At 47.7% G+C, this 68,812-nt stretch overlaps 1 protein-coding gene across 2 annotated transcripts; it reads right to left on the bottom strand.

Moving 5' to 3' along the window:
• Positions 1–9,592: 9,592 nt before the first annotated feature.
• FUBP3 (far upstream element binding protein 3) lies at positions 9,593–53,522 on the bottom strand. Of its 2 annotated transcripts, XM_075578693.1 has the most exons (18): positions 53,303–53,522; positions 47,936–48,041; positions 40,357–40,390; positions 39,296–39,345; positions 38,916–38,987; positions 38,107–38,164; positions 36,127–36,289; positions 35,147–35,245; positions 29,814–29,918; positions 28,650–28,752; positions 27,926–28,026; positions 27,368–27,509; positions 21,820–21,980; positions 21,109–21,182; positions 20,402–20,478; positions 12,569–12,640; positions 12,065–12,192; positions 9,593–10,900 (listed from the first exon to the last, which is right to left on the bottom strand). In XM_075578693.1, exons 1-18 carry the CDS (start codon positions 53,381–53,383, stop codon positions 10,892–10,894), a joined length of 1,635 nt encoding a protein of 544 aa, XP_075434808.1. In that variant the 5' UTR covers positions 53,384–53,522; the 3' UTR covers positions 9,593–10,891. The 2 variants fall into 2 exon arrangements, with proteins under 2 accessions (XP_075434808.1, XP_075434809.1); XM_075578694.1 differs by lacking the exon at positions 12,065–12,192.
• Positions 53,523–68,812: the final 15,290 nt, after the last annotated feature.

Below are 68,812 nucleotides of genomic sequence, written 5' to 3'. Positions count from 1 at the left end.
ATATATATATATATACATACATACATACATACATACATACATACATACACACACACACACATATATACATACATACATACATACATACATACATACATACATACACACATACATACATACATACATACATACATACACACACACATACATACATACATACATACATACATACATACATACATACATACATACATACATACATACATACACACATACATACATACATACATACATACACACACACATACATACATACATACATACATACATACATACATACACACAATTTCTTGTATAAACGCTTGTATAAACATATGTATATTTCTTAATACGTTTGTATATAATATATATATATCATCTAATATATATATATATCATCATCTCAAACGACAGATAACGGAAAGAAATTGTGTGTATGTATGTATGTATGTATGTATGTGTGTGTGTATGTATGTATGTATGTATGTGTGTATGTATGTATGTATGTATGTATGTATGTATGTATGTATGTATGTATATATGTATATATATATATATATATATACATACATACATACATACATACATACATACATACATACATACACACATACATACATACATACATACACACACACATACATACATACATACATACATACACACAATTTCTTTCCGTTATCTGTCGTTTGAGATGATGATATATATATATATTAGATGATATATATATATTATATACAAACGTATTAAGAAATATACATATGTTTATACAAGCGTCATCAAATATATTAAGGCGTTTGGAAATATGAATGATTATATCTTGCTTTTACAGAAATATATACATACATATACAGGATACACACACACACACAGACACACACACATACACACACACACACACACACACGTATATATTTATATATTATACATAAATGTATTTACATTTTATATATATATATATATATTTGGGAAACGCTACGAATAAATATTAATTGATAACTAAGGGTGCCCTTCTTGAAAAGAGTGTTCGGGACAAGGGAGAGAGAAGTTCATGTGTCATGTACAGAAAGAAAGAAATTAATGGGACGGAGAACTATTGAATGCGACTTAAGAAGCATGACATTAAAATGATTACTAATGGTGTCCTGTAACCCAGACATGCTGAGACTAAAGCTGTCCCATCCCCGGTCCCCAGCCCAGGAGCTGCCTCTCCCCCCCCCCCCCCCCCCCCCCTGTGCCAGAATGGGGCCTTTTGTTAAAAGGAGAAAATACAGTTTTAGTGGAGATGGACTCTCTCCCTTTCTTTTGAACTTTGGAAGAAAGTCTCTTATTTCCTCACCCCATGTAAAGAAGTGGCTATTTCACCCCCTCTCTTCTGCCCCTTAAACATCTGCTTGGAGAAATCCAGGCCCCAGGGCAGATTCTGTAAACACAGCAAGTCATTAAAAAGATATTAGTTCAACTGGGAAGGTCCATCACACGGTATTGATCAAGTAATACAGAGACACAGCAGATACATGAAATGACAACACACACACACACACACACAGAAAAAGATTTTGGATCAGCGCAGTTTAGTGATAATTAAAAAGAAAGTGGAGCAATTAATTTAGGAGAAGATTGATCGGTGACTGAGGCTGAGAATTTGCTTTCCATGATGAGTAGGGGGGTTTTATTTATTCTGCTTATAATGTTGTAATCACACACACAAAGACACATCTACATTTCCTAAACTGACATGCTTTTTCTTTTTTTACTTTGTACATTAATATTCCCTGGTAAATATTGGTTTTATTAAATAACCAACGTCTTTAAAATCCTACTTCTTTGTAAATTGAGTTGGGTTTTTTTTGGGGGGGGGGGCTGGCTTCCCAGATCAGTTTCAATCAAAGGAGGAAGCTGATGGAAAACAAGCTGCAATGTGTCCACTGTTTATCCCACATGTAGCCAAATGTATCAGCTCTGAGCCTCAGCATTGGTTCAATTGCACAATGGAGGGAAGGTGCTGTTGGGGCCCTTTTCTAATAAAAAAGGACTCAAGAGACCCCCAGCACAAAGGGGATATATATATATATATATATATATATATATATATATATATATATATACTGGGTATATATATAGTGAATGCTGGGTATATATATATATAGTGAATGAATGCTGGGTGTTTGGCTGAAAGGCTGGTCTGAATTTAATTTGGAGTGGGGGGCTTATTTGTCGGGATCAAATTTAATTAGCTTAGCACAACCCTTGAGAGACAAAGGCGCCTCAATCTGTACCCAATCTAAAGCTCATTTCCAAAGCAGGGCTCCTGCAAAAGTCAAAAGAGAAAAGGGAAGCTTAATGGGAGAATGAGGGTCGTTGGGAGGGGTCTGCAGGTGACTGGCACGCGTAAAAACAAGGGGCCTTTTTTTTGGCACAAAGCTCAATTGAAAAAGAATAGGAACCAATGGAGTTTTCCTCAGGTTTTACCTTCTCGGAGCATCTGAAGGAGAAAAGGCTGAAAGGGACTGAAAGGGGAAAAGATGTTACAAAGCAAACAGAAGCCATTAATAAGGCGGCTGAGCAGAAGGCTGCCAGCAGGGCTGGCCTTCCTTATGGGAACATGCCCAAATGGTACCTGGTGCTGCCTCTTACTAGGCTTGGAGCAGAGGCGCAGGGAACTGGGGGTGTATATACCCTGTTATATACTCAGAGACCCCCTGCTATTGTTACATGGAGAGGTGGACCAGGGCTCTGGTTTGTGGGACTGCCTGATTTTCTGCATTGTGTGTCCCTCTTTGTACTGTAAAGGTTGAGGGTCTTTGCATTATTAGTTTCCCAATGGTGTAAAGATGTAAGGGGGGGGGGGGGGGGGGAGATTATCGAGGCCTCGCAGCTGCAGAAAACGGCACCAGATTTATCTGTTGGGTTTAAGTCTCTGATGAATCTGATGCTGTTTTCTTGCACCAGGTTTGCAGTCACAATACTCTGACACCACCCCTCCCCCTTCTGTTATATTCCCTTCGGTGAGTATGTTGCATGGGGGGGATTTACTTTCTGTAGGGGACACTGCATGTTGGGGTGATACACTTGCATCTTTGATTGAATTGCATCTGGATTTATTGCACCTGATTTGACTTGATTGAAAATGTGTGTTTTCAGCACATGACCCAGTTCCCGAGGACAAGGGCTGATAACATGATTACAGCAGAACTTGAGCATTTTTGGGGTGCTGTTTGGCTTCTGGGATAGATGTAAAAGTCTTTGTTGTGGATTTGAACAGTATAATAACACAGGGGGGCTCAACTCCACTCCTCAAGCCCCCCCCCTAACAGATCAGGTTTTCAGGATATCCCAGCTTCAGCACAGGTGGCTCAGTCTTTGACTGAGCCTCTGATTGAGCCACCTGTGCTGAAGCAGGGACTGATTGAGCCACCTGTGCTGAAGCAGGGATATCCTGAAAACCTGACCTGTTGGTGTTGGGTGGGGCTTGAGGACTGGAGTTGAGCCCCCCTGCAATAACCTACCCAGCTCCTTTCAGTAAAAAAACAGGCAATGTATGTTTTACATTGTTTCACATGCAGAAGCTCTCTATGCAAAAAGGTGATTTAATTTTGGGGGTCCCTCTGCCTTTAATTCCGCTATTGTATTGTATTGTATGTCTTTATTTATATAGCGCCATTAATGTACATAGCGCTTCACAGTAGTAATATATGTGGTAATCAAATAAATAACAGATCATGGGAATAAGTGCTTTAGACATAAACGTAACATTAAGGAAGAGGAGTCCCTGCCCCGAGGAGCTTACAGTCTAATTGGTAGGTAGGGAGAACGTACAGAGACAGTAGGAGGGAGTTCTGGTAAGTGCGTCTGCAGGGGGCCAAGCTTTATGTATCATGTGTTCAGAATATTCACAGTGCTATTCATATGCTTCTTTAAGCAATTGTGTCTTAAGGTGGGTCTTATGTATGTCGCTATGTTTGTTTGCGTCTCCAGCATGTACCAGAGTTTAGTGCCTGAGATATTGGACTTAGGAAACATCACTGTAAGGGAAGGAGGTCTTGGAGAAATGAAGACGCTGAGAGCCCTGGACTGTTTAGGGCCTCAAGTAAGTGCTTAGTTCGCTAATACCCCAGCACCGCCTCTGTGCTGGGCACAGGGACCCAAATACATTCATATGTATTTAGCCCGAAACCTGGTCTGGACAGGGGATCCCCAAGTATAGGAAACCAAAGGATTGCGTCTCACAACCTCTGTGCTGTTCTATCACCAAAGTGACACCTGAAGAAGAGACTTGTGAGGTTGTAAAAGTTATGTACTCTATAATTTATTTTATGAAAGAGATTGGTTTAGTCCAATAACATGTATTACAAAACTGTAACAAATGTACACTTCTCCTAGATAAATATGAGTACTAGATCTCTCCTTGATAAAGCACGAGTATGGGCTTTGAAACGCGTCGGAGGGTTTTTGTTCCTCTTTCTTGTACATGGCTAATCAATAAATATATATCTTTTTTTATTTATAAATATTATTTTGCACCCTAGCCTTGAAGTTTCTTTTGGCAGTGCACCGTTATTGTGGAATATTTTTCATTCTACCAGATCTTTAAACAGATCAGGCTACGATACAAATGGATAACATAGCCGTTCCTGTATCTTTGCATGCCCCAGGGCCTCACTAGTTTGCTTAGCACTAAGATCCTCTCTACTTTGGAACTCCATTGTGGGACAGTATGAGCACCAGTAGTAGAAGCTGTCCCAGTGACAAAGTGAGTGTAGTAATCTAACAGGGCAGCTGGGTGAGCTAAATGTTCCAAGCAGTAGAAAAGGGTTCTAGACTGTGAATTACCCATTGGTTGGTCATGGCTGGTTACAAAGTAATAATAATAAGCAATGGATAAAGGAGTTCGCTAAGAGGCTATGCAATAGGAAGGCAGCAAAGGCATGGTCTCTATCAGAAACCTTTGGGCTACAGTCCATTACAGATCCTATTCTGTGTCCTGTACAGACATATACAATGAAATTACCTATGTTTTTTTTCTATAGGGAAGGGGATGTTACTATTGAAAGAGTGTTTGTGATCTGTGCCACTCCCTACACATTACATTTATTATCCAGAGGAGAAGGTTACACTCATCTGGGCTCAGCCACCACATGTAACATCTCTTGTGCAAAGAAGCTTAATATCCGTGAGTGAATGGGAGATACAAGAATCCCTGCAGATCCCTGTGTATCCAGCAGTGTTGCTGACAAGTGAGTGACACACGGGACAATAGGAAGGGACACGATAATCTTTCGGGGGCAGAGGCACCTGCAGCCCAGCATGGCCTGGATTAAAGGAAGAGCCGGAGTGCTTGACAATGCACAGATCGGATCCCAAGCTTCTCCTAAATGGGATTCCTACAGGATTTCCACGTGATATTAAACCCAGATCAGGGACATAATGTAATAACGTGTCAATATGCGGTGCTATAGAGGCTATTTGTCCAGGTGCACCACAGTCACAGCCGCCCATGTTCAAGGAGCTCAAAATCTGAGATTTAGGGCATGGGTACCGAAAAGGAAAACGTAATGGTGTAAACCCAACTTCAATAACGGAGTCACCGCGAATAAGGAAAACGCGAGAGCCGCGTGCCTTTCCTTGCACACGCAGATCACACCACGAATACACGCCCAACAACCATAGTGACAATGTAAACCATCGCATTTCTCATACAAGAGCTGGGCCTGCAAACGGGAGACGTTGGAGGCAGCCGAAGTTTGGACTTTCAGGCTGCTTTGCACTCACATCCAAAGATTAATAGAGCTATGAATATGCAATCTATCTTCCTGCATTACATGATCACAAGGCCGCAAGGGGGGTTTAAAAAACCTCTTTGCTACTGGAGGGGTGTGCAACATATTGAAGGACCAGTGGTGTGAGCCCTTTGGAATGGCTCATCTCCCCTCCCCGAAAGTACAATGGATACTGATAGCAGGTAATGGATCGCCAATAAGGCGCCCAAGTGCCATCCTAATGGCTGCATTCATATGGAAGTCAGGCATAGTGGGTCTTAGTAATTTTTGCCCCCACCCCACCCTTGATAAAAGCTTGCGTCCTAATGAGGGATTTCTATAATTCATAGTATGGGAATACCACAGGGGAACATTGCTAAGTTGTACTTACAGATATATTTAAGAGATTGCATCCGCCCGCAAATTCTGAGGCATTTATGACTTTGGCACGGTTTGCTATGCTCAGTCTTCAATTACAGGACACCTCAGAGTTCATTATTGCTCAATTACTCCCTCTGAACCATGCCAAATGCGATTCTGGCACAGAGCTCGGAAGATGAATTAGAAGCAAAAGCTTGCTGTAATGCCCCTCTCCCAATTCCCATTCCAATACTCAGCATTAAAGCCCTGTCTCAGCAACTCACTCACTGTCTGTCATTCGGAGTGTTCCTTTCTCTCGCCATCCTCCTCTCCCCACCTGTCTTAAGGCCGCCGGCCTCTCCCATCTTCTTTTGTTTTATTTTTTAGATTCCAATATCAATCAGCGAGGCCTGTTTTAATGGATCCATTATCCATGGATCAACAAGCCGCTGTCTCTTGTATCTACCTATTGGGATCAAATTGATTTCAGAAATAAGCCTTATTCAGTTGAATTAAGTCCCCTTTATTCCCCCCCTGCTGTTTTGTGGGGGATTTTTTTTAATTATTTGTGTTGCATAGGGTGACCCTCTGGGAAATGTTAGCTGCAATCTTGAATTCTCCTATTTTTTCAGGAAATAAGGAGAAAAGCTACACACCCTTCTTCATGTAAAACAGGCATAAAAACCAGAGATAATCCTATTATATTAGTTTTCAGCTGTGTAGTGCTTTGTTATGTAGAACTAGAAAGGTTGCAAAAAGTTGGATAATACCAAATGTTATATAGTGCTCAGGCATATGGGGACAAGGGCAACTTAATGTTACTATAAAACATTGATATACCCTGTAAAAGGCTAGGATCATTGGGGGTAAAAAAAAAAAAAAACAGGCCCTAACTTCTCATAATGGAATTTATGAGCATTACAATGTGAATTACTGGATTTTCCCGACAGGCCACTTATCAGTTACAGTAGGGACCCTGCTGATATACCAAGGAAGATATATGTAAGTATGAATTTAAAAGGTGACATCATGTAGCTGAACTCTGCTCGTGTGGTCTATGATGTCACCTAAATCACTCAATGTGATTGCTGGGTAGTAACCGCTCCTCTTAATTTATTTCAGCATTTTGACATTTGTAGTGTACTGCAAAAAAAACCAGACTATACAGGCACACGTGGTCCCTGGAATGATAGACATGGGAACCAGTATGGAACATGGATTCTAGGTCTATGAAATGGCCAGAAGTATCCCCCACAACCGCGCTTTATTATTTCTTGCAAAACCACGGAGTGCAACCTGCATTTGTCACTTAAAAATGACACATCTTTGATCCTTTTTTTTGTAGGGGATTCTACGAAAGCCTGGTTGGTGGTTAAGGATGTTTGATGGTGCCATGTAGGTGCCCTGGTTAGCTTACTCCAACGGCATTGGAAGGTCTACTTAGAGCTGTGGTAGCTAGTCTTTGATTGAGCCACCTGCGCTAAAGCAGGGATATCCTGAACACCTGACCTGTTGGTGGCCCTTGAGGACTGGAGTTGCCCCACCCCTGACTTAAGAGGGGGGGAAAAAACCAGTACAATTACTCAGCCACGTCTTCGCTTTGTTTCTGATGGTTTCATAATTTAGGGTCGATTTAATGGCACGCATGGCATCCACTGAACTTTCAACAGGACCGCTAGGTATACAAGATCGCATGCCCAAGGAGATCATAACGTGCAACCTGGAGTTGCTGCAGAGTTTAAAACCACTGTTAGAGAAAGGTGGGGCATTTTGAGGGCACTGATGTACTTCACCATTTACCCCAAAAAGGAACACGCAATTTTGTAGGACAGGTGAGAAGCACGTGTGCGTTTCAAACGCACACTGCTCTTTCCAGGGTATCCGCATCACTTGATTTATGACTCACGGCAGAACACACAAATGAAGAACCCTGTTGATCCAGGAAGAAATGGGATTACCAGCCAGGAAGGGATGTATTTCTCCCATTACGAGACACCATTGAATGACGTGTCACTGGGGGGTTTTTGTTGGCCTTCGCCTGGATCAAAATACTTATCCTATATTTTGTATTTAATCTAAATTTAACAGGTTGATATAAGAGGTTTGAAGCATGGGGTCTCTGGGGCTGAACTGCTTTGATTTCAATTCCGGTGATCCCCTGCTACCTTGGAGGGGGTACAGTATCTCTGAAGTGTAAATGTCCCGGTCACGCAGACCAATTGGATGATGTCATAGCTTCCTATAAGCCCACAGAACATTTACGCCGCTATTTTGATACTGCAATTAGCCCAGCCAGAGCTGCTACTGGTACCCACCCACGGCAAAGTTTCTCAGGAAGCAAATTGTCCCCGGAACGGAAACCACCATGGTTCAGCTCCGGAGACCACCGGCTTTCATCCGATTAGGAGACAAAAATAATCTGTTGCTTGGTGTGCTGCTTTAAAGCCAATGGAGTATGGTGTGAGGTTAAGTGGGCAAAATAGGTGGGCTCAGTCATTGTTTCCCGCCACCCAGTTCTAGGCTTCTCGCAGTGCACCATGCGATTGTAGAATAAAATTACTTCCCAGAACCCACATTTATTGGGTTGGGATTGGTCACTTGTGAGGCATCACTTTAGAGCAGGGGTGCCCAACTCCAGTCCTCATGAGCGCCCCCTAAAGAGTTCAGGTTTTCAGCTTCAGCACAGGTGGCTCAATCAGTTCCTGCTTCAGCACAGGTGGCTCAATTAGAGGCTCCCTCTGGCTGCACCACCTGTGCCGAGGCTGAATAACCTGACCTGCTTGGGGGGGAGGGACAGCTTGAGGACTGAAGGTTAGCACCCCTGACAAAGTGTTGTCAAATGTATTATATTGTACCCAACTTCTATATATTAAATCAAATAAAAGCTGTGACTAAGACGAGTCTAAAGTTGAGGGCATTAAATATATATTTGAATTAAACAGGAGTCCACTTACCCCACTTTAATATTGGCTGGAATTTGGGGCCAAATAATCTAATACACAATATTCTTTTAATTCCCAGATGCTTTATTTTTATTTTTTGAACCTGTTCTACCACAAACTCATAGCAGGGTCAGGCTGGAGGTTATAGATCTCTGGAAGACGGTCACATTATTAAGCAAACGGTTGGATCACTGAGTGCGGGGGTTGCACACGCGCCAAGTAAACAGACTAAGAACATTTTCACCCACAAGTAGCCTTGTGGCAATTTTATTATATAGAGTGTAAAATGCAACTGGCAGATGAATAAGACATCTCTCTGTAACATACTCGATATCATCCAAATCGGGAGTTTTTTTTTTTTTTTAATAGTTAAACATTTTTAGGCATAAAAGGAAATAAAAGTAAGTTCCCCCTCCCCCCTTCAAAAAAAAAAACCAAAATGGAATGTTCCCATGAGTTAACTTTAAACGCACACGCAAAAAAAAACTAGCTTGAATTCAGTTTTCGGTCAAAAATACAGGTAATCTGTACAAGAAAAAAAAACTACAAACATTCAAAATCATATCCCTTTTATTAAATCATTTTTTAGCACATACTGTGGTTAATACTAGGTTTTTATTTCTTTTCTATGGTAAATTTGACAATTAGATAAGAAAATATTTAAAACAAACAAAAAAGAAAAAACCCTGGAATTAAAAAATAGTTACTATGATTCTTTTGAAACTTTTCCATACTGTTAAGTGTTTCCACAGTGTTTGCGTTAAAGATTCGAACAGCTGATTTATTCATATTAAAAATAATAGTATTTATATTTGACAGCACAAAAGAAGGTCATTTTCCTGTTATAACTTGGATGTCTGCTATACAGAGGCAACAAAATACATGATAATCCACAATGCTTTTAAAAAAATGCACCTCCCTGCTCTGCAAGAACGGCCTGCGATGGATTGCTCCGCAATGCACTGCAGGCCTCCCTGGCAGAGAAAGAGTTAACAATCGATTTTTATATTAACCCTTCAAAACCCTAGGTATTATACAAAGCCTACAAAATATGACCCGGCTCCCCCCCCACCCCCCCCTCACCCACAATACTTGTCTCATGAAACAGATTCAAATATCCGGTATTGACTATTCATAACCAGTTAACACGAATTGTTAATTTCTCTTAAAAACAAAGAAAACAGAAAAATGCAATAAAACCAAAAATTCATAATACAAGAAAATTAGACGTAAAACATTTAATGAATTTACAGTTAAGAATATTTAAATACAGGTCGTTTTAAAAATTGCAGTATTTGTGTACTCTTAGTTTTTATTTGATTTTTTTTTTTTTTAAATGATTATTTCGATCATTGTGATAAGACCTCCAAGCGGTATTGTTATAGACAGGAAAACACAATGTTACCCCAAAAAAAAAAAAAAAAGAGAGATTGAGACAAAAACTGTGCAATATCAGCACCAGGGGGGAGGAGAGCGCTTACACAATGGACAATTTTAGTTTAATTTATCGCTCCGACTGCAAAAGAGAATTCATGTTAACACATTTTTTTTTTCTTCAAGGGTAGGAAACGAATACAAAGCAAGGAAAAAAAAATAATAAAGACTCCCAGCACATTTAAATCTTTAGTATATTATTGAATCCTGATTCTGAGCCAAGTTCAGTATAGATTTAACCCTAAAAACTAGTGTTTTACAAACAGAAAAAAAAAAAGTCTTCATCAAAAATAAAAAATAAAATAAAATAATAAAGTTTGCAAATCTAGAAAACAGTTACAAAATAAGCTTCTTCTGCGATGATTCCAAGGGAAACAAAAAATAAAATAAAACTTCGTCATCAACTGGAGAATTGTTCTACTGCTCCTGCAAGGAAGAGGTGAGAGGGGGGGGGGGGTCATTACAGGGGTGCACGGAGCAGAGGACGAGAGACAAAAAAACAGCCAGAACACACACAGAGGGGTGAAGAGCAGCAGATTTGGGACACCAGGTTGACATGCAGTGCCTAGCACCTAATAACTTCACTCAGACACTAGACTGTAAGGTCTTTGGGAGAGATCCGGTCTGTAAAATGTTCTGTCAAGTGCAGAAGATGCGATTAGGACTGTGCATGGGTGCTGGTCAGTTACTAGATCCCACAGACCAGGGGTGGCCAACTCCAGTCCTCAAGCGACACCAACAGGTCAGGCTTTCAGGCTCTCTCTGCTCCAGCACAGGTGGCTCAGTCAAAGACAGCCATCTGTGCTGGAGCTGCGACAGATTGAGCCACCTGTGCTGAAGCAGGGATAGCACGAAAACCTAACCTGTTGGTGGCCCTTGAGGACTGAAGCTGGCTAGCTCTGCCATAGATGCAATGTAAAAAAAAGTCTCTGTTGCCCACATTGTGCTACCTGCTTCAGGTTCTGCCATACAGCTGTAAACCCATTACATGCGCTCTCCGACTTTCCGTTAGTGTAATTAGATTGATCCAAAATCATTCATATCACTTGGAAGACCTCTTCAGGTCTTTAACCCTCCCGCTGTGCAATTCCCTTTTTCTTTTTAACCTTAATCACTTTGGTGCCAAGTGAGGCTACAAATCATTGCTTTGAGAATGTACTGCAGACCCCTGGAGCAGCAGAGGTTGGCGACAGATGGAAATTATAGGGAGAAGGGGCATCGTAGAAGCAACACTGGTTTTAAAAGTAAAAAACCCCATTTAGTTTAAATTCAGCTGTGTGTCCTTGGGAAGGTCATTTAATTTCCCAGGAACCGCAAACCAAAATAAATGGTTAACTCCGTTTTAAGGTTTAGCAATGCATGCCAGTACTGTGCAACATGGAGAACCCACGAGAGATTAGGTGATTTGTCCATGTTCACACACAGGCAGGAATTGAGCACTCAACTTATGTCTTCCAAGACCTTAACCACACCACCATGTCCTTCTCTCCCGCGGCTCAAACAGCCAAGCAAGGAAGAAGCTACACGCAGACACACACCTTCATGCAGAGGTCAGACAGCACATGCACGGGAAGGCTGGGCTCTACTGACCTGGCTGTGGGTCTGAGTTTGCCCCAATGTCTGTCCATAATAAGCAGCCTGCTGTCTGTAATACTCTGCCCATGCCATTGTGTAGTCCGGTTGTGAGCTTGGCTGGGAGGTGGCGCTGGCAGCTTGATCTGAAGTGGTGGGGAAAGGGGTGGGGGGGGGGGGGGGGAGGCAGCGAGAGAGAGAGATAGAAGTGTAATTTATAAGTAACCCCATGAGAGTGATCGTCAGTAAAGATGGGGAGGAGAGAGAGGGTGTGGCCGGGAGAGCTAATAGAGACTCATCCACACAGGTTCCATCCACACAGGACTCAGAACACCTCATGCTGCAGCAGAATTCTTTATGGAGCACGACTACACACATTCAACCACAAGCCCCTTTCCTGTGTTAACCCCTTCTGCGTTGCAATATATTGCAGGAACCCACGGGGTTCATCCCAGGAGCCAACCCTGGTTCTCTTAATACCGCTGCTCTACCCACAGCTACACTCTGTGGAAAGGGACTCACTCTGCTTCTTGTAATACTCCTCCCAGGCCTTGCTGTAATCGGGCTGAGCGTTTTGCTGCTGGCTCTGCTGTCCTGCAAACAGAAAAGGAAACCAGAACTTAACAGACGCAGAGACACGCAGAGACACACAGACAGCAATGGACACTGCTTGGTTCAACATGGGGCAAGGGGACCGTGACTTGCTCAAGGTTACAAGATCCAAATAGGGTTTATTCTCTAATTAGCCATTATGGTGACATTTACAGTACCTGCAACTTTAAAATTAAATACAGGCAGTCCTCGTTTTAGAACGCTTCGCTTTACAACAAATGGCTTATCTAACGCTATGCAATGCATACCTATATTCATTTTTACAACGCCAAAACGGCGTATCCAACGCTTTGCAATGTTATGTATGTATGTATGTATGTATGTACACATACACACACACACACACACAGTGTTCGACAAACCTATACATTTGCTCGCCCCGGGCGAGTGGATTTAACCCCCGGCCGAGTAAATATTGGCCCAAGCAGCACACGTTTGGTACTAGGTGGCGAGTAGATTTTTTTTGGTGATTTGTATCTCTCCCTCTCCCTCTCCCTCTCCCTCTCCCTCTCCCTCTCCCTCTCCCTCTCCCTCTCCCTCTCCCTCTCCCTCTCCCTCTCCCTCTCCATATATATAAATACACACACACAAATTCACATAAACAACATTGCAAAGCGTCGTAAGAGCGTATATATAATATTATACAATATAATATTATAATATATTATTTATTATGTTATATTATATATATATAATACAGTATATACACTATATAATTGATGCGTGTGCTGCATATCTTACTGCCTGCATAAAATATTTGGTGTATTTTAGTGTTAAAAATGCCTTCAGGAACAGAATCTTTCATTTAAACAGTGTTCCTATGGGAAAATGTGTTTCGCTTTACAACGTTTCGCTATCCAACGCCATTTTGAGTAACACATTGTGTCGGATAACCGAGGACTGCCTGTATAAGGGCAATATAATCAAGAATGGAGACTTGGCAGGAAGGCTATGGTGCGAAACTGCTCAAGGGGCAGTAAAGAATAACTACAGGAGGGCATTAGCAATACCTGCCTCACTCCAAAACAACATCACGGTGATTAGGAAACAGCGCCCCACTTAATCTCTTTCAAATAGCGGATCATGTAGCCTGCCTGACATCAGCTATAAACACATTTTATACCCACTATTTATCACTATAGATCATTGAGGATTTTGCAAGTGGGACATTAAAGTGATAAAAGTAAAAACAGATTGGAGGGGGGAAAAAAATAATAATAAAAATCTGGACCACGTTAGGTTTTTTTGGGTGAGGGGGAGAGAACAGCGAATGCAAGAACTTAATTAACAAAAAATAAATCCTTCCATACAATAAACCAGTTTCTTCACACGGCTTATTCCACCGGTATCTCTGACCAATGAAACATTCGTACTAGTGCCAAATAAGCGCAGAAAGTGGAACGCGGTAATGTAACAGAAAGGGGTTTTAATATCGGCAACAGTTGGGGGCCAACACTAACCCTTTCAGTGCTGACCAGCAACAAACTCCAGCGCACAAAGGGTTAAGAAGGTGGGGACATGAAGTTGGCATTAGAGAGATGCAGCCAGAGGAGGCGGGGTCAAAGTTGACCAATGCCACAAGTCAGGCCTCCGTCCCTTTGTGACTGGCTCAGGGTCACTCAGAGTGCCCACCTGCTAATTCTCACAGAAAGGGCCTCCTTCAAAGCCCTTTCTTCTCCAGTCATTGAGGGACACGCCACTTAATGGACTGCATGCCGGGCTGTTTTACCTCATTGGACACTTTATATAGGAGGTGAAAGGGGGGTGGGGGGAGGAGGCAATAAAACCTAAAATGTTTAGATCACTTCTTGGGATGAGAGTGGGAGGAGGACAGAGTCGCTGAATTTGTTCACAAGTTGGGCGCTGGCGGCAGGCTGCTCACAGTAAGATTGATGTAACAATGAGAGGGGCGCTCTCCCTCCCCCCCCCCCCAAAACAAAACCCACCACACCACCACAAGGAGGATCTAGACCGTCAAAAACACATTTCCCCCAACTGGCTTATTACAGCCTTCCCGCTGGGAAACCCGGTTTGTTATTTGTATGACAGCTGTGGTTTGTATACAATATTTTAGAATTACTGCCAATCTTTACGAATGGTTCCTGACGCCCTGAACTGGTCTATATCATCTGCAAGAGTTCAAACGCGTGCAGGGCTACGTAAATCTTGGGGCTCATCTTCCCAATAACGCCTTCACTGCCACAGGGGTTAGAAACGCATCTCTCCACCAGCGGGGCGGTTAGAAGAGAGGCCATGACAGGGGTGACCAACTGCAGACCTCAAGGGCCACCAACAGGTCAGGTTTAAAGCATATCCCTGCTTCAGCACAGGTAGTTCAATCACTTGTTCAGTCAAAGTCCTGAAGCAGGAATATCCCTAAAGTCTCAAAACATCGGAAAAAAAACTATTTGTGTTTTGGAGAACCAGATGAAAACCCATGGCAATATGGGTTTATACAGTTTTCATAGCTAGACCTTGCAAGGCAACCCAAACTCCTATAAAAGAACATGGCAAAGAACAGCCCTGGTCTTAAAAACATCCCTCACTATAACAGCCCTGGTCTTAAAAAACATCCCTCACTATAACAACCACCTGGGCTTCATTTCCCCGCTCTGCAAGTCTGATGACTGGCTCACATCCCTTTGACCGAAATATGTTCTTCTCTGCTCACACAATACAAGGTGTGTACCATCTATTCTGGCTGCATACATAGCAACACCCAACATGGCTCATCTGTATAACGGTGAGGAGCCGGAGCGTAGGTGGAACTAAAGAAAGATGTAAATGCCAATTTCACCTTGGAAACGGAATAGAAAAATGAGATGGAACAAGGGAGCGAGTACGTGGACATTTTAGTGCAAAGATATGCAACAGCACTGGCAGGCCTCCTCACACTGCAGTGCTTTGGGAAAGGGTAACCGGGCTCCCTATTCCTTCAGGTTTGGCGGTGCTTGCAAACCAATGTGGCATGTAAAGTGCGTAGATCAGGGTTTCTCCAGCCCGGATCACAGAGCTTTTGATCAGGTGATATTCAAGCGGTGGATTAACTTCATTATTACAAAGCCAGGTTCAACACAAAGCAAAATGATCAAACTTGTTGAAGGTTAACCGCTGAATGACATTGGCCATCTTCAGGGTCCTGTATGGTGCAAACAGGATTATATTGACCGCATGCCGACTAGTGACCATACATACCCATGTTAAAAAATAAATTGCGTGCGTGCTTATATAAACATACGTGTGTGTACATACACACGTGTGTGCGTGCGTTACAGAGTAGATGAGGTTGAAAAAAAGACGTACGTCCATCAAGTTCAACCTATGCTAAATTTAAACAGATACTTTATCCTATATCTATACTTACTTATTGATCCAGGGGAAGGCAAACAAAAAACCCCAGTGACATATCATCCAATGATATCTCATAAGGGGAAAAATAAATTCCTTTCTGACTCCAAGAATTGACAATCAGATTACTCCCTGGATCAACATCCTTCCCATGTTCACTTATTTGGTATATCTCTGTATACCTTTCCTTTCTAAAAAGATGTCCAACCTTTTTTTTTTAACAAATCTATTGAATCTGCCATCACAGTCTCCATGGGTAATGAATTCCACATTGTAACTGCCCTTACTGTAAAGATCCCTTTCCTTTGTTACTGGAGAAATCTCCTTTCCTCCAACCTTAAGGGATGGCCCCGAGTCCTTTGTACTGTCCGTGGGATCAATAGTTCTTTTGAAAGCTCCCTGTACATATTTGTATACAGTTATCATATCCCCTCTTAGATGCCTCTTTTCTAATGTAAATAAATCTAATTTAGCTAGCCTCATAAATTAGATTGTCCATCCCCTTTATTAATTTGGTGGCTCTTCTGCACTCTCTCTAGTTCCATAATGTCTTTTCTAAGGAGTGGTGCCCAAAATTGTACTCTATATTCAAGGTGTGGTCTTACCAATGCTTTGTAAAGGGGCATAATTGTGTTTACTTCCCTTCCATCGCCAGTTTAATGCAATATAAGATATTGTTTGCCTTTCCAGCTACTGCATGACTTTGGGCACTATTGCTAAGCCTGCTGTCTACAAGCACTCCTAAATCCTTCTTTATCAAGGATTCCCCCAATTTATCCGCATTTAATTTGTAAGTCGCCTGTTTATTCTTGCTTCACAAATGCATAACCTTACATGTATCTGTATTAAACCTCAACTGCTATTTACCTGCCCAAGTTTCTAGTCTCTCCAAGTCCTTCTGGAGAGAAATTACATCCTGCTCCGATTGTACTACCTTACACAAATTTAGTATCATCAGCAAAGATAGAGACTTTGCTCTCGATGCCAACCTCGAGGTCACTAAACAAGTTAAAAAGCAGGGGTCCCCGTACCGATCCCTGAGGCACTCCACTCACGAGCTTAGCCCAAAGTGAAAAAGTTTCATTTATGACAACCCTCTGTTGTCTATCCTTCAACCAGTTTTCAATCCAGGTGCAAATATTTTTACGGAGTCCAATTTGCTTTATTTTGTACACCAACCTCGTGTGGAACCGTATCAAAATCTAAGTAGACCACATCAACTGCATTACCCTGTTCTAAATTCCTACTTACCTCCTCAAAGAAACAAATGAGGTTAGTTTGGCATGATCTATCCTTCATAAATCCATACTATTACTAATAATTTGTTTTTCCATTAGGTATTCCTGAATATTATCCAGTATTAAACCTTCAAGTAGTTTCCCCACTATTGAAGTCAGGCTTACAGGTCTGTAATTCCCCGGTTGTGATCTAGCACCCTTTTTAAATATAGACACCACATCTGCTTTACGCCAATCTTGTGGTACTGAGCCTGTGTAAATGGTGTCCTTGAATATTAAATGTAATGGTTTGGCTATTACTGAGTTTAACTCCTTGAGAACTCTTGGATGTATGCCTTGGGGGCCAGGTGCCTTATTTACTTTTAATTTTTTCAAGACGCCTATGAACTACTTCTTCCTCAGTTAATCAATTGTTCATTAATATGGAGGTTGTGGCTTCCTCCTGCGGAACTACTATTGCAATTGATTCTTCCCTGGTATACACAGAGGCAAATAATTTGTTTAATGTCTCTGCTTTTTCCTTATCTCCAATAATCTGCCTGCCCATCTCACACTGAAAGGGTCTTATATATTTTCTTTTCTCATTTTTTTTGTTAAGGTACATTGAATAACTTTTTAGGGTTGATCTTACTTTCTATTGCAATCCTGTTTTCATTATCCATTTTTGCTAATTTGATTGCCCTTTTGCAATTTTTGTTGCATTCCTTATAATTCTGATACGATGTCTCCGTTCCTTCTGACTTAAAGAATCTAAACGCCTTCCTCCTCTTGTCCATTTCCTCCCCTAACTGTTTATTTAGCCACATTGGTTTTGACTTATTTCTTTTATACTTATTACCCAAGGGTATACACTGATGAGTGTGCTTTTCTAACAATGTTTTAAACACTGCCCATTTATCTTCTACATTTTTCCCTGCAAAAACATCATCCCATTGTATTACTACTAGATTAGACCTCAGTTTATTAAAATCTGTCTTTCTAACGTTTAAGGTCTTTGTTAAACCCAAGTACTGTCATCTGTGACAATTTATTTCAAATGAGATCATGTTATGATCACTGTTACCCAAATGTTCCAGGACTTTAATATTTGATATTACTTCTACATTGTTTGATATGACCAAATCCAGTATTGCCCCTCTCCTAGTTGGTTCCTCAATAATTTGGGCCATATAATGGTGTTTAAGTACCCCCAAAAACCTGTTTCCTTTTGTTGTAATGCTAATCTCATTGCCCCAGTCTATGTCTGGATAATTAAAATCACCCATTATGCAAACATGACCCAGTTTTGATGCTTCCTCAATCTCACAGGTATTTGGTGGTTTATAGCATATCCCTACAAATATTTTCTTTATACTTTTACCTCCACTGCCAATTTCTATCCACAAGATCTCTGCATTTTCATCATTCCCGTCATAAACATCTTCCCTTATAGGTTCTAGATCCGGTTTAACATAAGCATACTCCACCTCTTCTATTTGCTCGATCCTTCCGAAAAAGGGAATAACCCTCTAAATTAACTGTCCAGTCAGGAGTTTCATCCCACCATGTTTCAGTAATGCCTATGATATCATACTGCTCCCTTGCAGCTATTAATTTAAGCTCCCCCATTTTAATCTGCCAGGCTTCTTGCATTAGCAAGTATGCATTTAAGTTTTTTTTTCAGCCTGTACTATTATCTTATCTGCTCCTTCCTTTCTGCGCCCACTTGGTTTAGTCTTTAGAAGTTTTTTTTAGTATTATCTGTATTTACTATGAGTGTCTCACTGCTTGTCAAACTCGCACTTGCCCCCATTCTACCTCCATAACCCCTTGTTTCCTCATCTATTCTATTTAGTTCGTTATCCGTTTCATTCCCCTCCCCCCATCATCCTAGTTTAAAAGCTCCTCCAACCTTTTTAGCATTCTCCCCCCAGCACAGAAGATCCCTCTTCATTGAGGTGCAATCCGTCACTAGAATATAGTTGGCACCTCTCAGAAAAGGAGAACCAGTGCTCTAAAAACCAAAACCCTCCTTCCTGCACCACTTTTAGCAATGCATTAACCTCCCTGATCTCTGACTGTCTCCCTGCGGTAGCGCATGGCACTGGTAGTATTTCAGAAAATTCTACCTTGGAGGTCCTTGCCTTAAGCTTTTCGCCTAGATCCCTGAAATCATTTTTTTAGGACCCTCCATCTTTTTCTAACTGTCATTGGTGCCAATATGTACCAAGACCGCCGAGTCAATCCCAGACCCTCCCAACAATCTGTCTACCCGATCCACAATGTGCCAAACCCGAGCACCCGGAAGGCAACAAACAGTTCGGTTCATGCGGTCCCGGCAACAGATTGCCCTATCTACCTTCCTAATAATGATGGAGTCCCCTACCACCACAATCTTTCTTGGTATCTGAGCATCCCGTGTCCCCTCTGTGCTGGAGGAACGATTCCCCTGGCTGCTAGAGGAACCAGTCTCCCCCAGCCTTGCCATTTCTGCCCTGAAACTCCCAATATCTTCACTATATATGGCAAATCTATTGGGATGGGTCAGCTCAGAACTGGCCTGCCTCTCCCTATTGCCCCTGCTTCCCCTTCTGTTACCCAGCTACCTACTTGCTCCTCTAACAACGCCACCATCTGCACCACTAGTCGAAGCAAGGGACTGCTCAGTGAGCTCTACCCTTTCAAGATTGTCAATGTCCCTCAATATTGCAAGTTTCCTCTTCAGATCAGCAATCGCTGACTCTAAAGAGACCACATGCTCACACTTCTCACTGCTGTATGCTCCATGGAACAGCTGCTCCAAGTGCACATACATGTGGCAAGATGTGCATTGAGTGGCATTTTCAATCCTGCTCATTATAGAAATTATGAAGTTTATAAGTCCTAACAATAAACTGTACTTCAATATTTTATTCCTTGTTCAAACTCCTTCTGGTTCTAACTGCACACTTAATTCAAGTGCACACACACACACACACACACACACACACACACACACAATTTTTATTTTGTAACATGGGCATCAATCGCCTAGTTTTCTATATAGATTCGTCTTGTCTTCCATTGGGACAGCTTATCTAAAAGCTGTTATACTGAGAATCCTTATCCCCACAGAATTATTTTCCCACAGTCCTGTGAAACGTTTCCATCGTTCTCCCATACGGGGCGTGTCACTCACCTGGAACCTGCTGCCCGGGTTGTTGCCACGCCTGGTAAGTGCTACCCCAACCCTGTGTTACAAACGCCTGAGGACCACTGCAGAGGGAGAGAGGGGAGTCAGATGGGAGGTGTACGTGCTGCTTTATGTGATATGGTTAAAGAAGAAGCGGCCCTGTCGCTTACTCTGCCTATCCCAATATAATGGTCTGGAGGTATTGGATCTGGCAGTTTAAATACCTGCTCCTTACAAATGTTGTCAAAATCTGTGTTGCAGACCCCCACTGGCAGCTATAAGGGGCTCTAGAGATCCAACACCGACTGGGAGGGTGCAGAGCAGACGCTGGCCTTACCATTGCCTGCATACTAATGGGGAACTTTAAAAGGATCCCTTCATCTGTTGCGGTGTCGCAACCTGCACTCCACAAAATAATGCACAAGGATTGCATCCCTGCTCCACACGTGGGCAAACGCAACACAGATACTCAAGTGGCAAGGGAGTAAAGGGGCGATTTTGCCCCTTAACTGCACAGCACGCAGTTTGTGTTCTGCCGTTTAACTTGGGGGTCTAGCAACTGCACCAAAAAACAACTAAATCCCCCCTGAAAGAGCAGAGCAATAACCAACTAGTGAACTGCCACCCCTTTGCTCAAAAGCATAATACTGTACAGCGCTTTACGTCACTAGATGACATTGTGCAAACCCCAAGCTGGCGGAGCGGCCACTTACTTTTGATGAGGTGTCGCGTGTGCCTGGCTGAAAGGACTCTGCCCGAAGCTGCTCGGAGCCCCGATCGCTGTGCCCTGGACGTGGAAAAGAAGATTGCACTGAGGGAGCAGTCGCAGGCCTGCAAGGCATCTGCACACAATGGGAACGCCAAGACCGCGTCTCATTACAGAGTCGTTTGCGTCTAGTGCCGGCCGCCAAAATCAGCCAAGACATGCAACACGGCCCTATAAAGTCCCTAAACAAACCCTAAAGCTGCATGCCCTCCAGCAATGATACTACGAGGCAAGAAGAACGCTCCTGCTTTGTTTAGATTACAGCACGTTCATGTGTGGCACGTCACTTGCCTTGTGTATAATTGGCACACTAGAAAGAAACCGTAGCGGAGAAGACTGGTGCAGCAGATACCGCCGTTGTGGTCTTTCAGTGAAGTATTCTATGTTAAGTAGAAGTTAACGGGAAGATCAGAACCATTTGGGCCACCTTGTCTGAGGTGTTTACAACAGATGGGGTCAAATGGGGCCTGCCCATTTAGGATCGCATTGTGGTTCCAAGCATGGGATATCCAAAGCATGTCTGAATTCCCCTTGCTGTATTAGCCCCTGCCACCTCTGTTGGGAAGCCATGCCATGCAGCCACCCCCTTTTCTGTGATGTACGCTCGCATTTCCCTTAGCCTGCCACCCTCCCCCTGCGCCCACACGCCCCGACATACCCCCACTTTCTCATCGATGAGATGTCTGGCCAGCTCAATCTGCTGTGGGACGCCCCGGATGGTGAATATCCTGACACTGGGGTCTGTGTTGGGAGGGGGGTTTCTCTGGAGCTCCACATGGGCCCCCGATTGCTGGTTTATGCTCTTGATATTTTCACCGCCTGCGGGACAGAGAATGGAGACGAGAACAATGCATTATTACAGGGTGGCTCAACTTCAGCCCTCAAGGCCCTCCTTCCCCCAGCAGGTTAGGATGTCCCAGCTTCAGCACAGGTGACTCAGTCTGACAGCCACTGATTGAGAAGTTAAAGAACATAAACATGGTGATGGGCCATGGACCAGCCCCGTGCATTAACCAATCTGATGCAATTCCACTGTTCTTCCCTCAAATGTTCAAGGAGAAGGTAAAACGAGGCTGTGCTTGTTTTGTGCGGAACACCTCCAGCCTGCTCGTCATTGCGGATCCGCTGCTGATAAAACGGAAGACTGCTTTGCTATGGAGCCGTCACCTAAATAACAACTGCAGTAATATTTAATACCCAGAGTTAAAACGTTACCTATTTTCCTACAAGATTCCTTTTCTACTATACACCTTTTAGGAGAACTGGAAATGTACTTTTCTAGCGCCTATGGAGATAGATATAGATATATAATAGCATTATATACCAACACCTCACTGAAGAGCACTTTCTATTCTAGAAGAAGGTTTAGAATAGGGGCCTATTCCAGTCCACAAGGGCCACCAACGGGTCAGGTTTGCAGGATATCCCTGCTTCAGCACAGGTGGCCCAATCCATCCCACCTTCAGCACGTGTGGCTCAGTCTTAGAGCCACCTGTGCTGAAGCAGGGATATCCCGAAAACCTGACCCATTGGTGGCTCTCAAGCACTGGAGTTGCTCACCCCTGGGTTAGAGGGAGGTGAAAGATCTTGTAAGCCGGAACCTTCACACCAACTGTGCAATCCATTAGAAAAGAGGACACGTGGAAACATATGGAGAGGGATGTTTAACCATCAAACCCAGTGAGCAGGGCACGGATAATGGATTAAAGCGTAGCCTCTGCCATACACCCATCCCAACTCTCCCCTCCTCCTGCTGCTCCACTACAAGCTGGTACAGAGGGAGAGACAGCAGGGGGCCCAAGCTGTAACATCCAGCCTCATTACACTCATACACTTATGACCCATCCTCCCTCAGCAGGCTCCCCACTAGACAATTAATGGAGACACACACACACACACTAAAGGTGCAGTCCCACTAGGGAACACTTTCCCCCCCTTTAAACAACTCCAGCGTAACTCATCAGCTCTGCAATTGTTTTGATGTTTTAACTGCTTATAAAACAAGGTAGAAATACTTCTGGGATAACAAACATCCCTTTAGAAGCCAGAAGTACTGCATGACGAGGAAGGGACCTCGCCACAAAGTGGGAAACGTCTTCATTATGTCTGGAAGCAGGCTACTCGCAACAGAAGATACCTACCAACCAGCCTGCATTTAATTGACGGGCAGCAAAGCAATTACTTGATAGATTTAAAGCTGCAGTTCAGGCAATATCCTGCATGTGTGTGTGTTTTTTTTTTTTAATAAATCAGTTCTGTAGTAAGAAAAAATATTTAGCATTTTCTGTTTTTAAAAAAACAACTTTGAAAGACCAATTTTCTTGTATTCTATTTTAACAAGCATGCTTGTTCCTATAGCAACCATTTACATTCCCCATATTTAAAGATGTCGCCAAACTTTGCCGATCGATAGACGGAGAACGAATTGACCGGCTGCTATGCAGTTCTTTAGGTAAGTAGAGATTGTCCACATGAAACTATTGAAGTAAAAAAATAAATAAAAAAAAAAAAAAAAGAGACTGCAGCTTTAATGTCAGCATAACAAGTACAAATGTATCTCTTTTGGGAAGAGAACGTTTGTATCCTTTACCTCTTAAAACCAAGGCTTCATTTATAGTGCAGGGGCGAGCACTGATGGGGAGGCGTGGCCGTGACATCGCAGGCTGGTTCGCCCTCATTGGCTGAACCGCTCATGTGACGCGAACAAAAATAGTTTGTCGCTTCAAAATTCTGCCGTGCGGTCGTGTGCACTGTGGCGTGCCTGATAGAGGACCTATATTTTGTTCACACCGCGCGCACTAAAATCACAACATCTCTTCAGGAGTAGATGAAGCTGGTAAAAAAGGAGCACTGCAAAAAGAGAGAACTGGGAAAATAACAAAAACTTGGAGGCATAAAGCCTAAAATGTAAAAAACGGAAGAGAAACCAACGCGTTTTGCGCCAGTCGGCGCTTTATCAAAGAATGTTTCTAGAGTCAAAATGGTGCCTCTTCATAAGCACTCCCCTACCGGAAGACTTGCCACCTGTGTTCCCAGGTAAAGAACCCCCAGGGAACAAAAACTCCAGTGAATGAAAACACCGGAGAGCTGACAATCTAACTGTGTCAGAGATGCACCCACAAAAAAGGAAACACACAGAATAATCAAAATTAGGACAATCATAGGGACAGTAAATAAAATGGACTCTGGTAACATTCAAAATAAAATCAAGTAAACTGGATGTCTAAAGAATAAACAATCAAACAATGATAAATTAACATTGATCAAATATGACAATAAGTCACAAATGTAAATACAGATGAAGTATAATTGTATGAAACCTGACGTTCCAATAAACGAATCATGTGCAAGTTCAATAGAAACTCAATGGCAAAAATATATCTAATTCCATAAAGTTTAATGTGAGCCAAAAGTAATTTATTAGATAACCTATCATCTGGAGCAGGGGTGCGCGGGTGGTTGCAGAGGCCCCGCGCTCTTCCCACAGGCACACAGTTTATAGATGGTTCCCCCCCATAACATCTGCTAACTATGCAGACATTACATTTCTTTTTTTTTTTAAACATTAAAAAACACTTGATTTGTGTAATCAGTCGAACTAGATGTCACCTATAGAACACGCCCCTGCATTAAGTACGTTAATCCTAGGAGGGACTGCCCCTTTAAATGCCTGTAACTAACCCAATAGGAAGAAGTGTGCAGACGCCCGCTGTAGGAATTCACAAGGACACACAGGGGGGGTCGGGTCATTACAATGGAGCATAAAGTAGCTGGCACAGAAGGGGTTAAGTTAAGCCTGCTGGCAGAGGTCAGCCGCCATGGCCCTGTACTTCGGGAGTTCCGCCCCTTTTTACCTCCTAGCAGAAGGATAGAAAGGGGTGGGTATAACCTCCCTCCCACCCCCCCCTCTCCTTCCTTCCCCTGACCAAGAACAATCTGGGATAGCAAGGGCCCCCCAGCTGGATGGGGAATCGTAAAGCAATTAATCAAGGTGTCTAAAAGGCCGAGGAGACAAGTGCTGGGCTGGGAGCCCTATCTGTCAATTTCACAACGTTTATCATGGAAATGTGACTGGGCGAGAGCGACAGAGAGAGGGGTGGGGGGGGGTGGGGGGGGGGAACGGGGACGCACTGAACTCAATGCTGCAGGACGTCTCAAAGGAAGCACTCCTGCCCAATACACTCGCTCAGCGTCAATGCTTCAAAACGGGCGCCTTCCAAGTTCAACTGGTGTCAAGTCGCTCCAATTGTGTGTCGTTACCAACGTATGAAGGTGCCCCGCGCTGCACTTCCTCAGTGTCAGGCCTGAGACGGCACGGGCTTTCTGCCCAAGGACAAAGTCGTACACTGAAGGTCAGTGCTCTTCAAATCGGTTACCCAAAGAACCGGATCAGAAAAAGAAAGGAGTAGAACGGCCACAAGAGTAGCGGAATATCATTCAGGGTGCGTGTAAAATACGTAGAAATGTCAATCATTTCAAACTCTGTACCATATGTACGTACAGGACCTTACAAGTGCGTTTTAAAGTGAACAAAAGTGCACTTGGCCGCCTGGGAAGCGACATTGATAATCAGAAGTAGACAGTCCAAGGGCCTACAGTTAAAGAGCTATGCTGTAGGTCCACAATCTACTACCCCCCCCAATGTATCTAATTGGCCAATACAAGGCCCCGCATCTTGTGAAAAATGTATGACTTTTCTGTGGCTCTGCTAAACGCAAGAATATCCGCTACTCCTGGTCGTCGGACTAATGACCGCTACATTAATAAGATTGCAAACAGATCACAAGAAAACAGGTTTACCTCTAGCATCAAGTACGAATATACAGCGACCGCCAAATGACATCACATACAAAGTGACACCCTTATTAAATGCCTCGCATGGTTCTCGGCCAATGAAAGGGTTGAGAAACATTCCCTTACGTGCGATTAGCCGTCTCCTGACAGTAAGGCAATGACTGGGAGGGTGTACACACATTCATACGGCAGATCTTCTTGCTATCAAAAGGAAACTAGACCGAGGTCCCGCCTACTCCGTGTTTATCCCCGGAGATGATCCGTGGTTCCCTCCATGCCTCCCTGAGACACCCCTGCCACATTCATAAAATCAGAAGGCCAGACAAGCATACTCGCCAGGTGTACACAAATTGGACACGGCAGTCTGGATCGCCCGGGCACCCCGCAGACATTGCATTGGTGACTCCAGAGACAGATCTGTAGTTTTGTTTTATCCCCATAGTTTAAAAATAAAGTGTAAGAGCCTATATTACTGGGGGATCTCGGAGGTCGGGGACCACCCCATCCCTTTAGAAGCAGAAACGTGTCCAGTGATAGATATGGTTGTTAACCTCAGAAAAGGAGCACAACGAAGCAGCCATCTTAAAGATGACCCATTGAAAAAGCATTTAAAAATTCAGACCTTATAGGGTTTCTTTTATTTTAATAAGAAATTGATACGAGGAGGTATTTCTAAATTTGGAGAAAAAAAATAAAATAAAAAACCGTTACAAAATTATTCTATGGGGACAGGGGTCTCGGCCACGGATTTTGATAAATATTAAAAGCCACGATATTGCTGATCCAACGTGGATCCGATGCCACGTAGGACTGCGAGTAAAAAAAACAAACAAGAGGTTGCGGCTATCGTGGGGAAAGCTATGTGAGGGTATACACGGAGGATACACCGCGTGTGCTGAACAAGTCCCCGTGCATTGAAAGGGCCTTTTGCTCGTGGCAAATATCGACACCGGAACTCAGTCAGGGCGACTTACCGCCGGTTGTCTTGCCGTCACCTCGTCGCCATCATCAAATGTCCCCCCCGGTCGCCATCTTTAAATGTCCTCCCCCCGCAGGAAATTGAAGTGGCTTGCGTGACGTGCCCTGCAGCTGGCCAGGACGACATCTAAAAATGGCGGCTGGGTGGACATTTAAAGATGGTGGTGAGGTGACCTGCAGTGAGACGTCCTGGCGGTTGATCGCCGGTGGCAAGTTGGTCGCGGACAAACGTCCCAGACCTCCCGTGCATGTCTGCAATGTGAGCGTAAACACAGAGTATGCGCAGTGTGCGCACAAAATGAGCCCCTGTGCATGTCTGCAATGTGAGCGTAAACACAGAGTATGCGCAGTGTGCGCGCAAAATGAGCCCCTGTGCATGTCTGCCACGTATACACTGTGTACTCAAATCAAGTTTTTCTGCCAGTGAGCCCTACCTTTGCCAATCACAAGTCCGCACTTGTCCGCCGGCACAGTGTACGTTATCTCCTGCATTCCTCCTGGAGTACCAATGTTCCAATCTCCACGGCTACGGCCCCTTCCCCGCACGATGGCGAGGCTTCCGAAACCATCACGTTCCTGCAGTGGGAGGGAAGCCATTTCTATTGAGTGTTTTCCGCCCTGCGGGCAGCGAGACGCCACCCGGCCAAACAGAACTCATGGCACAAACGTATTTAATAAACCAAGTGATTACAATCTTGTATTCCTCAGACAACCATAAAGTGACTGTATCGAGGTCCCAAGAGACCCATCTCCCCTGTTCCTGACTGCAAAGCCACACTAACTAGAACAGGGTCTTCCCTGAAACTTCCCATGTGTACTGTGCAGAGGGCATTAAAACATCGCTACCTTATGTTCTAGGCTTAGGGAAGCTTCCATGAAACATGTCATCTCAACATCATTCCTGCAGATGTGTGTGCATCAAGCTCCCTTACAAGGCTAATCTCCATGTGATATCCCCGCGTACGCTTCCATGGCTGCTTTGAAGCGCTCACCTGTGCTGTCAGAATGAGCTCGTTGATAATGTGAGCAGCGTGCTGGCACCGATCGGGCAGGCCCATTACCTGCGCCACTCGCTCAGGGCTGATTCCGTCATCTGCAGGGGGGGACGACAAACAACCATTTAACCACATGTGCAGACGCTCGTCACCAGGAAGCACTGATCCTGACTGCTACGTAGGCGTGTAAGCCAACAAAGATACAGGTTGGTATATACAAGGCACACAATACAGTTTGTGAGGAAGGTCTTCGTCCGAATGTAATAGTCCTAGGGGTCCCTGATTACTTTGCCAACGCTGCCATTTAAACCTGAGGACATTATCAAAGTTCTACACATGGGGTGACCAACTCCAGTCTTCAAGGGCCACCAACAGCTCAGGTTTAAAGGATCTCTGCTTCAGCACAGGTGGCTCAGTCGAAGACCACACCCCCTGTGCTGAAGCTGGGATATGCTGGAAACCTGACCTGTTGGAGGGGGGGGGGGGGGGCCTTAAGGACTGGAGTTGAGCACCCCTGTAGTAGAGGACTATTAAGGCTGCAGACCGCAGGGGCTCAGCTGTTATTGCTATTACATGGCCACTGTTTTGCACCCAACACATTTTATGTGGATGTAATCAGCACTATCTTTTCAACAGAGAGAGATAAAGGACAGCTGGACGCACACAGCGGTAAGTACTGTGAGAGCCCGGCAGGCTGCAGAGATCAGTGAAATCCACAAACCTGGTTTGAACTGAATTCTCACTCCCGCATCATTCTGAATCTTTTTGATCATCTCCCCATTTCTTCCTATTATGATTCCCACAGCAAACCTGGGTACAGACACCTGAAAGGGTAGAAAGAGAGGGGCGCTCATACAGAAGTACCAGGCAAAAGGATCCGGTGCTTACAGGATCCGGCATCGCTGCAAGAGACGCATGAAATTAGGACCGAGCTCTACATCTTTCCTGTAAGAGACAATCCAAGCGTGTGGTTTTTGTTACTCTTTATCATAGGAATGAAGCAGGGGGTCTCCACAGCTGAACCGCATTCATTTCGGCCCCAGGGACCCCCGGAGATGCTTACCTCTGTAGGGGATGTCGGTAGCCGCTCCACTTGGCTAGCAGGGAACATGTAATGGCATACTTTAAAAGAACCCCTGCGGGCCAATAGGAAGCGTGACGTCATCTGACGTGGCTTCCTATTGGCCCATGTGACGCAGGAGCTTTAAAACGTTGCAGAGATACCGGCACCCCCTTCGGTGGTCTGTATCTCAGGATGCAGGAGTTCCCGCAGCTGAAATTGTTGGGGTTCAGCTATAGAGACCCCCTGCTTCAATCCTATGTTAAAATAATTTAAAAGAACAGGAATGCATGTTCTTTTAAGGCATGGATGTACAGATACACCCGCACATTCCCGTATTTCTCATGCAAGCCCACCAGAAGTGTGGGTCACATTAGGGACGTTTCCTATTGGGGCCAGCACTGGAGCAACTGCAAACCCGGGATTTGAACTGTAAATGCCATCAGTCGCCGGCAGTGAGGAACTCCGTTACCAGTTAGAGGGATGATCACTCCTCTAGTAAAAAAGGAGCTCAAAGTTAAGGGGCTTTAAAGAAAATGCATTATAATTCATATTATAGGCCAAATGGTTTAAGATTCTGAGCCTAAACATTAACAAAAGCCCTGCTCTGACTCGGCACGACACTCGCGCAAATAACAGTCGTAACGCCCGCTGGGGAGGGAAGGGTTGCGAGCCGGGCGGGTCGAAGGAGGGTACACACCCTGCAGTAGGTCAGAGGGAAGAGGAGGGCATTGTACCAATCATCCATATCTAAAAAAAAACCTTTGGGGATTATTACTGGAGTAACAGTAACTTGTGAACAGCAGAGTATCCCCCTCCACTTACCTCTACGCTCCCCCCTCCCATCCTGGAGCTGAAGTCGCTGCGCACCCCTCGGAAGTCGGCCTGGTCCTTCTCTCGGATGATCTCCAACACCAGCTCTCGGGCTTGCTGCAGGAGAAGAGCGCGCGTTACAGCCAGGGACGGCAGGAGGAGCGCGCGTTACAGCCCAGGGACGGCAGGAGGAGCGCGCGTTACAGCCCAGGGACGGCAGGAGGAGCGCGCGTTACAGCCCAGGGACGGCAGGAGGAGCGCGCGTTACAGCCAGGGACGGCAGGAGGAGCGCGCGTTACAGCCAGGGACGGCAGGAGGAGCGCGCGTTACAGCCAGGGACGGGACAAGGACGGCAGGAGGAGCGCGCGTTACAGCCAGGGACGGGACAAGGACGGCAGGAGGAGCGCGCGTTACAGCCCAGGGACGGGACAAGGACGGCAGGAGGAGCGCGCGTTACAGCCCAGGGACGGGACAAGGACGGCAGGAGGAGCGCGCGTTACAGCCCAGGGACGGGACAAGGACGGCAGGAGGAGCGCGCGTTACAGCCAGGGACGGGACAAGGACGGCAGGAGGAGCGCGCGTTACAGCCAGGGACGGGACAAGGACGGCAGGAGGAGCGCGCGTTACAGCCAGGGACGGGACAAGGACGGCAGGAGGAGCGCGCGTTACAGCCCAGGGACGGGACAAGGACGGCAGGAGGAGCGCGCGTTACAGCCAGGGACGGGACAAGGACGGCAGGAGGAGCGCGCGTTACAGCCAGGGACGGGACAAGGACGGCAGGAGGAGCGCGCGTTACAGCCCAGGGACGGGACAAGGACGGCAGGAGGAGCGCGCGTTACAGCCCAGGGACGGGACAAGGACGGCAGGAGGAGCGCGCGTTACAGCCCAGGGACGGGACAAGGACGGCAGGAGGAGCGCGCGTTACAGCCCAGGGACAAGGACGGCAGGAGGAGCGCGCGTTACAGCCCAGGGACGGGACAAGGACGGCAGGAGGAGCGCGCGTTACAGCCCAGGGACGGGACAAGGACGGCAGGAGGAGCGCGCGTTACAGCCCAGGGACGGGACAAGGACGGCAGGAGGAGCGCGCGTTACAGCCCAGGGACGGGACAAGGACGGCAGGAGGAGCGCGCGTTACAGCCCAGGGACGGGACAAGGACGGCAGGAGGAGCGCGCGTTACAGCCCAGGGACGGGACAAGGACGGCAGGAGGAGCGCGCGTTACAGCCAGGGACGGGACAAGGACGGCAGGAGGAGCGCGCGTTACAGCCCAGGGACGGGACAAGGACGGCAGGAGGAGCGCGCGTTACAGCCAGGGACGGGACAAGGACGGCAGGAGGAGCGCGCGTTACAGCCCAGAGACGAGGACGGGACAAGGAGCGCGCGTTACAGCCCAGAGACAAGGACGGCAGGAGGAGCGCGCGTTACAGCCCAGGGACGGGACAAGGACGGCAGGAGGAGCGCGCGTTACAGCCAGGGACGGGACAAGGACGGCAGGAGGAGCGCGCGTTACAGCCCAGGGACGGGACAAGACGGCAGGAGGAGCGCGCGTTACAGCCCAGGGACGGGACAAGGACGGCAGGAGGAGCGCGCGTTACAGCCAAGGGACGGGACAAGGACGGCAGGAGGAGCGCGCGTTACAGCCCAGGGACGGGACAAGGACGGAAGGAGGAGCGCGCGTTACAGCCCAGGGACGGGACAAGGACGGCAGGAGGAGCGCGCGTTACAGCCCAGGGACGGGACAAGGACGGCAGGAGGAGCGCGCGTTACAGCCCAGGGACGGGACAAGGACGGCAGGAGGAGCGCGCGTTACAGCCCAGGGACGGGACAAGGACGGCAGGAGGAGCGCGCGTTACAGCCCAGGGACGGGACAAAGACGGCAGGAGGAGCGCGCGTTACAGCCCAGGGACGGGACAAGGACGGCAGGAGGAGCGCGCGTTACAGCCAGGGACGGGACAAGGACAGCAGGAGGAGCGCGCGTTACAGCCCAGGGACGGGACAAGGACGGCAGGAGGAGCGCGCGTTACAGCCAGGGACGGGACAAGGACGGCAGGAGGAGCGCGCGTTACAGCCCAGGGACGGGACAAGGACGGCAGGAGGAGCGCGCGTTACAGCCAGGGACGGGACAAGGACGGCAGGAGGAGCGCGCGTTACAGCCCAGGGACGGGACAAGACGGCAGGAGGAGCGCGCGTTACAGCCCAGGGACGGGACAAGGACGGCAGGAGGAGCGCGCGTTACAGCCAAGGGACGGGACAAGGACGGCAGGAGGAGCGCGCGTTACAGCCCAGGGACGGGACAAGGACGGAAGGAGGAGCGCGCGTTACAGCCCAGGGACGGGACAAGGACGGCAGGAGGAGCGCGCGTTACAGCCCAGGGACGGGACAAGGACGGCAGGAGGAGCGCGCGTTACAGCCCAGGGACGGGACAAGGACGGCAGGAGGAGCGCGCGTTACAGCCCAGGGACGGGACAAGGACGGCAGGAGGAGCGCGCGTTACAGCCCAGGGACGGGACAAGGACGGCAGGAGGAGCGCGCGTTACAGCCCAGGGACGGCAGGAGGAGCGCGCGTTACAGCCAGGGATGGGACAAGGACGGCAGGAGGAGCGCGCGTTACAGCCCAGGGACGGCAGGAGGAGCGCGCGTTACAGCCCAGGGACGGCAGGAGGAGCGCGCGTTACAGCCCAGGGACGGGCTAAGGACAGCAGGAGGAGCGTGCGTTACAGCCCAGGGATGGGACAAGGACGGCAGGAGGAGCGCGCGTTACAGCCAGGGACGGGACAAGGACAGCAGGAGGAGCGCGCGTTACAGCCCAGGGACGGGCTAAGGACAGCAGGAGGAGCGCGCGTTACAGCCCAGGGACAAGGACGGCAGGAGGAGCGCGCGTTACAGCCCAGGGACAAGGACGGCAGGAGGAGCGCGCGTTACAGCCAGGGATGGGACAAGGACGGCAGGAGGAGCGCGCGTTACAGCCCAGGGACAAGGACGGCAGGAGGAGCGCGCGTTACAGCCCAGAGACGGCAGGAGGAGCGCGCGTTACAGCCCAAGGACGGCAGGAGGAGCGCGCGTTACAGCCCAGGGACAAGGACGGCAGGAGGAGCGCGCGTTACAGCCCAGGGACGGCAGGAGGAGCGCGCGTTACAGCTCAGGGACGGCAGGAGGAGCGCGCGTTACAGCTCAGGGACGGCAGGAGGAGCGCGCGTTACAGCTCAGGGACGGCAGGAGGAGCGCGCGTTACAGCCCAAGGACGGCAGGAGGAGCGCGCGTTACAGCTCAAGGACGGCAGGAGGAGCGCGCGTTACAGCTCAGGGACGGCAGGAGGAGCGCGCGTTACAGCTCAGGGACGGCAGGAGGAGCGCGCGTTACAGCTCAGGGACGGCAGGAGGAGCGCGCGTTACAGCTCCGGGACGGCAGGAGGAGCGCGCGTTACAGCTCAGGGACGGCAGGAGGAGCGCGCGTTACAGCCCAAGGACGGCAGGAGGAGCGCGCGTTACAGCCCAAGGACAAGGACGGCAGGAGTAGCGCGCGTTACAGCCCAGGGACGGCAGGAGTAGCGCGCGTTACAGCCCAGGGACGGCAGGAGGAGCGCGCGTTACAGCCAGGGATGGGCTAAGGACAGCAGGAGGAGCGCGCGTTACAGCCCAGGGACGGGCTAAGGACAGCAGGAGGAGCGTGCGTTACAGCCCAGGGACGGCAGGAGGAGCGCGCGTTACAGCCCAGGGACGGCAGGAGGAGCGCGCGTTACAGCCCAGGGACGGCAGGAGGAGCGCGCGTTACAGCCCAGGGACGGCAGGAGGAGCGCGCGTTACAGCCCAGGGACGGCAGGAGGAGCGCGCGTTACAGCCCAGGGACGGCAGGAGGAGCGCGCGTTACAGCCCAGGGACAGCAGGAGGAGCGCGCGTTACAGCTCAGGGACGGGCTAAGGACAGCAGGAGGAGCGCGCGTTACAGTCCAGGGACGGCAGGAGGAGCGCGCGTTACAGCCCAGGGACGGCAGGAGGAGCGCGCGTTACAGCCCAGGGACGGCAGGAGGAGCGCGCGTTACAGCTCAGGGACGGGCTAAGGACAGCAGGAGGAGCGCGCGTTACAGTCCAGGGACGGCAGGAGGAGCGCGCGTTACAGCCCAGGGACGGCAGGAGGAGCGCGCGTTACAGCCCAGGGACGGGCTAAGGACAGCAGGAGGAGCGCACGTTACAGCCCAGGGACGGCAGGAGGAGCGCGCGTTACAGCCCAGGGACGGCAGGAGGAGCGCGCGTTACAGCCCAGGGACGGCAGGAGGAGCGCGCGTTACAGCCCAGGGACGGCAGGAGGAGCGCGCGTTACAGCCCAGGGACGGCAGGAGGAGCGCGCGTTACAGCCCAGGGACGGCAGGAGGAGCGCGCGTTACAGCCCAGGGACGGCAGGAGGAGCGCGCGTTACAGCCCAGGGACGGCAGGAGGAGCGCGCGTTACAGCCCAGGGACGGCAGGAGGAGCGCGCGTTACAGCCCAGGGACGGCAGGAGGAGCGCGCGTTACAGCCCAGGGACGGCAGGAGGAGCGCGCGTTACAGCCCAGAGACGGCAGGAGGAGCGCGCGTTACAGCTTTCGGATCAAGGACGGCAGGAGGAGCGCGCGTTACCACTCAGGGACAAAGGCAATTACTTCACGGCCTAGGGACAACAGACAGCGTTCATTGTCCTCCAGTCTCCAAGTCCCCCCTACTTTCCAATTAGATTGTAAGCTCTTTGGGACAGACTCCTTGTCCTAATGTTTTTTGGTCTAGCGCTTATTCCCATTAGGTGTTACAATAGTATGTCACGTGCATTACTGCTACAGGCGCTATACAAATACACACAACCCCCCACCTTATATAAGCTAACAAAAGCAGCCTACTTACGAGTAAATTAACACTTTGCAATGTTTTGCCAGCAAAGGGTTAAAGGATTGCAACCTGTATTTTAACCTGTGTCTGAGGTGTGCACCGCAACAGCGCACCGCAACAGCGCACCGCAACAGCGCACCGCAACAGCGCACCGCCTCAACGCACCGCCACAGCGCACCGCAACAGCGCACCGCCTCAACGCACGGCGCCTTTAAGACAGCCCTAATCAACTTGGCAGCTGTTTAACATGTTTCAGCGGCGGAGTGTTTATTGCCCAAACCACGCTTCAGTTACCCACAGGGACCGTAGTCCTAGTGAGGGGCAGAAACGATGATGCTGTTATCACACTGTGTGGCTGCTTTTCGCCTTCCCCTGAATCGGAGGCATGGCGAGCTCACCAATCCTGTATTACCGAAACCTTTAACTACGCGCCATTCAAACAACTTAGGGAACAAACAGCCATTGTTAAAACTTCGGTCCGAACGCGCGTACCTGCACTTTGAAATGGTCTCCTGTAATTCGGAGGGGTTTGTCGGCGCCAGTCGGTAATGGGCCGTCTTGAATCATGATCATTTTAACGCCGGTCCTCTCCTGGAAAAGAAAGGACGTGCTAAATGCCGAACGCCGACAGGGAGCAGGCGCCGACAGGGAGCAGGCACCCACAGCACATGCAGAGATTAGTTTTAAAGCGGGTGTCCCTGCTCCTGCATGGTTCTTTGTCAGTTTTACAATGCAACCCCGGCATTAAACGCTCAGTGACACGGAGTGCATTCCCACTGCTGGGAGCATACCAAGTCACATCGCACAAGATGTAGGGCAGGGGCGGCAAACTCCGGTCTTCAAGGGCCACCAACAGGTCCGGCTCTAAGGATATCCCAACTTCAGGACAGGTGGCTCGATCTTCGACAGCCACTGATTTACCTCACTCTGCCGAAGCAGGGATATCCTGAAAACCTGACCTGTTGGTGGCCCTCGAGGACTGGAGTTGGCCACTCCTGCACTACAGCCAAATTCAATGTCTGCCGTAGCTACTTCCAGTATAAGCTTCCAATTCATGTATTAAAAAAAAAAAAAAAAAGTGTTGTATTTTCTGGTGCAACAAAAAGCAGAGAAGATTAGATAAGAAATAAAAGAAAATTGGAGAAGGTTTAAAAAAACAAAAAAAAGTGTACTGTGTAAGGAAGACTGAGAATTAAGTGCCAATTAGAAGCAGCTCACACTCCTCGGAAAATTAACACTGTACAATGCATGCACCACACTGAGTGTAATTACACACTTATACCTGCTGAATCGCCAACGTAGTAACATGATGTGGATGGAATTGGGGGGGGGGGGGGGCGGTGGGGGGGGAAGCATCGGAAAGATGAACCCCTCCCCAAGGTACAGAATAAGAGAGCCCATGTTAACCCCCTCAATGCTGAAATGGCCAGTGCCCCAGGCCGTTACTTGCAGCCTCGGATGGGGGTCCGTACCTGCAGCTGTTTGATGGTCTCCCCGCCTTTGCCGATGACCAGACCCACTTTGGACGCCGGGATTAGGATCTCCTGGATTGTGCTGTTTCCGTCAATGTCATTGTGGAAGCCCGGTCCATTCCGACAGCGATCCACGATCTGCCCCAGGAGACGCTTCGCCTGACTGCAGGGGAACAGTGGGAGAGAGCACCGAGACGTGAGGCCAGGTAGCTGCTATCGGAGACATGATGCTGCCCTCACCAGCTACAGGTTTCTTTAGGTGCTTTATAAATGAGCAGCGCCCGACAGGTACACAGCAGGGCATTGTGGGTAACCATGATGCTGCCAGAGTGGCCTTCATGCGACCCAGAACCAATACTGACATCTTGTCTCACTAGCCCCCCCCACTGCGCCAGGAATTAAATTAAGCGCGAATGTTGGGGGGGGGCAGGAATTTCTTGACCATATATTGAATTACATACAGTGCCGCACACACTGTACATTTTTATATTAAATAAAATGCCAAAGTCACAACATCTTGTTATTTCCCCCTTACAGAAAAAGTGGGTAAAAATAGATATGTTATTTGCAGGTCTCGTCATCACCTTCACCACATAACCCATTGTATTGCGGCACTATTGCCATTTCAGAAGCATGCTCCCATAAGCAGCGAGAGTGCCTTGAAGAGCGCGGGGCCTCCAATCACCCCCCCCCCCCCAAAATCTCTGACCCCCAATTTGTGCACCCCTTGTGTTAGATACCCCCTCTGGCAATAAAAGGAGTTAAATAAAAGAAACAAAAAAAGACAGAGCGCACATGCACGAGCAGTCCGTGTAAGCCAGAACACACACTGTAATCGGCACTGTTGCTTTCACGGCACAGAGAGAAATAGCTATATATAAAAAACAAAACAGAAACCCTATGGCTTGCCATGTAATATGCAGTTGCCAATAACACTTATTCCAGCTCAGTGCTCAGCAGCGTGGCACAAATGAGGGGGCTTTGGAACGCCCTTAAAACGCCTGAGACTGGCTGCCAGCTCCCGGCGTAGAGCACGTGATTGGGGAAAATACAGCATCACCTCTGCCTGCTGTGATACAGTCAGGGACTTTTGTATTCGCTCGCCCAGCGAAAAAGTGCAGCAATTGTGGAAGTGAGATTGTAGCTTTGGGAAAAGGAGGGGGGATGGGGAGGGGGGTAGAGGAGACAAACAGGGGAGAAGATTTGAGTGAGATTATACCTAGCAAGATAGCAATTTTATATCAGCGAATACAAGCACAATGGGATTGTGGAGAAGGGGGGGAGAGGAAGAGATCTGGATGGGAGAGAAGGATGTAGCCAGCCTTATCGCCTTATCTTACTAAGGCTAAGTCCCCGGTGGTCACGGCGGCGCTCGTTACGGCTTGCGCGCCATACACCACAGTACAGCCCATCTGTGGGGCGTGTGGGCACGCAAAGCGCTGTGCCGCGATCAGCGCGCAGCCAATGGCAGGGCAGACAATGCCCCGTCATGGCTGCGCCCCCCCACAGATCACAGCTGTAGTCTGCACGTGCCGCCATACCGCCATGTGCGCGTGCAGTAGGGAGGACTGGGGCCATAGCCTTACTGGTAACACAAAAGATCACTGAGCTTTCATAGTGTTCAAGCAGAATATCCCACAGAGGTGGAAATAACCCCGGCTACATGTGTACTTACTGGTGAAAAGGCGAGCTGCTGCGATACTGATATCTTCATTTCGGCTATGACCGCAGGGGAAGAAAATGTTGAGCTTTTCACTTCTAAAGCAGCGGTGATGAACTCCAGTCCTCAAGAGCTACCAACACGTCAGGTTTTCAGGATATCCCTTCTTCAGCACAGGTGGCTTAGATTGAGCTACCTGTGCTGAAGCAGGGATATCCTGAAAACCTGACCTGTTGGTAGCCCTTGAGGACTGGAGTTGGCCGCCCCTGATCTCAAGCGTTGCACAAAGGACGGACGCAGCAGAAGGTATAAACACTTACTCGATGCTTTCGGGCGTCCCGGTCAGTACACACGGCCTCTCTGGCATCCCGCCGCTATCTACAAGACAAGACCATTTTACCGGAATTAAAACTCATCTGTATCACTGGGCGTCACAACCCGTACACCAGGAACACTGAAACAGGGCAGTGTGCGCACAATCGCACAATACGAGGGATACATATGTTACAATCTAACCATATATCCATTTATACCAGAAACAGATAACATAGCGTGAAAAGGAGCGCTGTGAGCAATGGCTTGTGGACTACTCCAGTAGAACGGGTGTTAATCTCTCCTCTGAACAACCAATTCCTCTGTGCTTTGTCTTTTTACCCACCCGAAAAATGTATTATATCCCGTCATTAAAACCCCAACATCTTATGGCAACAATGTTTCCACCAGGAAAATATTTCCTATGGCATCTATGCCTTTGATGTGCTAACCTTCAGCGACAAGAGGTCGCCTCCCGCCCTGTGTCACAGCTTTAAATAAACGACAGATGTAAATATAAACATGAACGCTCGCACGGGCCAGTTTTCAAATCGTTGGCACTTTGTCTTGAAGTGGGGAGTTTAAAAATGGACTCCGTGCACCGTGTGGCACTAGCAAAAAGCTACGTACGGGAAGGCAGAGCGCGGGGAGAAGCCCGGATAAACACTTTGCTCAAGAGGAAATGGTATCCAGTAGGGTCTGAGGCTTTACAGCAGGTGGGAAAATGGGAGTCGATGGACCCAGTGGTCCTGACCGGCCGACACATTCTATGTATGGTCGCTGGGTATGTTGTAGCGACTCGTGCAGACGTTTTTACCTGGAGCTATCTGAATCTTGCAACCGGACTCTGTTTGGATCCGTGATATCTGCTCTCCACCCCTTCCGATTACTGAAACGAGAAGGAGCCCACCCGTGCAGTTAGCTCTTTGCGTCTGCAAATGTTCTATACATCACTGAAACCATCGCTGCAGTGCAGATTAAGGTTGCATCTATAGGAACCGCTATGTCCAGAATTGTTCTGTAGCTCAAAATAGCCATCACATGAAGCTAGAATTACTCACGTCTTTGTCGAATGCCATTTTAAAAACTGGTAACTAAAAGTAATCTTGCCCATTGCATGGCCTCAAACAGAAACCCAGCGCTTTCCACTATCACATGCTCACAACACAAGGTTTAGCAGACAAGGGGACAACTTACTGAATCCCACCATCTTGTCAGGCACTTTAAATTCTTCAGTCATCACGGCCCTAGGGGAAAAAAAAAAAAAGGGAGTTCCAGTGTGCACAGACCAGGAAGAACTTGCACGCCAAAACCCAAATACCATGGACGCTAGGATGGGGGACAGTGACCAGGGAGATATTTTGTGACATGAGTCACAATGTGATATGTAAAGATGTCAGAGTAAGGAGACGACCACCAAATAATTGTCCTCTTAGGGGGCACTTGATGGTAGGCAGGGAGAGGCAGGGAGAGGCAGTGCCGATGCGCGCTCCGCCAAAGTGGGATTTTAGCTTATTGGTAACCAAGGGGGTGATTATATATTAACCAAACTGCTCGTCAGCACTGCATGGAGTGGCATTCCTAGCGGTGGATAAACATGCAGTTTTGTGACAATTGAGAAAATGACATTTCTGTACAATTTGAGACGTTTGTCTACACCCCAGCAAAATGGACAGCTGCCCACATTTTCCCGTTAATTTACCAGATATATGCAGCCATGACCTGGCATATTTTGATCATCCTAACCTAAATTTTTACGCTCGAGAAATTTCCCAGCAAAAAAAAAAAAAGAAATGGCTAATTTCGCCAGAATTCACATAAGGCACAAGCTTTTCCCCACATCCCTACCAAGTCAGAGCCGTAGAACAGGTATTTCCTAATCTACCATGCCTGACAATTACATCATCTCATATCTCGTGAGGGATTAACATCCCCTATTCATTAAACTGTAAGTGTGTGTTAAAGACAGAACCATTACATCATCGAAAGTATGACCTCCCTGGAGCTCATCTGGGATACAAGTGAAACCCCCGTCTATAAATAAAATGTTATTGACCGGGCCCCATGTTCACAAGTCTCATCAGCTTGCACCTCGCTGCTCGCCTTCTCAAACAAAAACCTTAAGAGCTCAGCAACAAGAAAAATGACACAAAATCCCCCTTTCACCGTGTCTCACACTGCCTCTAGAGTACAGATGGCGGATCAATAAACAATTAGATCTTGGATCAATAAATAATAAAACGTAGCCCACTGCTTACCTTTGATGTACCAGGGCCCCTAACTGGTTACCAACTGTGGAAGAGAAGGAAGAAAAAAAGAAAAAAAAGCAAAAGTATTATTTCGGATAAGCCAACTTCATCCTGCTGGAATAATACATTCTCCATTAAAGTGCGAAAGAAAAGGAGGAGGTGGGGGTTTGGGGACAAGCGCGGCCATTTAGACTCAGTGGCTGAAATGAATGCGTTATGGGATATGGCACTGGGGGGGGGGGGGGGAGAGAAGAGACACTGATAAACATTCTATAAACTGCATGGACCAGCTGGGCAAAAGCTGCGACATTGATCGCATGCTCTCATGCGGGGGAGATAGGGGGGAGACCATACGCCTAAGCCCCCCTCCCTGCAACCTGTGCTACTTGGGAATATAAAAACCACGAGGAAAAAAAAATCATTAATGCCTCCCTCTCGACTGGCCACCAAATTAAACATGATGTAAAGATTAAGCAGATTGGTGTACACATTAACACAGGCCAACGGCGGCATTCAAGACATATGTCTGCTTTCATAACGCAGATCAATACAGCCAAATAACACTCCTGCATTTTGCTCTCCATATAAAGAGAGTCAAACATGTCCGCTGGGAGTTAGTTTGGTCGGAGGATTCCTGGTCATGTAGGGCTGGTGACCCTTCCCTATTTATAGTGTGGCGTGCTTGCCATAGGATTTGAAGCTTTGACACGGATGTATGTTTGATTGCAAAAGCCGACAGGTGTCACAGTGCAGAGCTAATGGTCACTTTCGGTTGGAGGGCTATTCGTATACAAGGTGTACACACAAGCAAGCCTCGCCGCTTCGGGTCAGCAAGCAGACTTGCCAAGCAACGCAAGCGGTTCTGTTCGTACTACGCCCGTTCCCTTCGGTGGCAGACGGTAAAATTAAACCGCGTGCAGAGCTCAGTCAACTTGGCCTTAACGTGCTGTACCATATAGCAACGAAATCGGTCAATCAAAAATGGTACCTACATGTATTGAATACCGAGGGTAGCCAACTCCAGTCCTCAAGGGCCACTAACAGGTCAGGTGTTCAGGATATCCTTGCTCCAGCACAAGTGGCTTAATTAGTCCCAACTACAGCACAGGTAGCTCAGCCCTGTGCTGAAGCAGGGATATTCATAAAAGCTGGCCTGGTCGTGGCCCTTGAGGACCGAGTTTGAGACCCCTGATTTGGACCCTGTCAGTTTTTAGAGAAGTTTACTTCAAGCCCAGGCAATATTTTGGGGACGCAGCTCCTGCCTCAGACCATGCCACCACCACGGGCTGTGTCCCCCGAAACATTATCCCCGTCTGCTTGAGCATGAATGACACTTCAGAAAATCTTTGCAACTATACCTGTGTGCCTTCATCTTGTTTGTTGCTGTAATACACACGCACACGCGGGCTTAATCTGCACTGGGATAAACTTTGACCAAGAAATACATAGGCAATCGGAGTGCCTCTATACCTGCATATTGCTAATGTCAAACTTTGAAACTACAGAATGTGCACCATGACCAGTTTCGCACACTGCGGAACAGAATGCAAAAATGTCACAAGGTAAAAAAAAATATATGCTGAGAAGTGAGAAGCAGCATGAAACTAACCCCCCCCCCCCTGAATTAGATCTAGGATCGGACAATGGAAAACGTGTCTAGTTGAACCCATCGGTCCCCTCCCTTCCAGACCACCACAGAGCATGCAAGAGAAAGGCAAATGGAAGTGCAAGGAGGGAAGCGGAGGAGAGCGCCTTACGGGAAGTACAAGAGGGGAGCGAGGATTTCCTTTCTTCCCAACTACAAGAGCAGGTTACGGAGGTACAACACGCAGTTTAAACCGCAGACAGATACCGGCACGGGACGAGGTGGGAATTGGTGAGGCATGCGGAACACTACACTGGGGGAGAAAAAGCTAGGTAAAAGGGAAATCTATAGGGGGCGAGGGAGAAATGTATACAATTGGCTGTTTGGGTAAATATGGGGTGAGCTTGTCAATTAGGACAAACATCTCATAACAATTCTGGCATTTAAAACCATTTCTGGACTTTATACACTGTACAGTGGATGGATTTTGTCAAGATTTGTTACCCTCACAAGCTTGTCATGACTGGTTTGCAGCCTTGTGCAGGCTTCAGCCAGCCGTCACGCACCCAAAAAGCAAGCCTGCCGTCTTTAAGTAACCCTGCTGCATCTCCTTAACCTAGGGGGTTCTCAAAACAGGTCAGGTTTTAAGGATATTCCTGCTTCAGCAGGGGTGGCTCAGTCAAAGATGCAAGGATATCCTAAAAATCCTAAAAACCTGACCTGTTGAGGGTCTTGAAGGCTGGAGTGGAGAACCCCTGCCTTAACCCAAGTTGGGCTGCACATGCTCCCCCCGGGGAAACCTGCGCGATGCCTTCACCAGATCCATTTTAAAATGCATTTTGCAAGTCAAGAGGCGATTCAGCTTAATGGGCCTATACTGGCCAAGCAAACACTAGAAATCCCTGTAGCTGGAACACTGCGTGGTGCGTTAGAAACGGAAACGGCTTCGGGAAACACACGTGAGGTCTGCAGATTTATCAGTTACCGCTACATGACAGCCGAGAAAGAAACGCAGTGTAATGTGGCTGCACTGGCACTTCCTATTGGCTGGAGACAGCAGCTTAAACATTCAGGAGGTACAAAGATAAATAGATCCGCACCAAAAGGCCACGAGAGGCCCAGAGTAGTGTTAATTCCTGGGCTGTGTGCACTAGCTTTACCTTGTTCCTTTAACCCTTGTGATGCTGGAAGACAAATGTACAACCAAAAGGCAGGGCAGCCCATTGCACACATTTAAAAAAGGAACAAGCCAAGCAATATCCTGTGTGTGTTTTTTTAAATACATTAGTTCTGTAGTATTGGATAATACTTACACAAAAAAAAAAAAGCAATATAAAGCTATAGCAACCATTTACAAAGTCACATCCCCTTCCTCTTCTGAAACAAGCTTTGGCACACCCCTTTTTGAGTCATGTCCTCTCTCTAGCAGTGCACCAATTGTATCTAGTGCCTGCCTGGTCACATGATCTTCCCCACAGAACTTTGCATCTTGGGTCCTCTTCTGCTGATAGCCATTTAGTGAACCCCCGAGCCGAATCTTCGCCGATCGATCACAGGAGAACAGATCGGCAACTTGGCTAATTACTTATGGTGTTGATTGTATCGATGTGCATATTAAAGGGAAACAAAAAAACAGCACTTTGGAGTCCTGCTTTAATGCCATTTTTAATGAGTTGCACAGTATTAACAGTGCAACAGTATTACAAAAATTAAAAAGCAGCCATATTGGAGCCAAGAGAAATTAAATATTTTTGTCTACTAGATTCTTGTACTTTTATTAATTTAAATAAAGATCTTAAGATTAATGGTAATTCATATTTCTTCTGATAAATGCCTTCTTGTATATTATATTACAGTAAGTATTGAGAGTTACAACTGAGGTGGTGAACACACACTAACAGTTAGCATTTCTGTTGTGAGATTTTAACACTGTTACATGGCTGTGTAAATAATCAATTCCATAAAAATATTATGATCAAAGGACAGGACAGACAGAACCCTTTATGTGCAGATGATTCTGGGCTTTTTTAGGAACTAAATATGGCTGCTATTCAAGCCTCACTCCTATGGGCCAATAGGAAGCCCCAAAGTCCGAGCAAGACACTGCGGCTTCCTACTGCATGAGCACGGCAGCCATCTTTGATTTTACTTCCATTTCACCTGCACGTAAAAAAATAAATATCTCTGCGAGCGGGTGTCCCCGGAGGTAGGAATAAGACGGTTGAACTCCTGGAGATAACCCCCCCAGACTTAAATGAGGTGATTGCCTCTTTAAATACATAAACAGCAATCAAATCATTTAAGAGGAGCTGGTTAAAAGGTTTTGTACTTAAGGAGCCACTGGGGTTTCTGATATTCATGTACATGGGAACACTGCGTTAGGCGCTTATCTGCAGGGTGGCGACGCGCAACCCTGATGTGCCCTAAACCAATGCAGGAAGAACAACAAGTAACAACTGCGCGTTTGCCGACTGTATGCACAGCCAAGCTAGTGTCCGGACCAAGAAACAGGCATGGAGTGGAAATACAGGGCTCGCCTCTGAAGCTGCTGGGAGGTGTGCCGGGTGGGTGGAGGTGTGCCGGGTGGATGGAGGAAGGAGGAGTTTTTGACAACCAGCTGCTTGTTAGCTCACCAGGCCAATACAATAAGGGCCCACACCTCTCTTATGGAAACAAAGCTACAGCAACCAGGTAACTGTAATCACAGACTCAATGGCTTATGTTAGATAGATACTTCTAAGGTATTTTCGGCAGTTTTAAATCTTTGTGCAAATCCAAAGATCTGCTCCTAGTCTCAGCACTGATGGCCAAAGAGCCCCCCTCCCCAGCATGGACTGCTGCTAGGTAACCTCCCAGACGCCACAAGGTCTCAGGCCCATTTCCCCCCCCACCCCCCATGCAAAGGCAATTAATATCCCCCAAAAATGTGACGTTCCGTGCGCACACGGCCTTCCATCGGGTATGTGGGCCTGCAATTTTTGGGGATGTTTGCCCCATTCCTGGTCAGTAAAGGCCCTTATTTATCACAATGCAAACGTCCTGCTTTTATCTTCTAGGATGCTCTCCGTCAGACCGCGGTGCAGGTTATGGGGAATAATGCAATGCATTAATTAATTGACTATTTATAAAATGTGTTACCAGGAAGTAATACATTGAGAGTTACCTCTCGTTTTCAAGCATGTCCTGGACTTTGCATGGGGAGGTAAGAGGGGGTCGTGTTGTAGATGTGCGGTCCCCTCCTGCTGTTGACTACTTAGACTTGGAAGTTTGGTTACGTTTCTTGGGGGCGTGCACCTTATGAAAGAATGGTAGTACTGTACGTATTGTTGCTCTCTCTTACGATACCTGGATTCATTTCCCAACGACTGATGAAGACCATACCCCACGTCATGTGCCAAAACCCCAGCTAAGGGCGCACAAACATTGTACGACTAGCCCTAACCCAGCCTGCTATCGCCTGCTCTCCCAGCACCAGTCAGCGTAAGAACAGAACCAACATGTGCATGAAGTAAAGTAAAGCAGTCATCAAGCCCGCTTTAAAACGTCCGAGTCAGATCTGCTCAAGTCGCTGGGTCACCCCCCGTCGTAATAAACAGGAATGCAAAGTCAATTCGTAAAAAATCAAGGGGATTGATTCACGTAGCATCTTCCCGGAGCAGAGACTGGGTGTGGGAGGACAAAGGTACGGGGGGGCAGGGGATTAATACAAGGGTATACCATTTACCATAGTACAGGGTGATGATCCAATGATAGAGCAAAGGGGAACCCGATTACACCAGAGAGTAAGATTTTCATAGAACTGTACGATAGTGTTGTATTCAGAGTTGCTTTTTATGCTGAAGTGTCAAACAGGTCAAGATATTCAAACCCGTAATCTTCTTTTAGTCATTCAATCTTGAAGTTGCGACAATTTGTACAGAATCTGGCATCACGCATTTGAAGCGCCGATGTGTCACTTACATACAAAGCTGGCGAGGAGTAAAAAGCAAACGGCTAAAGTACTTGGCTGCTTAGTAACTATTTCTAGAACTATATCAGTCCATGACAAGAGAGTTCATCTTATTTCTCTATAATAAAATGCTGTGCATTGTAACTGGCTCACACAAGTATTCTGCACTTACTAATCATTACTCGGGGCAACATGGAAGTGTGACCTGCTCCAGTGAATAACCATCGCAGGTGCAGATAGATAGTAAGCATTGGTGGATTGTAAAGGAGCAAGTCTAGCCATTTGTTCATTTTCTTTTTTCAATACAGGATTGGATCCGGGGGGGGGGGGCGGGCTTAGGAACTGAACCCCATTCATTTAAGGTTCAGGGCCCCCCCAGGGTCCAGAGAAACTTACCTCTGAATGGAGTTCTGTAACTGCTGCAGTTTAAAGCTCCCACGTCACATGGGCCAATAGGAAGCCACACCGGATGACGTCACGGCTTCCTATTGGTCCGCAGAGCCCGGGAGCTTTGCAAAGCGACCATAATGTGAACACTGGAGAGGCTACGGCACCCACGCCGGAGGTAAGTACCTCCGGAAGCAGGGGGTCCCCGAGGCTGAAATTAATGGGGTTCTGCTCCGGAGACCCAGTGCTTCCATTCAGTATTGGATTGCTTCTTTAAACAAAGTTGAAAGCATCCAGAGGGTAGAGGAGCGTGTGCTGTGTTCTTAGATATTAGGACGTGTTTTTCTGGACCCAATATGAACAGAATACATTCATTTTCTGAAGCATGAGGTTTCCAGGTTGCACAAAATATCATGCTCAGATGCCAATTGGGGATACATGGCTTAATTAGAGGCCATAATGCTCCATTGCAGGGTTCCTCACACTTTCACACAACGTCACTGTTCCTTATGACTCAGCGGTGTGCAAACTGGGGGGCAAAAGATTATTCAAGGGGGGCACAGGCGGTGGCAGAGGCCCTGCGCTCCCCCCCCCCCCCCCCAAGGCATTTAAATGAATGCCGGGGGATCGCGTGAGGCCTCTGCAACTTCACTTACCTTCGGCGGCGCGTCGCCATGGCAACGCGGCGTCAGTGGTCATGCGCCGTTACGTTGGCATGGCAACGTGATGTCACGTGACCCCGCAATGTCATTTGACGCCGGGAGCCAAAGAGAAGGTAAGAGAGGGGGGGGGGGCGTGAGTAGAAAAGATTGCGCACCGCTGCCTTATGTGGACGACCATTGTATTGACTCAGCCCTGTATAGCAAGATTTTAAAAAACTGGGGCAAGTTATAAAAATAAACCATTTTAACCAGTTAACTCCATTGTAAGTTGTGTCTTCACCATATTGGATAGCAATATATTGCAGGCCCCTGGACATGATGGGGTTAACAATTTTTATGGTTCTCTATAAGTACTAAAGAGCATGAAAATGTTATTCAACTTTACACCCTAGTTGTAAAGGAGGGTGTACTCTACAGGCTAAACAAACCCCATGCAAATGTATATATGAATTTAATCAGTAAAAACAGCTTTTTCTGGCAGTGATTAATAAAAAGACAATGTAATGGGGAATCCCAGGCAGTATAGGGGTTACTGAGCCCGTGTGGGGACTGCGCACTTAGTAAGGCCCCAAACTGCACTTTAGCGTGGGTGGTATAGCTGTCACTTACAGCAGGAGCTTCCAAAGTCGCTCCCCACAATTCTTTGCATCCACAGCAGCAGGACATTATGGGGCATGACTTTGGAAGCCCCCGCAGTGATTGAGCGGGTACCCAATGCTGTCTGCACACAATGAGGGGCAGTTTGGGGCCTTATTAAGTATGTTCCCCCATGAGCTCAGGACACCATACTGCCTGGGATCTGTCACATGGTTCTGTTAGCAATAATGGGATGAGTTGACAACAACATTTATTAATTGGGGGTTAGCAGCACAAATATTTTCTAGAAGGGGGTGCACCGTGTAAAAATAAAAGGTTGAAAACCACCAATTTATGCCATTTAGACAACAAGGCGCATGAGGAAGGCAAAGGGGTGGGAAAGATCCTGTGTAAGACATACCACCTTACCTCCGTCATCAAGGGATCTTTTTTGGACTCCATAACCGTATACCGATGGGTCCACTAGAGATCCGGAATTATTCAAGTGAGAGATCCCGTCAATTTTAGCAGCTATCTGTAAAAGAGAAAGCATGAAAGGTTAACTGGCTCCCCATAAATACCAGATTGCAAAGGTCAAGGTGGAAAAAGCTCACGATTAAGGTGCGTGAATTAATCGGACGCCTTGGAAGGACAGCTTACACAATGCCGATTAGAGCGTAGTAACAGGAGGGAGAGGGAGGAGCGGGTAGGATGCCTTTTATTGGACCAACAAGTAGTTTATCTGTTACAAGCTTTCAAACTTCAGGGTCCTCCAGCGGTTAGAGTGTAAGCTCTTTGGGACAGGGACTCCTTTCTCCCAATGGTGGCGCACGTGCGACGACAAAACAAAGTAATGTTGTCAATTGAGCGCGCGCTAGACCCATCCAAGCGCGCACATTTTAAACATCTCAGAAATTGATTTTTCCGGGCAACGGCCACGCCTCCGTGTCACCTCCCGCTCATGGTTACGCGGTCGTGAGCATGCGCTATAAACGAGGCCTTACATACATTATCCCAATTGTACCATTATATTTCCTGTACTGTATACTAAAAGTTGTAAAGCACTGCGTACCTGGAGAACACTATAAAAATACACCTACATACACTCGTGTATAAACACTCCCCCAGCTTCAAACAAATGCAGCCAGGTTTAAAATTAGCTCACACATTGTGGACCAGACCCCGATCACCATCCTAACCATAGAAGGCTAAACTCCAATGCTGGCTGTTTCACCGTTATGCAACACAAAAAATATGTCTCCAGGTAGGAATCAATTGAATGCAGTAACAATCTGGCAGCAGGCATGGTTTAGATCTTTGGGCCCTTGCCTGCTTTTATGGTTTCCGAGGATCAGCTGGTAATTTCATGGCACTGGCTGGGCACGATTCTGAATACTGAGAGCAAGTGGTGGACGTAGACCGATAGTAGAGAAGGAGAAAAACTGGAAGAGCACTACTGTAGGTATCAAAAAAGTAGACAGGAGGGTGCGTATCCCATAAAAACATTATTTATTGGTCATGGAAAAACAGGAAAATGGAGAACCCTACCAACGTTTCACAGAGCGCTTTCACATGGTCTGACGTAGACCGATAGGCCTGATGAAGCAATCCATTTGGGAACCACTGCCTTGCCTAATACTTGTAGGGTGTACACAGGCAGGGTACAGCAAACTACTCACAGGAAGAGAAAAGTCAATGTGACATCAGGGGATTTTAGCTCGACTAGTCCGCTCTCCCAGTTAATCTCTGTGTGTGACCTTGAGGTGTGATACTGCCAACTGTCTCAGATCAGGATCATCATAATAGAAAGGTACAGCATTTAGAGAATGGCAAACGGCTCTATAAAATCGATCACAAGCCTTGCAGGATAAACTGCTCATCAATATAGGCTATTCTCTGTAAAATAGATTATATAGTAACTTCCTACCTTAAAAACAAATAAATTAAACAATTACTGTAAGCAAGCAGATCCATGCATGTGGCGCACAGAAAAATTGTTAAGGAGTTAAATGATGTCAGTGGCTATAAAAAAATAATATATTTCTTTATATGTAACATTTGAAAGTTTTCAGGGGAAATGTTTGCAATTTCAAACTGGTGAACTATTAGGTTCCCTGTTCAGCTGCATTTTATCCTTAACCGTTTGTACCTTCCCTGGACGGTTCTTTGAAAGGATGGCATAAGCATGTTACATTATCATGGGCCAAGATAAAATACAGTATAAGCACCCTCCACAGGCTGATGTAAAGGAAAACAATATCATTTGCTATAACTATGTGTGTCAAAAAGAAGACATCCAATATATACCCATTAAACCTGGTGACGCCATTAGCTCACTTTAATCCTATATGGGACACTGACCATGTTTGATATAAACCTCTAATAGTCTCATCGGAGAAAGGAAGAAGCATGGGAAAAGTCTCCACATGTAACATTTCGATTCCCTTTTTACCTCTTTATATTTATTTTTTTAAGTGATGACGAACGGCTATGCATTGTATTAATGTATGCAAGTCTGAACTGGCCGACAAACAAACGGCAAGAGGTATGGCGATGTGCATGCCGCTCTGCAGCTACATGTAAACCCGTTTCCAGTACTGGTAATAAACCTGAAAAAGGCTCCAGTCGGGAGCTGGAGTTGATTTGACTGGCAAGCACATGTTCATTGCTGCTGAACACCAAATCTATCAGATCAAGCCCCAAAAAGAATTTCACCTAGAACCCCAATGTTGCCACTGTGTGTTGGATATAAGGCAGGGCTGGACAACTCAAAAGTCCTCAAGGGTCACCAACAGAACAGGAGCCCCCCGTGCTGAAGTGGGGACTGCTAGAGCCCCCCCCGTGCTGAAGCGGGGACTGCTAGAGCCCCCCCCCCCGTGCTGAAGCGGGGACTGCTAGAGCCCCCCCCCCCCGTGCTGAAGCGGGGACTGCTAGAGCCCCCCCGTGCTGAAGCGGGGACTGCTAGAGCCCCCCCGTGCTGAAGCGGGGACTGCTAGAGCCCCCCTGTGCTGAAGCGGGGACTGCTAGAGCCCCCCCGTGCTGAAGCGGGGACTGCTAGAGCCCCCCCCGTGCTGAAGCGGGGACTGATAGAGCCCCCCGTGCTGAAGCGGGGACTGCTAGAGCCCCCCGTGCTGAAGCAGGGACTGCTAGAGCCACCTGTGCTGAAGCAGGGACAGCTAGAGCCCCCTGTACTGAAGCAGGGATACATTAAAAACCTGACCTATTGGTGGCCCTTGGGGACTGGCGTTGCCCACCCCCGATAAGGATTCGATGGGTTATGACAGAGGAAAATACTTTTTTAACTGAATGTTATTAACTCAGGGATTCATTGCAGGTTCCTCGTTTAGCTGTAGATTTTATTTGGGAAAAGAACAAGTCAAGAAGTGAGTTCCTTTCCTGCTGGATGGCTGTCCCCACAGAATACTGAAGAGAACGGTGTTAAATGAGATTACAAACATCTGTGACATTCAAGGCCACTAAAAAGAAAGAACAAACCAAACCAGATAACATATCAGTTTGTGCTCAGAAGAGAGCTGCAAAATGCTGAATCGCTCTCTTAAGTGGTAGACTCTACTTTCTCTGCCAGAGGGCCCAACAATGCACTGCATCGAAAGGGTTAAGATGCAGCCCTTCCCCGATGTGAGAGTTTATGTAATTGAACAAGGGAGAGGATAGCCACTGGCAGGCTTTGAAGTCACAAGTATACATGGAAATTAAAGTGTTAGACTTCAGTCACCTCTTGAGATGTACATAACTGTACTCACATCTGACGAGCAGAACTGCTGGCCTGGTAGCTCAAGCATAAGAAGGCAGAAGACTTTTCAGATTTGTCACTTGGAATCCTGATGCAAAATGTGTCGTGTGGAATACGGGAAAAAGGGAATTATCCCAAAACTTGTCAGGGCTTTTATAGCGGTCTGGACGTAGCATACACAACTAATGGTCTTCAAGCGGTCTGTGAATAACACAGTTTGCTCCATCTGAAAACATTTTTTAAAAGGCTTTGCTATTATCTTGCAAATGCCTCGTCTAATTAAAGCAGTATCCCCCCCCCCCCCTCCCTTACTTATTAACCCCTGTCCTTTTTTTCTACATACACACAGGATGAGGATCAGGGGGTTCACCGGGGTTGAACCAAGTTAGTTCCAGCTTCGGGGACACTATTTCCTGAGAATTAGCAGTGTAGTTACCGGTGTCTTCAGGGGAAGTAAAATGGCTATAGAACTCTCCCACGGCACGCAGGAAGCTGTAACGGGATCTGTTATGACTGTTAGTGCCCAGAGCTGAAACTAACGGGTTAGATCGGAAAGATCCCAGTTTTCAACGGGTAAAAAAAAAAAAAAAGACCAATAGCTGCAGTATATTGTATGAGGTGTGACTGATGGCTTCATTTTAAAGCACTATCAGAGGAATAGTGGTATGATGAGAGGACAAGCGGGTGAGAGGGGAGAAGTCACTCACTTACAAAATTAGATTATACGGTCTACGGGACAGTAAATCATCACGCCTGCAATAGTCTATGTAAAGTGCTGCATACACCGTCGGCACTATACATATATACAGAGAATAAATCTAAGGATTGGGGCTACTGAGATGTCACTTTTGCATACCCCCATAAGACATAGGGCAGTTAGAGATGGTCAAGGCCTGGGAGAAGAGGCGGGCAGGCCTGAGGGAAAGGGACCGGGCTAGGAGGCAGGCAGGCCTGAGGGAAAGGGACCGGGCTAGGAGGCAGGCCTGAGGGAAAGGGACCGGGCTAGGAGGCGGGAAGGTCTGAGGGAAAGGGACCGGGCTAGGAGGCGGACCGGGCTAGGAGGCGGGCAGGCCTGAAGCAAAGGGACCGGGCTAGGAGGCGGGCAGGCCTGAGGGAAAGGGACCGGGCTAAGAGGCGGGCAGGCCTGAGGGAAAGGGACCGGGCTAGGAGGCGGGCCAGCCTGAGGGAAAGGGACCGGGCTAGGAGGCGGGCCGGCCTGAGGGAAAGGGACCCCTGAGGGAAAGGGACCGGGCAGGCCTGAGGGAAAGGGACCGGGCTAGGAGGCGGGCAGGCCTGAGGGAAAGGGACCGGGCTAGGAGGCGGGCAGGCCTGAGGGAAAGGGACCGGGCTAGGAGGCGGGCAGACCTGAGGGAAAGGGACCGGGCTAGGAGGCGGGCAGACCTGAGGGAAAGGGACCGGGCTAGGAGGCGGGCAGACCTGAGGGAAAGGGACGGGCAGGCCTGAGGGAAAGGGACCGGGCTAGGAGGCGGGCAGGCCTGAGGGAAAGGGACCGGGCTAGGAGGCGGGCAGGCCTGAGGGAAAGGGACCGTGCTAGGAGGCGGGCAGGCCTGAAGGAAAGGGACCAGGATAGAGGAGTGCAGGCCTAAGAGAAGGGACCAGGATAGAGGAGTGCAGGCCTGAGGGAAAGGGACCAGGATAGAGGAGTGCAGGCCTAAGAGAAGGGACCAGGATAGAGGAGCGCAGGCCTAAGGGAAAGGGACAGGGATAGAGGAGCGCAGGCCTAAGGGAAGGGACCAGGCCTGGGGGCAAGTATAGAAGGGTCAAGGCCTGGGAGTATAGGCGGGAGGGGGAAGAGTATAGGCGGGAGGGGGAAGAGTATAGGCCAACCGGAAAGAGGCGCCCTGCTGGTGTGAGTGGAGGAGGGTTGGGCCTTTGCGCAGAGTGAGGCCTCAGGACACGGTTACTGGGACAGCCGAAGCCTCCCCCCCTCTCTTCCCCGCGGGTCACGGTGCCTCCCTCCGCCCCCTCCGAGGCCTCCTCCCTCTCCCAGGCCTGGCCGCGGCCTACACTCCCGGCCTCACCTGCCGGACCCTGTGCAGCGCGTCGGCGAATCCCTCGTTCTTCATCCCCACGGGGACCGCGCCCTGCGCCAGCTCCGCCATAACACACACCGCCAGCCACCGCCGAGAGGGAGGAGGAGGAGGCCCGCCGCCGCACCGTCCTCCCTCACTCCGCTCGGAGACCCAGAAACGGAAACTTGGGAGACCGCGTCAACTGCTTCCGCCGGAAATGGTCATAGTAAAAAAAGGGGAGACGTCGTGCCCTCGCGCCGGGCCTGCAGAATGCGGCCGGGGATAGGGCGGTTGCAAGATGACGTCAGAGAAAAACGAGAGCGAGGCTCCAGAGACAGCGGAAGAGGCTGATACGTGTGTGTGGGAGCGAGCATGTGAGTTTGAGAAGCCCATGCACGGGGGGGAAGTTACATATGGACAGGGGGCTGATTACCGGTCCGTGAGCTCTCCGCTTTGTAGCACCCACATTGCAGGACTTTATTGGGATTATTCATTGTTGATCAACATTTAGCAAGTTGTAAGAATCATTTAATGAACATTATTCCAATCAGGTGCACTTAACACCAGTAGCAGTGAACCATTAATATTTCAACCTTGCCACGTGTCCTAGTCTGGTATGGTCCGTGCTGATTTATTTTTCTGTGCTGAACTGCAGTTTACTCTTTCGATATGGTTTTTTTGTTTGTTTTTTTTTCTTGACCACAAAGCAGTTTGGACCTTAGGATGTTTAACTAATTAATAAAATCAGAAACGCAAAGTTTTTTTCAATTTTTTTTTTACATTTTGCAGAGAATTCAAGGTGGCAACTCTCAAAAGCTGTATTCCAATCTACAAATATGTTTGTTGGTGCAAATTCTTGCATAGAAAAAGAGGGGTGGGGGTGTTGCTCTCACAATTTGACTCAACAATTAAAAGGCATGATAATAAGATAATGGGGCTGGGCTCATAGAATGAGGCAGGTGATAATAGCATTTGGAATCCTACATTATAAACCCCATTGATACCAGAGTACCAAATCAGGACATTGTTTAGGAGGTCTAGATGCACAAAATGGTGCTAAACTTTAACTCGCCTTTACTCCAATTTATATGACTGGGAGTAAAGTTATGCTAAAACTTTGCACCCTTTTGTGGGCCTGAGTGCTCGATCCACAGAGCGCGAGAGACTTTACTCTTCATGTACTTTGACTCTACTTAACCTCTTACTGTTTATTGGCGTGGGCCTAGAGCTGGGCTTTTCAACTAGTTCTCCTAAAGGTAGGGTGACCAGATTTGAAAAGATAGAAACCAGGGCACTTAAAAAAAAAAAAATTTGGAAAACAAGTGACATCACTTAAAAAGAATTATACTGGTAATTCTCTAATAGCTTCCCTATTTTATGCGGTATTGATTTATTTCAATTTCATAACACAAACTCTCAAACGGAGCATGGTTTGGGATATATTAATCAATTGTTTACCAATATATTTAAAATGTTTAGTCTCGTTCAGTGGGTATACAATTAGGAACAAATTCACACACACAGCATTAGGTAGGCAGTCGCCAATCAGGGTTGGGTAGCAGGTAGTTAAGAACAGGAAGATGCTGAGGAATTACCAGACGGAAGTTGAAAAGAAGCAAAGAGCGGTGTTCTTTAAGGGGACCACGATACAGAAACTTGGTGGCTTGTCCCCCCTTCCCCTTGATGACGTTTTGTGTGCTTTTGTCATGAGGTGTGGCTAAGACATTTACTTAAGAGATTTCAGGTGTCAAAATGAATGATTGTCTGCTATGTCTTCAATAACATTTTAATTTGAGGGGGAAAAAATGTTTAGTCTTTAATGGGGTTGATTTACATAAAAACACGCTGTGTCTATTTTTACGGTTTTAAGAGTTCTATGTGAATGCAAACGGAAAAGCTAAAAACCTGGGACATTTGAACCATTTTGAGAACATTGTTGGGACACAGAGACATTTCATTAAAATCTGAGACTTCTGGTCACCCTACTTAAAGGGCCAGGTGAGAAAACATTTAGGAGTAAAAGTTCCACTAGCTTACTATAATACAGTTAATGTATACATTTAAAAATGATTACATTGCAACATGTATAACACCTGTACCATACATATTTACATGAACTTAACTTACAAGTGAGTTTCAGTGTGAAACATTGCACTTGGCTGCATTAGCAACTAGTAATTATCAGGAGCAACGAGTCCGAGGGTTACGTCAGGACAGTTGGAGAAAGTACCAAAAGAAGCAGATCCAAAAAAGAAATGGTTTGGAGAATGATTTATGATGTGGAATGGGGGTTATCTGATCATCAGAATCACGCTACTCTTTCCTAAATCTGTCTCGGTGTCTCCCCTGCTGAAATCCCTCTCCTGGCTTCGTATCAAATCCTGGATCACACACTAAATTCTCCTCCTCACTTTTAAAGCTTTACACTCTTCTGCTCCTCCTTACATCTCAGCCCTAATTTCTCGCTAAACAAAATCCGGACTCTTGCGTTCTGCTCAAGGATGTCTTCTCTACCCCCTTTTGTATCTAAAGCCCTCTCCCACCTTAAACCTTTTGTCACTGGCTGCCCCGCACCTCTGGAATGCCCTTCCAATCAATACCCGACTAGCACCCTCTCTACCCACCTTAAAACACACCTGCTTAACGAAGTATATGAGTAGCTCCATGGCTGATACTTTACAACTCATACATTAACATTTGCCTCTTGCAGATGCACTTACCAGAACACCTTCTTACTGTGTCTGTACGTTCTTCCTACCTACCAATTAGAGTGTAAGCTCTTTGGAGCAGGGGCTCCTTTTCCTAAGTGTCTCTTTATGTCAGAAGCACTTCTTCCCATTATGTGTCATTTCTATTATTTATTATCTATATGATTGTCACATATATTACTGCTCTGACGTGCTATGTACGTTAATGGCGCCAGATAAATACTGTAAAGACATACATCCCTGCTGTTGTAGTGAACAAATTCCACATTACCATTGTTTTTGAGTGTGCAGTTATACAGTACAGTATGCATATATCAGTTTACATATGTGGCTGCCAGTCCATCTTCTTAAAATTATTTGAATAATATAAAAGTATCACAAAGAATCTCTGCAGAAGCTGCCATTGTTCTTTCACAATATGAGATCGTGTTGCATTAGGAGGGCCCCGTCCCCGTTGATACCTTCGATGTCAAGTGTAGACTCAAAAGACTAACTTCGAGATGAGTTGGATTAAAACCTGAACGTACAATACGTTCGCCGAGGGTCATCATAGTGTTGGGTTCAGCCACACCGCTGGTACCCATAGGGGTGGGGGGTGGATGTTGGGAGGATGCTAGGTAGGCTTCCTTAGACGGGAGTTTTCCGAGAGTTTCTGAATATCTGAAAGCTGGGGGAGAGTCTGATGGTGCGTGGTGGGGAACTCCAGAGAGAGGGGGCAGCACGGGAGACGTCTGGTAGGAGGGAGTGAGAGGAGGTAATAAGGCGGATGTTGTGGGCAGAACATAGGGGGCGTTTAGGGGTATATTTGGAGATGAGGGCTGAGATGTAAGGGGGGGCAGCGTTGTCAAGAGCTTTGTAAGTCACAGCTAGGGTTTTAAATGTAGTGGATGTGGGAAGCCAGTGTAGGGATTTGCGTAGTGGAGCAGTGAGCGAGGAAGAGGAGCATGACAGCATGTTATGATTTTTATCGGGGTATAAGACTGCATGAGCTAAAAAATCATCGAGACTGACTCCAAATCAGTGAGACGCACAGAGCTGTGGTTCTATTCGCAAGCCCAGGATCCAGTTTACAGAAGGTCCGACCCCCGCCTCCTCCGTGAATCAGCCTTTTGAGTTTGATCTTGGCAGAGTGTCATGGCATCCTTCCATGCATCATCGTTAGTGACGCTCTGCCAGCTTCCCTTCTACCAGGAATGTAATCGCCGGCGTATTAAGAGTTTACTAATCACAGCGCTAATTTCTCCCAGTCCCCGTGGCATGAATGATCGGCTGAGTTATAGCTGACAGACGTGTAAAGCTGCCTTGCGTGAGACTCCGGTGCGTGAAGCTGCAGCTGCACAGAGAGTGAGAGATACCTGTAGCAGAGCGCTAAATTCAAATGAGATCGTAATCAAAGGGGCAGTCCCCCGAGCAGACAAAAAAATGAATCCACTCACCAAGGCTTCTCTAAGTAGGGTTGCCAGGTGGCTTCTCCAAAAATAATGGTGAAAGGTGCATCAGGTCACTATGTCCAAGGAGGAAAATACCGGACACATACATGTCCAGTATTACAGTACTACTCTCATTTCTTACTGGATAGAGTATCCAAATACAGGACAGTCCGGTTCAATACCGGACACCTGGCAACCCTATCTCTAAGCAGGTTTACCATAGTATGACAATGACATTCATCGTAGTTGGCCAAGTACCACAATCAGTGAGATTTGGACCCACAAAATGGTGTTTTAATGAAAAATGCTCATTTTTCTCAATGAAAAGCCGGTGTGTGTTCAATATGCCGCGAAGCAGTTTGCCAGGGCGGAGGAAGAGGTAAGCTCCTTTCATATAATAAGGACTACAGTCTTCCCCAGAGGAGGGAAGTGGCTTCAAAGCCTTTTGAAAATGGGCCCAAATCTGAAATACTCTCATATATGAGATTTCCAGGGTGTCACTGTGCCACAAATGAGCTAAAGAATCGTGCTATATGGGCTTTACGCTAATTGAATAGAGGGGAAGCCATTGGAATGAATGTATGTATGTATGTCTTTATTTATATAGCGCCATTAATGTACATAGCGCTTCACAGCAGTAATAGTTACAATCATATAAATAATAAGATATAAATAACACAAAGGGAAGAAGTGCTCGGACATAAAAGTAACATTTAGGAAAGGGAGTCCCTGCTCCGAAGAGCTTACAATCTAATTGGTTGGTAGGAAGAACGTACAGAGACAGTAGGAGGGCGTTCTGGCAAGTGCGTCTGCAGGGGGCCAAGCTTTATGTGTGAGGTGTTAATTTTCAGCCACGGAGCTACTCATATGCTTCCTTAAGCAGGTGTGTTTTAAGGTGGGTCTTCAAGGTGGATAGAGAAGGTGCTAGTCGGATATTGAGGGGAAGGGCATTCCAGAGGTGTGGGGCAGTCAGTGAGAAGGGTTTAAGAGTTTGACTAATGTGTGAGTTCCCTGCAGCTCTCCGCAGTAAGGAGCGGTCATTTTGCCGGGAGGGAAATTCTTGTCCTCAGTTGTTTATGTTTTTTATTTTAAAGACAAAGATGTAGAAATCCTTAATTGATTAGTAATTGGTTTGTAAATGGAGCTAGTTAGTCACGGGCAGTTCACTCAGTCTGGGCAGGATTTATCTGCCCACCTCTGTTACAGGTCATCTGCTGACTTGACCCTTCGCTCCCTTTCCTCTGCTTCTGCACCTGGGACAGTGAGCACATTTTGCAGTGCCGGATGGTCCGCTCTGACTCATGAGTCTCACTCACTGAAAGAGGCAGTTTCACTCATCAACAATGTTCTAGTTTTGATCAGTTTCTGCATAATATAAAAGCTGGAGGCGGATTATGGACACTGAGCCAGTTTGGAGTCCCAAATAAAACCTTAATTCCTGGAGAGTTAGAGGGGCATATATACCCCACAGATCTACATCTCTCAGCAGCCACCCAGTACCTGCAGGTGCAAAGTAATACAGAGGGGGTGCAAGCGCCTCACCCCTACCACATGCAGCACTTATCATCTGAGATCAGACTCCAAAAGACTGTTCATGGTCCCAAGGCTCAACAAAGTATCCGGCCGCTCCTCCTTCTCTTACCGTGCACCCCAAAACTGGAACAACCTACCGGAGACTCTCACATCCACCACCAGTTTAAGTTCTTTCAAAACCAAGGCTGTCTCACATTTTAATCTGGTCTGTAACTGTTACATAAGCCTATAATATACATCTTCTCTAACTGTGCACGCAATGTATTGTATATAATGTATACCCTGTTCATTTATGTAACTGTATTTGTAACCATGTATTATTTGTCATATTAACTCTGTGTCCAGGACATACATGAAAACGAGAGGTAACTCTCAATGTATTACTTCCTGGTAAAACATTTTATAAATAAATAAATAAATGAAAGGGCCTGTAATTTGCAGTGTATATACATGCTTATCAAGGTAATCATTGGTGTAATTACATATATACATTGTGAATCCGTAACCTTGGGGGCATTGAAATGCCAGACTTCATACAGTCCACCTTTGATGACCTGAGGAAACGAAAGTCCACTGTAGAGAAAGATGGAGTCGAGAGAAGGGTGTCCCCCGGGAGAGCGATGTGCTAGGGTCATAGAGAAGAGATCCCGATGATTCAGTTATCTTATTTATTTATTTATAAAAATATTTTACCAGGAAGTAATACATTGAGAGTTACCTCTCGTTTTCAAGTATGTCCTGGGCACAGAGTAAAACAGATAATACATGGTTACAAGTACAGTTACATAAATGAACAAGGTATACATTATATACAGACATTGCGTGCACAGTTAAAGAAAATATATATTATGAGCGTATGAAACAGTTACAGACCAGATTAAAGTGTGAGACAGCCTTAGATTTGAAAGAACTTAAGCTGGTGGTGGATATGAGAGTCTCTGGTAGGTTGTTCCAGTTTTGGGGTGCACGGAAGGAGAAGGAGGAACGTCCGGATACTTTGTTGAGCCTTGGGACCATGAATAGTCTTTTGGAGTCTGATCTCAGGTGATAGGTGCTACATGTGGTAGGGGTGAGGAGCTTGTTCAGGTAGCTGGGTAGCTTGCCCAGAAAGTATTTGAGGGTGAGACAGGAAAGGTGAACTTTGCGCCTAGACTCTAGTGATGACCAATCTAGTTCTTTGAGCATTTCGCAGTGATGTGTGTTGTAGTTGCATTGTAGAACAAAACGACAAATTGAATTGTAGAGGGTGTCAAGTTTGCTAAGGTGGGTTTGAGGAGCCGAGCCATATACTATGTCTCCATAGTCAATAATTGGCATTAGCATCTGCTGTGCGATACGCCGTCTGACCAGGAGACTTAGGGAGGATTTGTTCCTGTAAAGTACCCCTAGTTTGGCATAGGTCTTGGTTGTCAGGGTATCAATGTGCATCCCGAATGTTAAGTGGGAGTCAAACCATAAGCCCAGGTATTTAAAACTAGTGACAGGTGTTAGGGTGGTGTTAGCGTTGGTTCTAATCAGGAGCTCAGTCACTGGAAGCTTTACAAATTTAGTCTTGGTCCCAAATACCATTGTTACAGTCTTGTCAGTGTTTAAAAACAGTTTGTTTTGGGAAATCCAGTTTTCGAGTCTCAAAAAGTCAGACTGAAGTATGTGTTGAAGGTCAGAGAGGCTATGGCTGTGTGCATATAGGATTGTGTCATCTGCATACATGTGTATTGAGGCTTCCTTACAAGCTGTGGGAAGATCATTAATGAACACTGAGAAGAGTAGGGGCCCCAGAACAGAGCCTTGCGGGACACCACAGGTGATATCCAGGGGGTTAGAGTTAGAGCCTGAGATGGACACATGTTGGGATCTTCCTGATAGGTAGGACTGAAACCAGTTTAAAGCATGTTTCCCTATTCCAGAGCTCTGGAGTTTGTTAAGCAGGATAACATGATCAACTGTGTCAAAAGCCTTTGCAAAATCTAGGAATACTGCACCAGTGAGTTGTCCCCGTTCCATTCCACACTGGATTTCATTGCAAACTTTTAGCAGGGTAGTTACGGTGGAGTGTTTGGGACGAAACCCAGACTGGAATTGGCTAGGGAAATTTGTCTTGGTGTAGAAATCGCTTAATTGGGAGTGGACACATTTTTCCATAACTTTGGATAGAATTGGGAGAAGTGAGATTGGCCTGTAGTTTGAGACAGTGTTTTTGTCCCCACTTTTGAAGATTGGGACAACTCTGGCAGTTTTCCAGGTCTTAGGGATATGGCCTGCAGACAGGATAGAGTTGACTATGGACGCAATTGGTTTGGAAATGGCTGGGGCACCAAGTCGTAGGAACCTAGATTGTAGTAAGTCGGGTCCACATTGGCTGCTTAGTTTTAGTTTGAGGAGCGCTTGTGTAATCTCCTCTTCAGATACTGGGCTAAATTGAAAATTGTGGGCAGTGTTGGGAGGGGGTGGGACTGTAGGGATACTCCCAGGATGAGATTCATGTTTGTGGTTTGGGCTGCGTTTCGCTAATAAGTTAGTGGCACACCCCACAAAGTAATCATTGAATGCATTTGCAATGTCAGTGGGGGTTGTCAGAGTAATATCCCCCTTAGTGATATTACTTGGTTGTTGATGGTTAGGAGGCTGGAATATATTGTTGATAACCTTCCAGAGGTTAGCTGGGTTTGATGTATTTTGGTGGAGATTGTCAGAGTAATATTGTGCTTTTGCATGGCTTGTTTGCCTTGTGCACATGTTCCGCATGCATCTGTAGTGATTGAGATCCTTGGTAGTGCCAGTTACTTTGTAGCTTTTCCACAAGGCATCCCTGAACTGGTAGAGTGCTATAAGGTCAGTTGTAACCCATGGAGGGTGGGCCCCCCATACCCTTATTTTGCGTAGTGGAGCATGGGTATCGCAGAGTTTTAAGAACTCGGATTGGAAATAGTCCAGCGCAGAATCGGGGTCGGGAATTAAATCGAATCTGTGCCATGGGCAGTTGGTAAGGTCATCCAGAAACTGTTGTGGGTTAAAGTTTTTAAATGTTCTAGTGAGGAGAACTTTAGGGCTTGATTGGGGCGGTTTAATTTTCCTTACACAGTACACTATTGCATGGTCACTGAAAATGTCAGGAAGGATGCCAGAGGATTGGATTCTGCTGGGGTTTGAGGAGAGAATCCAGTCTAGCAAGGAATGGTTATTCGATTTCAGGTTTATCCGTGTGGGTTGGGAAATGAGTTGTGATAGGTTAAGTGACTTGAGTTGTATCTGGATTTTGTGGTTTTTAGGGTCAAGCCAATTGAAGTTGAAATCCCCTAGAACTAGCAGCTCACTCTTCTCATTCAGAGAGGATATGGAGCCAAGAAATTGGGTGATATCAGTCAGGGATTGTAGAGGGGCTTTAGGGGGGCGGTAGATGCCAGCGAGTAAGATGGGCTTAGAAAAGGGGAGGCAGATTTTGCCAACTAGAGTTTCAAAAGAGGGTGGGCTTGGTGGGCAATTTAACAGTGTAAATTGTAAGGTGTCTGCAATATAAAATAACACCCCTCCTCCTCTCTTTGACCTATCTCTCCTAAAAATGGAGTATCCCTGAATGGCGATATTTGCATCAGGGGTTTTAGGGGATAGCCATGTTTCTGTAAGAACGATGGCTTTGGGTTTATGCATAAGGCACCATGCCCTTAGTTCATCCAGTTTGGGCAGCAGGCTCCGGATGTTTATATGGGCGACAGATAGCCCTTTTTGGAATTTAAAGGTGGAATTCACAGGGGCATGGGACAGAGCTGAAATGGGAGGACCTGGGTTAGGTTCAATATCACCTGCTAAAGAGAGTAATAGTATGAGTAGAAATTTGGTTAGTTGTTTGCAAGTTGTAAATTTGTGATGTTTTCCATTAGAGTGAGCAGTGGTTGGTGTGCTGGTTTTTAGAGTTCTCCACCAACATTCAGTAGATAGTGCAAGGCTTTTGAGTAGTCCAGGGTGTATGGTGATGTTGGGTGTGGGCCAGGATGGAGGAGTTTGTAGTGGGTAGAGGGAGTAACATCTCCATGAGGCCAGGAGAAAGAAAAAAGTTAAAATAAATAGCAGGTTCATGATGCCAGAGGTAGGCAGTGCTGCAAGGAGCTGTTGTGAGCAGAGTGAGTGTGAGCAGACTAACAGCAGGTGTGTGCCTGTTCCTTGTCAAAGGTTTAGCTGTATTGCAATGCTAGAGTCAGTTCAGGGTTTCAGTGTATTGTGCAGTCAGTTTTGGGAGAGACTGCAGTAAATAAGTTGTAAAGGGGTGGGGGATTGAAATATGCAGGTTAGCAGGCATGGGATCATAGTGTGATCTGAATAGCTTACCGTTTGTTGTCTTGAGTAAAAGAGTGTGCAGTAGATCCAGTCCCCAGTCACCTATAGTCAAACTGTAGTCTAACTGTATTTATCACTTAAAAACCTCACTTTAAATGCCTCACTGCCTATCTATTACTAGACTTAAAGCAGAGGAAGCTCAGGGGGGGGGAGGGGGAGGGGGTGTTAGCAGGGCAGGGATTCACCATGTGCAGGACCAGGCTGGGCACTTGAGGAACACTGGGCAGAGCCAGGAGGTGCCAGTGTTGGTTGTGCATGTTCATCTGCCTGAGTCCTGGTTCCAGCTGACTCTTTCATCGACTCCTCGGAATCTTCCAAGTGACAACATTCTAACGTTGCCTGGGTTACCCCGGCTTTATCAGCGTAGTATATATATATATATATTATAGTATTATATTTATCAGCGTAGTGACCGCACAGCCGGGCCACCTTTTTGGACCATGACAGCATTGGTACTGGAATAGGAGTGGTCAGCAGAGCTGTACTGGAATAGGAGTGGTCAGCAGAGCTGTACTGGAATAGCAGAAGGTGTTGCACCGAGTTGCATTTGCAGAGCAATACATTAGCAAACAATAACAAATAATAAAAAAAAAACAACAGTATTCTATATAGTGCCAAGTATTCTATATAGTGCCAAGTATTCTATATAGTGCCAAGCTGCTGTTTGTGGGATTTATTATTTTTTTTAAATCAAAAACATGCCGAACGGCAGCTTCGCTCTATATAGAATTTACCCCGAAGTCGGTTAATATAATATTTGTCATCACTAGTTTTAATCTGAAAGCAAACTAACGAAGTTGTATAATGCATTCCATTTCAAAACATTGATTTATTTTATTGCATAGAATTAAAATTAAAAAAAACTTAGCCCACAAATAATAGCGTAGTATTTATTTATTCTTATAGAGCGCTGAACATGTACACAGGGAAACACACGGTGGCTGTGGAAGGTGATGGATGGTCCATACAAGGGTGAGTGCAAGTGCTGTAATTGAGTAAGGGAGTGGGGTCTCTGACCTGAAGAGCTTACAATCTAAGCTAGGAGTGGCCAACTCCAGTCCTCAAGGGCCACCAACAGGTCAGGTTTTAAGGGGCGCCCCTGCTGCAGCCTAGGTGGTTCAATTATTGGCTCGGTCATTGACTGAGCCACCTGTGCTGAAGCAGGGATATCCTTAAAACCTGACCTGTTGGTGGCTGGCCCTTGGGGACTAGAGTTGGCCGCCCCTGCCCTGAGCCGTGTAGTGAAGAACAGATGTAATAGGAACCTGTGCAAACGGTATCACTGCAGGTGTAAGAGGGTGTCAATAAAAGGAGATTGATTAAGTTAATAGAGAGTAGCATAGACATAGCAGGAGGTTATCTAACACGGGTAATACGTGCCTGTTTATTAACCCCTTCTGAGCCAGAGCAATCCCTCTGGTACTGACACGGTTAAAGTGCCAGAAGCGTATACTCGGCGGAGGTGGGAGAGAGAGAACGGGGAAAAAATTAAATTATAATATGCGGAATGGAAATACCCCAAAGACAGGATAATTCGCCGGAGGAAATGACCGCCCGTAAACACTCCAAGAAACACATTTCCGATGTAAATCTTTCTTTTGAAATAATAATAATAAACATTTTTTTTAAAAGCTCCCCCTCCCTCCCCCTCTCTCCCGGGGTAATGAATAAAAACAAACCAACCCCAGAAATGAGTTGTGAGGGGTGGGGGTCTGGGTGCGGGTGTAATGGGGGGTGGGGGGTCTGGGTGCGGGTGTAATGGGGGGTGGGGGTCTGGGTGCGGGTGTAATGGGGGGTGGGGGTCTGGGTGCGGGTGTAATGGAGGGTGGGGGGTCTGGGTGCGGGTGTAATGGGGGGTGGGGGTCTGGGTGCGGGTGTAATGGGGGGGTGGGGGTCTGGGTGCGGGGTGTAATGGGGGGGTGGGGGTCTGGGTGCGGGTGTAATGGGGGGTGGGGGTCTGGGTGCGGGTGTAATGGGGGGGTGGGGGTCTGGGTGCGGGTGTAATGGGGGGTGGGGGTCTGGGTGCGGGTGTAATGGGGGGTGGGGGGTCTGGGTGCGGGTGTAATGGGGGGGTGGGGGTCTGGGTGCGGGTGTAATGGAGGGTGGGGGTCTGGGTGCGGGTGTAATGGGGGGTGGGGGTCTGGGTGCGGGTGTAATGGGGGGTGGGGGTCTGGGTGCGGGTGTAATGGGGGGTGGGGGGTCTGGGTGCGGGTGTAATGGGGGGTGGGGGTCTGGGTGCAAGTGTAATGGGGGGTGGGGGTCTGGGTGCGGGTGTAATGGGGGGTGGGGGTCTGGGTGCGGGTGTAATGGGGGGTGGGGGTCTGGGTGCGGGTGTAATGGGGGGTGGGGGGTCTGGGTGCGGGTGTAATGGGGGGGTGGGGGGTCTGGGTGCGGGTGTAATGGGGGGTGGGGGTCTGGGTGCGGGTGTAATGGGGGGGTGGGGGTCTGGGGTGCGGGTGTAATGGGGGGTGGGGGTCTGGGTGCGGGTGTAATGGGGGGTGGGGGTCTGGGTGCGGGTGTAATGGGGGGTGGGGGTCTGGGTGCGGGTGTAATGGGGGGTGGGGGTCTGGGTGCGGGTGTAATGTGGGGGTGGGGGTCTGGGTGCGGGTGTAATGGGGGGTGGGGGTCTGGGTGCGGGTGTAATGGGGGGGTGGGGGTCTGGGTGCGGGTGTAATGGGGGGTGGGGGTCTGGGTGCGGGTGTAATGGGGGGTGGGGGGTCTGGGTGCGGGTGTAATGGAGGGTGGGGGTCTGGGTGCGGGTGTAATGGGGGGTGGGGGTCTGGGTGCGGGTGTAATGGGGGGTGGGGGTCTGGGTGCGGGTGTAATGGGGGGGTGGGGGGTCTGGGTGCGGGTGTAATGGGGGGTGGGGGTCTGGGTGCGGGTGTAATGGGGGGTGGGGGGTCTGGGTGCGGGTGTAATGGGGGGTGGGGGTCTGGGTGCGGGTGTAATGGGGGGTGGGGGTCTGGGTGCGGGTGTAATGGGGGGTGGGGGTCTGGGTGCGGGTGTAATGGGGGGTGGGGGTCTGGGTGCGGGTGTAATGGGGGGTGGGGGTCTGGGTGCGGGTGTAATGGGGGGTGGGGGTCTGGGTGCGGGTGTAATGGGGGGTGGGGGTCTGGGTGCGGGTGTAATGGGGGGTGGGGGTCTGGGTGCGGGTGTAATGGGGGGTGGGGGTCTGGGTGCGGGTGTAATGGGGGGTGGGGGTCTGGGTGCGGGTGTAATGGGGGGTGGGGGGTCTGGGTGCGGGTGTAATGGGGGGGTGGGGGTCTGGGTGCGGGTGTAATGGGGGGTGGGGGTCTGGGTGCGGGTGTAATGGGGGGTGGGGGTCTGGGTGCGGGTGTAATGGGGGGGTGGGGGGTCTGGGTGCGGGTGTAATGGGGGGTCTGGGTGCGGGTGTAATGGGGGGTCTGGGTGCGGGTGTAATGGGGGGTGGGGGTCTGGGTGCGGGTGTAATGGGGGGTGGGGGTCTGGGTGCGGGTGTAATGGGGGGTGGGGGTCTGGGTGCGGGTGTAATGGGGGGTCTGGGTGCGGGGTGTAATGGGGGGTCTGGGTGCGGGTGTAATGGGGGGGTGGGGGGTCTGGGTGCGGGTGTAATGGGGGGTGGGGGTCTGGGTGCGGGTGTAATGGGGGGTGGGGGGGGGGTCAGGGCATTTATAGCGACACAAGACTTCTAATTCAAGCATCTAGATCACTCCTGCTTCTCTTTACCTCTGGACCGGCTGCTGCCTTTATTTGTACCGTAATGGTTCAATTACTGCAAAACCCCACAGAGAAAATGATGGATGTTTGCCTGTATTTTTCTCCCCCTGTCTGGACAACTAGAGATATTTAGTTTTCTTTCTTTCTTTCTTTTTTTTTATGGGGAAGGGGGGGGGGGAGAGGGGGTGGTGTGATAGTGTAAGGTGGGGGGAGGGGTGGTGTGATAGTGTAAGGTGGGGGAGGGGTGATGGAATAAGGGGGAAGAGGGGGTGGTGTGATAGGATAAGGGGGGAGAGGGTGGAGTTGTTGGGGTAAGGGGGAGAGAGGGGTGGTGTGAGGGGTGGTGTGATGGGGTATGGGGGGGAGAGGGGTGGTGTGATGGGGTATGGGGGGAGAGGGGTGGTGTGATGGGGTATGGGGGGGAGAGGGGTAGTGTGATGGGGTAAGGGTGGGAGAGAGTGGTGTGATGGGGAAGGGGGGGAGAGGGGTGGTGTGATGGAGTTTTGGGGGGAGAGCGGTGGTGTAAGGGGGGAGAGAGAAAGTGGAGTGATGGGGTAAGGGTGGGAGAGAGGGTGGTGTGGTGGGGTAAGGGGGGGGAGAGGGGTGGTGTGAAAGGGTAAAGGGGGGAGCTGGCACTGAGTGTGAAGCTGGGGAACCTGGTTCATTTCCCGATGTCGGCTCCTTGTGACCTTGGGCAAGTCACTTTATCTCCCTGTGCCTCAGGCACCAAAAACATAGATTGTAAGCTCCGGGACCTGTGGCTGCAAAATGTCTCTGTAAAGCGCCAAGTAAAACTAGCAGCGCTATACAAGAACATGCTATTAGTATTATTATTATTAATAAGATGGAAGAAGGAGGAAGGGTGAAGAACCTCCGAGGGGAGAGGTGGAAGAAACAGGACAAGAGGTAGATTTGAAGAAGAGGAGGAAAGCGGGGGATGCAGAGCGAGAATGAGTCAGAGAAGGGGACAGAATAGACAGAAGCAAAGAAGAGACAGTGTGTGGGGGGATCGGGGGGGGGGGGGGTGAGGGATGCCTGCTCTTGGTATATTTAAACACATACATTACCCGGCAGGGGATAAATAGGAGCGCTGTATCTTTAAGAAAGAAAAAAGCACAGGAAGGAGCTAGGGAAATTGGCCTGCTAGGTAGAACTGCTATTTAAATGCTGTTGGGGGGGGAGGGGGGGGGGGGGGAGAAAGTACAGTGAATTATAGCGTGGATGATATTGCTGCTGACAGCTGCCATGTGCTGCTGCTCCTGTTCTATAATGGAGTTGTAATGCAGTGAGCTGTGTGTGCTGACAGCTCCACGCATGGACGGAGGGGGGGGGGGGGGGGGGGAGAGGGTGCACGCTCCCCCGGCACTGATGATTTTGCAGGGGGGGGTGGGGGGTGGAGATGGGGACCCCACAAGCTGTAGGGAAGTGACTTGAAACCCATATGTGTTGAAGGCTGATGTAGCACTTTTTAACCCGTTCACCGCCTCCCCAAGGGGGGGGGGGGGCGCTCACCTAATTTGGTACTCGGAGGCACAAAACCTTGTTCAGCCTGATCTCTCTGGCACGCCTCCGCTGATTCACCCTAATGCCTGCTATTGACCGCTGCTAGAGCAGAGGGGGGTGGCCAGCTCCGGTCTTCAAGGGCTACCAACAGGTCAGGTTTTCAGGATGTCCCAGTTTCAGCACAGGTGGCTCAATCAGTGGCTCAGTCGAAGACTGAGCCACTGATTGAGCCACCTGTGCTGAAACTGAGCCACCTATGCTGAGCCAGCTATGATTGAGCCACCTATGCTTAAGCAGGGATATCTTGAAAACCTGAC

Source organism: Ascaphus truei, chromosome 21, assembly GCF_040206685.1.
Source record: "Ascaphus truei isolate aAscTru1 chromosome 21, aAscTru1.hap1, whole genome shotgun sequence".
In the NCBI taxonomy this organism is placed as follows: Eukaryota; Metazoa; Chordata; class Amphibia; order Anura; family Ascaphidae; genus Ascaphus; species Ascaphus truei.
The sequence above is the reverse complement of the archived record's forward strand: the minus strand, read 5'-3'. Positions and strand labels throughout refer to the sequence as shown.

Coding starts and splice junctions, on each gene's coding strand:
- FUBP3 (XM_075578693.1), bottom strand. CDS start 53,383: ATGGCGGAGCTGGCGCAGGGCGCGGTCCCCGTGGGGATGAAGAACGAG. Junction 48,042..53,302: donor CGCTGCACAGGGTCCGGCAG/GTGAGGCCGGGA, acceptor TCTCTTTTACAG/ATAGCTGCTAAAATTGACGG. Junction 21,183..21,819: donor TCATCGATGAGAAAGTGGGG/GTATGTCGGGGC, acceptor TTCCACGTCCAG/GGCACAGCGATCGGGGCTCC.